The following is a 55,963-nucleotide window of genomic DNA, read 5'->3' on the forward strand; positions in this document are numbered from 1 at the left end:
ATTAGCGATCTTCACATCACAGCTATAAAGTCTAAAAGTGTCTTTCATCAGCCACGGAACGTGCACGAAAGAAACCATGACTCACCTTGATGTATCCCATTCGAATGAGGTTTGCGCTGATACACGCCATCTGCAGCATACAAGGAAGAAAAGAACGTGTATGAGCTGTGACATGAAGCCACGGAGAAAGGGATCAAGTCAGTATATTTGCCAGTTCCTGTGGCTTCTCTGAAGGTTACTGACTCTCTTACTTCATCATCGTCGAAGAGGCTGTCGCTTTGCCATTTCAGCGCCGCTGAAAAAGCAGCTATCGGTACTATGTTAGGCTTCGATGCGAGTCCACTCCGTAACCACCACTCCTTGCTGCGAACAAAAAGCCTACACGACATGGATTTGCTCCAAGTAAGTCTGCAGCGCTGTTATATTGAGACAGGATATTCTCTAGAGGATTAGCGCCGCTTACACATGCTTCATTAGCGTCCTGTACACGATGAACTTGATCCTTTCAACACAGAGAATTGTACCATGAATTATCAGAATTCGTTCGTGGATCTCCTGCGAAGAACACAGTACCAAAGCCGGGCGTGAGGCACCATGTCAATCGAATAAAGGCGCATGACAAAGTCCATATTGCCAAGCAAGTCGGATCGGTTCCCGCCAGTCGCATCATTCGCTAGTAGGGATTACATGCGTGTACCATGGCAGCACTTCTGGTCTCCGATTGACAAGTGGTGCCGGCGTAAGTCAACACTAACAGATTCCATTAAAACACCAAGTGTGGCGGTATCTGCCTGCACCCACACCCGAGTTGTGTACGCACTACTGCTGTCATACAGACTTGATTTATCGCAGTCCGCTACATCTGTACAGTGTGCTTTTGCAAATCGTGCTAGCTACGTCAACCATAATGCGTGTCCTATTGGTTCTCGTATCGACGAGCAGGGTCTGTTCAGTTAATTTTCACATCCGATTACAATTCAAGCGTACCATGGCTTTGTCAAAACTTGACACGTTTCCTGTTTTCATGGAAGAGATAATCTGCACATAGTGCTCCATCCTGACGACGGATCGCAAGCGTACACGACGATAAACAACACATTCACCCTAAGCTTCGGAGTCCCCTCTCTCGTCTGCTTTGTGTGACTGAATCTAATGGTATAGTTGACACATCCCTACCTGTACTTCCTCAGCAGTTCCAGGGGCGGGACTTTTCCCATGCGCAGACGCACAGGGATTAAACACTCCAAGATGTTCCTGCGTTGAACAACACAAAATAACTGGCACCAGAGACAGATAGCAAAACTAACAAATGGTATACGCTTTGTGGTCACGAGGGTTGCAAACGACTTACCTTCGTACATTGTGATTCGCCTCCGGGCAATGTGTGAATGCCCATACCAGCTCCGCTTCAGCCTGGACACCACCAGATCGACAGGCGCGTCAGAACACGAAGAGCGGAGATTTTTCAGATGTGAGAAATGATTCCAGTCAAGCTCAGCGTAGTAGTGGGGACGACTTCGACGTTTACGACAGACGCACCTGTTCAAACTGCTCCTGCTGCATGTACAACTTGCCAAGATAGTACCGAAAGTTGACGATTGGGCCGCGCGGAACGCGAGAAAAATTGATTTGCCTACGAAAACCACACCAACATAATTGTATTTCTTCAAAAGCTAAAGTAACCGTGGCACTTGCGCAAAGCATCTGACGACGCGGCGTGTCACCTCTTACTTCGAATCACACAGTTTCAGGAAGCCAGCGGCCATCTGCATGTTGCCGAGCTGCAGGCATCGTTTGATTGACTGTCCCAGAAGAACTATATAGGCGCCGTGCCGTTCCTCGTCACCCCTAACCTTCCCCAGTTTCGGTCGAATGGCATTGAGAACTTCCTTGGTGTATTTGTTCTGCGTTTCTTCATCTTCTGGGACATCGTCGTCGTCCATGAAATCTGCAGTTTCATCTTGAGAGTTGTCAGCTGCATACGCGGCTTTATTCATGATGCTGCACAAGGCTGCGAGCCCAGGGACGAGCCACCCGCAGGACTCCAAATTGGGATCCACATAAAGGTCGATATAAATGTCGAGCAATGCGATGCATTGCTTGACGACCTCGTTCCATCGGACTGGATGGCGCGATTGAAGTTGACGTAGACGCAGGAACTCCTGAAGTAGCTTTTTGTAAAGGGAATCGCCTCCTTTCAAAAGGCCTGCCTCCCTCAGTTTGTTATGAGGAATTGCACTCATAACTGCCTGAGTTCATCACACCACCAAAGCACCCGAGGCAGTTAAATTTTTGGCACTCCCCAGTGTAACACAGCAAATGGTTCGTCGGCGGAAGGACGTGCATGCACGTTGCAACGTAGAGATACACCGAACTAACCACACAAACAAATATGCAAGCACACATGGATACACATGTGTATCCGCTGTGCAGTCCCGCCCGCTCCTTACTTCTGGCATGTTCCTTATTTCGTTGTCTGGTATCAGCCTTTCGCGTTCACGAATCAAATCGGAGAACAGCTCTCCGTTATGCTGTAATATGGCCGTAACCATTCCATTGATCCAGTCTGCCGTTGAGCCGTTACGCTCGCCTCCTGCAACCAAGGGCGCCGCCATCAACCGGGAGCTACCTCCCTGTCCTCGCCGCCCGGCCCCGCGGCGCCCTCTCGATGGAATTCCATCAGTCAACATGAATGTTTCGCATTCAGGCAACGTTCCATCTCCGCTTGAGAAACTCCTGACGAAGCAGAGACTCGCCAGGACAGTTGAACAGAGCCTCAGCTTCGACCAAGTCTGAGGGTCTCTGAAAACCGCGCAAGTGTCAGAACGAGGTTCACCAGGAGCAAAAGTTGGCAAGTGGAAGTGGTGAAGCCGCCGAATGCACTTCCGATTGAGCGTGAGCCCCCAGTGCTAATCCGTGACTCTGGAGCGCCCTTGTTTTTGCAAAACGAGTCTTGACAACTCTGACGTTCTCGATCTGTGAATTACACACGCAACAATTTCCGGTCTTCAGCTTGCATGCTCGTCCCCTGTGTTTCCGTTTCCGGTGCAAACTTTGAGAAGGAAGTGAGACAGAGAGAATGATGAAAACGGATACAGATGCGTTTTGGGGTTTTCCTTTGCTACGCAAAAAGCGCATCTCATCAACGGGTTCCAAACAACACTGCCTTTTCACTGGCCCTTCGTCCGTTCGGCCGAGGCCTTAGCCTGAACGCCTGCATGCGTCGCGAGCATATCCTATATCGCGAATATGCAACGCGCAGCCAGTTTCTCGAGAGTAAACCACGAGAGGCTAGCATCGATCCTCAAACGAAAAATAAACGAAGCCGCGTGGGACTTTTTTTTCAATTTGAATTTTTGCGTCGCTGCTCCCTTTCGGAGGCGCTAAAATAGGAATATGTGTAACTTGCTGGTTCATATTTTTTTCAGTAGACCTCACCTCGCTTGGTCTTGACAGCAAGCTGGGGCTTCGTCGTTAAGGCAAAAGTCTCTGTCACAACCATCCCACTATATACGCTCTCCTCTGTCCATCGCGCTCAATCTACAAAGAAAGAAGGCGCTGGACTTGTGGATGTTTGGCTGTCGGCCTTATTCCTGTCCAAGCAAGAAATGGTATTTAGTGCCTGGAACCTGTGGAGGTACTACCGCTTCTCGCTGCCACGCGTTCCGGAATGTTGTAGCACGTCAGCAGCCTCTTTCGCGCATTTGTCTGTCGTAGGAAAAGGGGCGACTCCAGAGCATCTTTTTTCGCCTTTCTGCTACTCCGGTATCCGGGACTGTCGTGTCATGCCAGGCAGGCACGACCCTTTTCCACTTTGCCCTTGATATCGATCTAGTCTGAAAATTTTCTTAGTGGCGCCGGGAAAAGGGAGACGCAAGAGGAAGGCAAGGTCATGTCAGACCGCTGAAGGCAATCGCTTTCGTCCTCTCCTCGTCCCTCCGAGACTTGCTATTCACCATGGCGACCGCTGATAGTCCCGTGACTTCGATGCACTCACGGATCAAAATCGAGGACATGGGCAAGAGTAGGCTCCTCGTCAGCGAGAGCATGGCTGCGCATCCTTCCACTGGGCAAATCGACGTCCGTCGTCTACAGAGAACTATTATTCCCATCCCGTTCCGCACCCTAGCTGGCGTCGACGAAGACGGCACCGCTGTCCCAGCAGATAGGGATATCATTGAAAAGAATGTGGAACTATATTCTCTGTTGATCGAATAGTAAGTGATTCTCTCTATGCCACTCGCTACGTGGAACGCTCCCATGTGCGTTTGTCTTCTGTAGATCTCGTCAACGAGAAAACTTGAGGTATCAGGAATGAGATGGTGGAACTGTCCACGAGACGCACCTTTGTGTGCTGATGGGAATACTGAATGCTCTCGAGCACGTATGAGCATGCACTCTATCGGGTTTATTGCTACGCGTATGTACAAACGTAGCATCTCCTTTATTTAGTTTTCCGATGGCCCCGTGGGCACGTGATCGCGCGGACCCGATCGCAACCCAGACCCCCTGCCAGTTTATTGGACATGGAAGAAACGGTATCGTCTAGGGAGTAGCAGAGGAGGTAAAGGTCTCCGTGAGCATGTGAAGTTGATGAAGCATGTGTTACACAGATCGGCTCTCCAAGCGCTTTCTTCGAATGCGTTTGTGGGCACCCCGAAGCTTCCGCACTGGTGAAGAAGGGATAAAAATGTGGCAGCTTTTAGTGGACGGTTTGATTTTCTCGTGTGACTTGACTTGGCGAGCGCACAACTGACCACCAGTGGCAGAAGGCGAATCTGGGAAACAAAACGAGGGCTGATAAGTCTCAAACAGTCCAACTATTAAGCACGGTAAAATGGGGACTCCTCGAAAACACCTTTTCCCGATATTTCAAAATTCTTTGACTCGGTAGCATTTTTCATTACGGCCTGGAGCACTGGGTTTCGAGGCGTTTCTTCCAAATTCTCCGTAACCTGTCACCAGCGGACCCAGCCTTTGATCGTCGGCGGGACGTCGTCTCCGGAAACTGTCTTGTCGGTGTGGCGTGTGTTTTTCCAGTTCTCAAACGTCTCAGAACTCACCTGAGGGTGTGTACTGTATTCCATCATTTGACAATCTTCGAGGTGAGTTCTGGTGGCTACTGCCTAGTCTCTGTAAATTACCGGAGAGTCTGTGCAATGCGAATGCGTAGTTTGCGCCTCCTCATGTTAAGTATACGGCTGGGGAATACTGGTGTAGATCTTGACTGTCTTTGTTTGGCACGGACACTTCAGCGTATAGAAGCACTGTGGATCTCGCGTCTTTATATGATGCGGGACATCTGCGAAGTGTAAAGCGCATCCACCAAAGGAACTGTAGAATGTTAATTCGCCCCTCGTGAAAGGTGAAGTGTACTATCTGTAGCTCCGAGGACCATCCAATCTCGTGAAAGCGTGGGATGCTGACTGCAGGAGTCGGAGGTGCTGGCTGAAGGAGCAGTTTTTTGTCTCGGTTTGAGTCTTGAGTGACTAGATAAATGGAAGGCGAGCTGCGGGTGCCGGACAACTACCGTTTTTCGGGGGTAAGTAGGGGAAACAGTGATCTGTTTCCTTGAACACTTCCAGTGGGGCCACTTACGGAGAAGCTTTGAACCTGTCGAGAGAAAAACGGGAAAATTCATGTTTCTGTCACTTCTCTTTTCCTCAGTATGGGACGGAGTGATTCTGCTACGACATGGCGTCTATCAGGGTGGCATCTTCAAATTCAAAATCCAGGTTACCGCCGGATACCCAGCCGATCCTCCTAGCATCGTGTTTGTCTCTCGGGTCTTTCATCCGCTTGTCGATCCTGAAACCAGCACCCTCAATATCAAGGTACGCGGAAGGAAAAGCGGTTTTACGGTGCAGAGATTCCGAAGGTAATGCCGATCCGTGAGAACGTGGGTGGCCAGAAAGAAGAAACTCTTGTAATCTGGAAGGGTTTAATGCTCATCAGTTCATCGCGTTCGGCAGGTTCAATATCCACCGCTGTATTAATGAACTCGTCGCTATTGCACTTGACAGTTATCTTTCCCTGTGGACACCCTATCCGTTTCGTCAACATCCCATGGAAAACATTCTGTTTCCGACCGGTCTTTATCTGCCTAGTTTGCTTGTGGTTGTCTTGCGTCTCCTCTCGCCTTCGTATTCCCGAACCCTCAGCCTCAGTTTTCGAGCTGGCGCCCCGACAAAGACTATTTGCCCATGCTTCTTTTGTATCTGAAAAGCATCTTCTACAAGCGAGAGTTTCTCAAAGGGACGGACGCGGAGGACGCTTGGCTAAACCCGGAAGCAGCAAAAACGTAGGATTTACTCCTCTATTCCCATGCAAACATGCTCAGCCGTTCCGTTGCGGGCGACACTCTTTTTGACGTTCGGGGCCTTCGGTCTTTATTTAAGCGTAGACGCGTGTTTCACGTCGCGTCCAGAATGATACCAAAGATGTCTTTTGCTTTGCGGTTATGTGCGTACATTAGCTTCGTCATTCAACGCCGGGACGTTCAAACTCATTTAATATGCCCAGCCCGCTCAACACTATACGTGCCGCCGAAATCGTCAGTTAGTTAGGCGCGTACCTCTAATATGTGAATGGACGTGTACGATACGTGGTGTTTCTCCTCTTCTTTTGGAAGCTAGGTGTGAGAGATTCTTGTTTGCTCGCCCGGTCTGTACACAGAAGGGAGTCACGGATTTTCTTAATCAGTTTTCTATTTTGTGTCCGATCATGGCTTCCGAGCAAACCGCCGGATATCGTCCCGTTGACTGATCAGAGGCGTTACGGAAACGGAAGCTTGGCAGCCTCAGGCGGCAGTTTAGCAGGCCACAGTTACCCTCTTGGCCGTTTTGAAGTGTCAGGAGATGCATTGTCGTTTTCATTTCTCTGCGATTTTTTCGTTCGGAGTGTCCATACATAAGTGTTTCCGCTCGGATGTGTGTCTTGTGTCCGCCAGATTTCGGGAAGACAAGAAGACCTTCCTCGAGAAGATAAAGGCGTGCGTTGAAGAGTCCAAAGCCAGAGTGTTCGATAAGGAGGAGAATTTCGTGTTCAACTTTTCCGAATTCCACCGTGAGAAGAAGCCGATCATTCAGGCTCTCAACGTCCTTTCCCACGACGTCACTTGTGTTGACCCTAAAGAAGTTTTCATTGATTGGTTTCTCGGGGAATGGTCGAACTCTGAGTTTGGGTCGGGAGGCGAAACGGGCGTCAACGTTGTCAGCTCGGACTGAGCTCAGGAAGTCGCCACTGGAAGCAGGTCGCTCGGTAATATTTTATTGGTTTCAAAAAAGTAGTTGCAAAGTGGGATATATTTATGGATATGTGCATGCTTCTTTCTCTCCGCAACGCACGGAGCGCCACCGAGCCTGTCTCCATTGAGCTCCCTCGTATTGTGTGGCATCCTAGCTACTTCTGAACTTCGTATCCTCAATGCCTTGTCTTCGGTGTTTTTCCGCTCTGCTGGCGGTACGGTAACCGTATCAGAACCGATTGTTAAAAACACTCTGCAGGTTGTAGCCTTCGAAAAGTATACGAAGCTTCCGCGCTGTAGGGGCTGGCTCCCAAGGACTGCAAATCGCTTTCGGTTTTAACGCTGTGGCCCGCATAGCGTATGCTAATCTTAACAGCTGAAGGCAGGCTTGCCGCACCGTCGGCCCTTAACGCCTTCTCCGGACAAGCCGTGACTTCTTGGCGTTTCGCTGGTTCCAACGGCCGTGCACCGGCGACACATCCCAGTGCCGGCTCCACAGTAGCAGTTTTTTCTTAAGGACAGCGTTCTCGTCTAGGTGCCAGCATGAGATGGGCCTGTCGTGTGCAAAAACTCCGGAATGGGGAATGCGTTTGGAACGCGCTTGGCAGACGGTGGGCCTATGTGCCGCATGGAACTGGGAGCGTTGCGGGTTCTACTGGGGTTCTTCGTCTCCGTAGGAGACTATGGTTAGATAGTGACAGGAGTGTTCTACATTATCGTCGTTGCAGAGCGTGCACACAGGTGTCCCATCAGTTCTGCAAATAGTACCTGAACAACTGTCTATGCAATATCCAAGCACGGACCTGAGCACAGAGGACCTTAAGAAGAGCCAACTGACAGAAAGCTCCTCCACTGTATCTGCTCAGTGGTTGGCACCCGACCTTCGCAGCGCAAACAACACGCGGTACACGGGAGATCTCTGGTGTAAGTTTCCCTGATGCGCCCTGAGGTGGTACGACTTTTCCTCTCCATCTCTCTGCTTAAGTCTATTTCTAAAAAAGATGGCTGATTCGGCTTGAGCGCGAGTTTATTAATACGTGCTTGTTCCGCACCTCGAATTTGGATCCAAGAGGGATATGTAAAAAAATTTTAGCATTGGCTCTACGGGAACACGCAACAGAAAACTATTTCCTTTTTCGCTTAAGAAAAGGAGCTACTGGCGGAGCTAACCGAACAACCCTTGGTGCGCTCTTCGCTTTTTGGGACTTTCTGTGTGTCCACTGGAGACTCAGGATGACAGCGGAATCGTAGAGCATCCCTACTCCTTCAGTTCATGACGAACTGAAGAATCTGTCAACCTTCGGTGACGTACCTGGAAAGGCAACCGTGCTCCTAAGTCGATTCAAAGACATTCTCGTGTCTTCGCGCAATCGCGGTCTTTTTTATTTTTGCACAAATCTTTCCTGGACGCCCAGGAACCAGTTTTTCCACGTTGCATTCGATCGAAAGGGACCAATCCACTTCAACTTAACAAAAGTGGCGCGCATAGGCGTCCTTGTTTTCTGTAGCTCGGGCGTGCCTGCTGTAAAAAGAACTCGCCCTCCGGCTTTCGATCCGTGCATAAAATATCAGAAGGAATCAGTTGTAACAATACGAAGTCAGACACACACACACCAGGCACATGGATCGCACAAAACGCCATGTGACACAAACACGCGTTCAGTTGTTTTCAGTGGAAATGCGGTGGCTCCAATTTTCCTCGTGGAACGGATAGAGGATTTCCTCCGTTCACCGTCAGGCGATGGCCTTCTGCCTTCAGTTGCGCAAAGCATTCCTTCTTGCATTCCAGGTCAAGCCACCTGCACTCCTTGCAGCGTTCTTTGGGCTCAATGAACCACAAACGACTCATCATCGTAAAATCCTTTTTCCGGCCATCTACCCCTGGGAAGCCTTCGTACGACGGTGTCGGCCCCTTGTAGCTCAGGTGGCTCATCCCTTTCACCCCAAGATACAGCGCGAAAATTGAAATTACGAGGGCGTTCAAGCTGACGAACATTTCTTGTTTCCTCTCGAATTCGGTGACTAGTGGAGTTCCCTGTCGACCGAACGGGGGTAAGTCCAGGAGCCACTCCTTGCGGTTGTTCCACCGTGTGAGGAATCCGGTGATGTCTAGCCATCGATAGACTTTGTCTGGGACCGATTCTCTGAAAGCTATTCCTGACTGTGCGAGAGAAGGCGTGGACGCACGAGAAATGGCAGAATACGTAGCCGGAGTTGACGGAGACGGACTCCCCGGTCCACGAGCTGGGCGCGATACAGACAGCACCGCTCCCCGTGTAAACGACCTGACCGTCGGCGCTCCGGCAAAGCGGAGTAGCAGAGAAGTCCGCAACATCTTTGTTCAAACTACGAATTCACAAAACAATGGATACAATAGAAGAAAATCTCCAGACTCCTCGGCTCACACGTTACGAGGAGAACGCCGGTAGTCGCACTCGAGGAATGAGAATGCCACACCGCTGCGTGTCCGCTCGGGCGGCGACGGCGGTGTAGGCGGAAAGGATGGAACAAAAAGCCGCCGTTAGGAAATAATTTTTATACGCATAATCGCACTGGCGACACACCGTAGTTGTGTAGGTGCACGAACAAGACTACGGAGAAATGACCATTCTTCGGCCCGTTCGCAAGCTCTTGCTTTCTAGACCAACAAAGTGCATGCGATATTCGCGCACAACGGAAGAGCATCCTCTCGCGCTCTGAGAGAGTTGGCCGCTGGAGCTGCCTGAAGATTTCCGGGTGGTATTTGCATGAATGACTTGGGTGGTACGGACATGGCTGCATAAATATTTTCCTTCGTTACGTAGCTGTTCCCCCCATTGCGCTACCGATGGGATACCGTGGGTTCTCCAGATATTTCTCCCTCGCGTGACGGGTCCAAGAACACTCCTAGTAGTGCCCGTGTCCTGTATGCGGTGCGCCATGCGTGCCTTAAGTCCCGCAGAGTTCGCCGGACCGTTCATAGCTACTGTAAAGTGGAAGTAAAGGAAATAATTTTTCTCAAAGGGTAGCAACACTGTGTGCTATCTGCCGAGCCACCCAAGGAAGGAGTTACGTGCTAGACGACCAGGGAATCCGAGCTGTAGCCTGTGACGACATGCGTGACAGCGGGGAGTTGGGTGTGACTTTTGGGTGCAGGTAAAGTAAGTGTGGCTGAGGGAAAAGGGCGCTCCCGTCTACATTGATTTTCGTAGAAAGCCGTAGGCTCTTGTTGGTCCAAAGTGAAGCAGGAAGCCACGTTCATCGTGGTCCAGAGCGACCGTCGCAGCTGCTAAAAGGCGGGGAGCAGTCGTGTTACGACACCGCTCCGTTTCACGTAGGAAGCGTCTACAGCACGGAAACTTTTCCTCCGCCATGCAACAATACCAGATGTGCTTTCATTCCGACCGTATCCAGAAGGGTTCAGCTTCCTCCAGCTACAGTGGTGACTTCTCTTCACAGGGGGACAAGAGAGCAATCCAGCCTGCACTTCCCCGAGGTACCACAACCCACACAATCTTCCGCTGCATTCAGCTAAAAGATGTAGTCACAACCCACAATGCACTGTAGACGTCAAGTGTCACACTGGCACACCCTGCCACGGAGGCGGAGTGTGTGCCCGAAACTCGACCTGCTCAACATTTGTGTTCCGCCCACAGAGGCTTGCAGTGTACTCCACTACGCACCAGGAAGACAATCACAGCCGTGACAGGGGCGCCATGTCTATGCTGGTTACGTTTGTGGAGCGTAATCGATTGCCGCCATACGCTGAGGAAGGATACGAAAACGAAAAGCACTCTGCCTGTGTTGTGATGTTCTGTATCTACAACCACTGCATTCACACTTTGATCGGTAACTTTCTATGGCTACATTTCCGCACATGTCGGAGCTGATGTTTCTGGCATTTACATGATGCTTAACTTGGTTCTCACAGCCAGATGACACTGAGACGGTCCAGTGACAGTTGTATCAGAGCGTGGGAGGCTGGCAAGCCTCAGATACATTTTCCACACCCGAAAAGAACGCCGTTTGGCTTTGGCGAAATTTGTTTCTGTTGCACTTCTTGTTTTTCTTTGCCAAGAACAACCTGCTGCGGGAGCAAATGCCAGCCACGCATACTACCCACGAGATTACAACTTTTCGCCCACTTCATGTACAACTCTGTACATCTTGAAAGAAGAACCGGATGGCACAACAAAATGTTACACAGAACTCGTGGAGTAGCTAACAAAAGCCTACTACGTGGCGAGACTTTTTGGCGAGTTTTTTTGTCGCAGGAGTATCAATTCCCCGATGTAGTGAATTGAGACCGGTACAATTCGTTTCCTACCCTCGAAAAAATTTCGTTTCTTTATGCACATACTGTCTGATGCAACAGCAACCACTCTATTTGTTTCTTTATACATAACTGGCTCTCCCCGTACACCGTTCCGCCTGCAGACGCGTCGCGTGTTCATTACGGTTATGCCGTCTAAACGCAACAGCCCCGCAAAAAATGTAGACACTGTGTCACGTACCTGGAATGCAAAACGTCAAATGTAGCATGTTCAAACTTACACCGCAAACAGCCAGTGTAGACGCGCCAAAACGTCACTATCTTGTGCGAGAAAACTCTCGCGTCACCTTTTCCATAATACATACCAGAATAAGGAAATACATGTGTTCTAGGGCACCGTAATCCACGAGGATTGTCCCCGCGTGGAAGTTTCCTTCGTCCAGTCGGGCTTCATTAATCAGAATACTTCTTTACGAACACCGCGTAAAAATATTTGACCTTCGCCAAGATTTCGACAAGCACATGCTTCGGCGGTAGAATACAAATTCGGACGTGGTACGTGCCCGGTTTCTGCCCAAATCCACTACCCGGCACGGTTACGATGCCCGTTGCCTCCAAAAGCTCCAGACAAAACAGGAGATCTGCCTCCATTCCCCTTTTGTCAGCTTCCCTCAGAGCGCCTGTGCAGAATAGCGCAAGAAGGCGATGAAAACGATCGACACAACACAGTAGTCCGGCGTTTGCGTACGTGTTCGCATGTTTACCGACACTTGTACATGCGAACTGACACCGACATCTGAATGACGAAGTCAAAACTTTACACCGACAGGACCGCTGAACACAGATGAGACACCATTAGCACATTCTATAGAAGTCTTTTGAAACAGGGCAATCCAACTGCGTGAGCATGGGAAAAAATTATCTGCTTGCCCAGGCTCCAATCTTCGCTGGAACTGTTTCTGTACGAAAACCGTGGAAAAAGCCTTTGAACTTGGTCAGGGGCCTCTGCGAGCAAACGCTTCGAGAGGAATGTGCTGCACTATAGAGCAAAGCACGTTATGTGACCTACATTGGCTCGGTGTGCAGTTGCAACTCAAACTATTTCCCAACTCGTTTTGGGCACCAGGTTTGGGGGGGGTCTATTGCCATTCTTCCTCTCCACCCATAATTCAAGGTTCGAGGCGCCCGCATCCACATACCTGGCGGAATGCGGATTCGCGGGAAACAGAATACAGATCCCACGATTGGTTGACACGTGACGCCTTCAATTTTGTTCAACTGCTCATACACCAAATGAGCCTTGGATTTCATTGAGTCGTAGATGGCCTGTCTCTCCTGTTGAAAACGTTCGTAAGAGACGTCTCCGGGCTTCGGAGGCGAGCAAACGCAAGTAATAGCCAACTGACCGAGAGTATTACCACACATGAACATACTGACTAGCTTATACATCTGCAGACGGACATCCTCGTTGACTGTGTCCACGTGCATTAAGCCTCCTCGAAGTCCACACTCTCCAACTAGACCTTTGCTGCTGCTGTGGAAGCTAAAGAGTGTTACGCTCGCGCCCATCTGATGTAACACCTGATAAGAGAGAAAGCGCACGCAACCCACGGACCTCCATAGGCTCCAAGGTTCAGCCGTCGGTGCCCGAATACATGCTCTTGTCAATGGGAAACATACACCACGTCAATTCACGAATCGGACCGCCGCAGCAACTCCTGCTACAAATAACGCACGGGCAACCCAGTAAAATCTTTTCGAAGACCCCTCTCCTGCTTCAGCTGATTGAACGAATGCCGCTGCAGAGAGTTTCTCCCTTCATATATATATATATATATATGAACAAGTATATATATATATATATATATATATATATATACGTAGTCAAGTGCTGGCATACATGAAGACGATTGTACGCATACAGACATTACTTCAAGACGGCGTCTTCGGAGCTTGACCCGGGCAAAGTTTTTCCCAGGAAAAAATGATAACGAGTTCCTCCTCAATAATCTGTGTACTTGCAACAGAAGCGGCTCCTTACCTTTCTGGCAGAAACGAACGGCACACTGCCATAAACGTTATCTTGATACACCTCATCCGCCAACAGGACCAGGCGTTCTGTGTCGCAGAAACTGATAATCTGCACACAGGCACGCGACGCAGAAACCGAACACCAGAATTGGGAAAGGAGGCAGCCGTTAACTCTCGCCTACCTCCACAACCGTGACCATTCTCCCACTGCCTCAAAAACAAACACTATCGGGTTCATAAGGTACGGCCTTACCTCGCGGATCTCTTGTTGAGTCAGGACTGTGCCAGTGGGGTTGCCTGGATTGATGACGATGATACCCCTGACGCGAATTCCTTTTCTTTTTGCATCCTCCACGGCTTCTTGGACTGCAGATAGTGAGAAAGACCACCCTGTCTCCTCCTGAGAAAGAGAAGGTACCGAGGATTATGGTTTGTTCTACTGCTGAGTGTTGTATTTACGTATCGCTACAAGGAGGCTCGTGACATTGAGAGCTCCTCAAAGGCGGCCACATGCAATCGTCTAACACGTGAAAGAACAAAGCCTTCACTTCCCACCGGTGCTACAGCATAGTTCCCACAATCGAAAATATAGTCTCGCATTTCTCAAATACACAACCGAGAGCAGTGAACAAGCTATTGTGTGACCATCACGCTTCTATATCGGCTACACGCTCGCTCACTTCTAGGTAGTACGGGACAGCACAGCCACCCAGGCGAACGATGAGGCCAGCGTAGAGAGGGTATTGGGGTACTGGTATCAGAAGGCCGTCATTTTGGTCGCAAAGAAGAAGCTCCATTGCAAGGCGAATGCCAGACGAGGCTCCTGATTCATTCGCACGACCGCATAGGCGTTACAAGCTAAAATGCTAGCCTCGCTTCCAAGTACCTCTTTGAAAAGCTTTTCCAATCTGTAAAGCTTTACCAACGAGCCGGTCGTGAACTGTCAAGAACCAACTGGGACCACGAAAAAACGCAGAACAAGCGGAACGGATTTATCTATCTTAAAGCCGAGGAAGACATTCGAGCAGAACGACGACAGACTTTCAGCGAGATATCATACATCACCGCAGACCGCGGTACACCTCTTGAACCAGCATCGTATCTCCCAGGGTCTGCCGTTCTGCGTAGGAAAAAAAAACGATCAGCATCTCCCTGTTGGGAACGGATTACACAGGTCGGCTCGCATGGACGCACGGGCTCTACCAGCGGAAAATACAAAATGGTGACCGGCATGTGGTAGCTTATCGTCCCACAACCTCCGCCGCTTACCATCTGTTAAAAATATGTTATCTGGGTCGGTCGGAATACCATCCCTGCGCTCCAGCCACGCGGCAATGTCTTGGCGAAACAACGGAAGGCCTTGGGAATGCGTGTATGCGCCTGCTGACACCATGGCGTGTAAATAGCGCCGACTCCTCGCCACAACGTCAGAAGGGAAGTGTGATTTCTCCCCTGTACTACGCACGCTTTCTTCAGACGCAGCATTCTGTCCTTTTTCAGGCTCCTCATCACTGATAGCCAGGCGATTGTATCCGAGAGAAACACCCACCAGAGGCGGATATATAACGCACGCCATGACCTGGAAATGCGCACACGTACAAACGTCGTCGTATGCCTCACTAAACTTGTCTTCCCCGAGTAAATCTGCGAAGCATGTGCGTGATCCGAGCACTGCAACTCAAGCAGTACGAAAGAGAGTGTCTTATGCGTAAAATAGAAAGTGCTGAACAGGAAGCCTGTTATGGTTTCTCCCAAGTCATCGCCCTGTAGAGACATCTCGCAGTTTCGCAAGCCGCCTTCCTTTCGACAGCGACCCCTGGGAGGCGCATGCGGGGGGAACAGACAAAAACACTTCTTCCTGCAGAGAGTCCTCGGTAATCATTTTCCGGTCTGGGTTCACATGCTGTAAAAGCAGAGACCACCATTTTCTCTGGGCTCACGAAACGCAAGTGGAGGCAGACACGTCGTCGATCTGCAGCGGTTTTCGCAAGTAGACCTCAAGTGCTTGTACGGTTGTTCACAAATTGAGATTTTCCCGTGAAACTCTGCAGATTTGCCTGCTTATAACTCCCGATTGTGACCGGCTCACGCGGCAATGCACCGCGTCTACCCCATTGACAATTTGGCGCTCACCTGCCTATAGAACGAGAGGGGACGCTGTCCCAGAGCCTGCGGATCCCCTGTATTGAGGTAGATCAATTTGTTGAAGTTAAGACAATTCGGGGACTTTCTTAGTTGCTCTTGCAGCTCTAGAGCACGCCGTACAGTCAGGCCTCGCACTGCATACTGCATGTGAGGAACGAGGAGCAACAGCACACGGCAGCTGAAGCGGAGTAGGAAATATCTCTCTGCCATATCAGCTTTCAGGTGAGTATACATGGTACCCGACGAAAACTGAAGATATGTCAGTCTACAACAAAGATGATTGCCGGGCCAGAGAAAATGTGACGCACCTTGCATTCCAAAACACGTTGGGGCAGAGAGCTCATAGTCAGCGTTGGCTGACGAATCGGATGATGCCGACTTTCCCCGTCATTTCCGCCTGTCCCGTGACTGCGGCTTCGATGCAGCAGGGTCCCGTTGAAATTATCTCGAGAAAGTTTATCGAGTGCTGCATTTTGAGACAAAGGCAACGGGTTCTCCGCGTTTTTCTGACTGCTGGACGCCGGCGCTATTGCTTCTTCAAGTGACTCCTTTGCCGCCTTCAGAGGATGAGAGCCTCTAATAACGGCCTCCAGCCTGTCCGGCGGCGCGGCCGTAGCGGCGGCAATTTCCATTGAGCCAACTTTGTGTTGTGTGAAAACGGGAAACCGCGCCAAAAAAAACGGCCAATGCAAAACTGTTTCAACTCTATACAAGCAAAAGGTAAATTCGGCCTCCCACAAGGACGGTCACAACGAATGACAAGATACCCTGCCAAAGCCACAAAGAATGGCCTTGAAAGTAGCTATATGACGACCTACAAGCGAAAGGAAGATATGGAAGGGCACAAACGGGCAAAAAAAGACTCATCAAAACATGTCGATGACACACCGAGAGCGTACTAGGCGGAGGTCGGCGGTGCGTGCGGCCAACGCTTCCCCCGTTTAGGTTTATACTAATAGCAACCGCGCTTGGTGAGACGCGAGGTTCTTGGCCACCTCTCCCGTATGGGAAGTTCCCGTGGCGGGAAAAAGCTCGAGACCATATGGTGAACGGCTCATTTTTTCCACGAACCATCCCCTTTCCTCTGATTACATCAAAGGAAAAGCCCAGAAAGACATACGAACAAGTGAACGTTCCTCTCGGAGGGAACGGAGTCTCCTGTCTCGTGCTGCAACGGGAGCCGAGAGTAAGCCGTAATGCGCAGGAATGTCAGCCACTCAAACAACGGGCACAGGCGTGCTTTCCAGAGTCCCCACCAATTCGTGCAGGCTAAATTGAATCCACGAGCAACAGCGAAGAACTGCCTTTTTGGGAAATGCGTCTCTATTTACTTGCCGGTTCCCGAAGACGTGTGTTGCAGCATCAAAACTCGATCCCTGGGGGTCTACAATGCGACGATATCCATATATACGTCGGCACACTTGGTCTAGGCACCGATAGACAACTATTGTGCGTACTCGTATTCGGAAGCGAGAGAAGACGTGTGTATGTACGGGATTGTCACCTCCACGTGACATTCGCTATTAATTCCGGCATTTCTGGCGCTGGAGTCATCGAATTATACTACCGTCCTTCGTAATCCCGATGTAATGGTTCATCTACCTCTCACGTCCATTTCCTTTTCGGCGTCACTAAATGGATTGGAAAAGACTTCGTTCGCAGCGTTACGCCTTCTTTTCAGGCACAGATTTTCCATTCCCTTCCTCGACTAGTACACGCGTGGAGCCCCAAACCATCGACATACGGGGCGGGTCACAGCCATTTCAGAGCTCCGAATCCCGTTGCCAGCGTAGGCTGCACAACCACAGAGGAACAGCTGAGTGGGGATTCTGCGCATGCAAGCGTGGCCTGTGAGAGAGTTTTTCTGAATTCGTTAGGAATAACCAATTTCGTCATGCGCAACAAAATGATGGTGCTTGTGGTAGCTGACGTAGTCGTTCGACCGCATACGTGGTGAAGGAACCACAGTTCGTATCCGCGGATGGATACTCCTTTTTTCTGAATTGTGCATCTCCCGTTCCGGCAGAATCTAACGGGCACAGGGCGGGTGCTCGCGAACCAGAACCTGTATTTGATAGGGGAAGATACAGGCAGACCCTTGGAAAATTCAAAGGGTTCGTTTGAAGGGGAGAGAGTGTCTGCTGCAGTGCCGAATACAAAAACAACGAAAGAGCCGCCACGCGTGCCCAGGCCTTTGTTCGCCGCGGATTAATTCTCTATTCCTGCTTTTGAGAATCAAATCTCTGGCTTCATCGGGAATTTGGCGCGTCATATGGGAGCATGGAGTTTAGAGTATTTTGAAATCGCTTATATTTGTGTTGCGAGCACTCTTTTCGTGTCCGTACAACTGCCTAGTCGCTTTTCCACGGTTCCAGCGGTGGAACACAAGGCGACTTCCCGTTGTAAAACGACGGAAAGGAAAGGAGTGACTCTTTATTTACCGAGAACAGCAAACATTCGCTAGTTGGGGCGATAGCCTCTCTAGAGAGGTACCGGCGTTTCTTCGTCGATGCCTTCTTGTGCTGGCCTTTTTGCGGTGACAAAGGCGGAAGTTCTCCATTGCGTGCGACTCCATCGCGAACGGCGGTGTCGCCGATACCGCCAGTCTGAGGCTTTCTGCGTCCTGTCTGCTTGCTTCCTTCTGCTGGTGGCATTTTTTGGTACAATTCCTGCCATCCAGTTGCTATCGTCAAGTGGGGAATCGTTCCGATAATGGAGCAACCAAGTGCAGCGCCGACCTCGTCGGCCCCGTCGACGTCAGAAAGAACAGAAGCTCCTCCATCGGCGAGCGCGCTCGTGGTTGCCTCGAGTGTACCTACAGAGGAACCGGCGGTCTCGAGTCCGGCCTACTCTTCAGCTGCCCCGGTTTCCCTCTCTGCCCCGGCTACTGCTGGCTCGCCGCTGGTAGGGAGTTCCACAGCTCCCAGTTCCGCTGGGGATTCTCAAACTTCCCCCCCTCTCGAGTGTACATCGTCTTCAGCCTCTGTTAATCCTGGCACTTCGCCTCCTTTGTCTGCTGCGTCCTCCGCGGCTGTCCGTTTGGACGGCGCCATCCACGGCTTCGATTGTGCGCGAGGCGAGCTTTTGCTCACAGAGGCGGAGGCGCGAGCAGTCGAGGAACATTTGGTGGCCGAGTGGGCGAAGAAGGGATCAGAAACTGGCGGCGACAAGTCCGGTCGACCGCTTTGGCGTCTTCAACCGGTTATTGAGGCTGCTCGTTGCCCTGGAGGCGCGAAACGGTCTCGCAAGGGTGTAGGCGCCTCGTCGCGTCGAGGGCTGAACGCGCTTTCTGGCCTTCTTGATAGTGCAGGCGTGAAGCTCGAGCCTACAGAATTAAGCGCCTCGGGGCGTCCTCAGCGTTCTTCGCGATCCTCGTCTTCCTCTGCAGGCCCTTCAGCCGCGAGTGCACCAGCAGAAACTTTGTCTCATTCCGCCTCTCACACTTCGTCTCCTTCCCAAGAAGCATCCAGTCGGCGAGGAAACTCGAAAGATGCACAGGCGGGAAGCCAGTCCTGGGTCCCCTCGCCGTGGGTTTGCTGGATGCATGAGGTTCTCGTGGAGCTTTGTAAACAACCGGTATGTCTCCCTTTCTTCCCGCGCGTCTCTCCGCGTGACACCCACTATCCTGAGCTCGCTCGGAAGGTCTTTCCGGCCATTCCCATCACTTTGGAAAGCGTGCTGGACCGCCTGGAGCGAAACGAATACACGTGCACCGAAGAGGTTTTCAATGACGTCTACACTGTCTTCCTGTGCGCCTTTCGATACTACGAGCCGGGAAATCAGTACTGGATGATGGCACAAGAAGCTTCGATTGTTTTCCAGTCCCTGACTCAAAACAAGCGTCTTTTGTCCTGCGACTTTGATGGCTTCATTGCTGGCGCTCTCAACCACTCCAGCGCCTCTGCCTCGTCCTTGGGTGTCTCGACGCCCGGGGCGGCAGGCGGCCCAGGCCTCCCGCCTGCTTCAGTGGGTCATCAGTCCAGTGTCGGAAGCAAGCAACAGATCGCGGGCCGAGTGGAGAGGAAGGGAAGAGGTCGAGACGCAGGCAAAGCGGGAAAAGGAAAAGCGAAAGGTCGAGGAGCGACAGGTCTGCAGAACTCCGGCACCAGTGGAGGTACGGATCCCGAGAAAGCGTTCTGCCGAAACATCCACGTTGAACAGACTGAAGGAAAACGTATAGGGCGGTGAGAGAGAGGGAGAAACCGAGAATCCCAGACCGTTCTCTCTGTGCGAGTTTTGTTAGCCCACGAAATGCCAGAGAGGTTACGTTTTCGCCTCTCTTTCCTGGCCCCCTTTTGTTGCTGGGTACAGACAGCAGAGGGAGGTCGTGGCACGAAGCGGCGGTGTCCCGCTCTCGTTCATGACAGTTTTGACTGACAGGGTACTTGGAGAGAAGAGTGGCATCGCAACCTATCCGAGGCAAAGGCGTTCTTACCTACGCGTCTGTCGAGAGCCGATGTGTACATGTTCACCAACTCGGTGTCGCCGACAACGCTCGCGCGGAAGGTGATTTTCGATGCTTGCATTTGATGCACAGTTATGTGTGCTTCGGACATAAATCGGACTGGGGACTCCCTCGGTGGAAGGTGGCCTTCTAAAGCACAGCCCTCCGTTTTTGCTCTCGGAGGTCTCTCTTTTCCACACAACCCACGTTTGCTCCCGCTGTGGATTCCGTGCATCCGTTGTAACAGAGCTGGGCAACGTCTACCACGCAGGCGCTTCTGGTGCACACCTCTTCCCGTCGGGCCCTAGTGTCCCTGCAGCTTCGGGCGTGGTCAAGGCGGAAGAGCGTGAGGCCTTCCAGCAGATCCTTGGCCAGCTGGACATGGAAGTTCACCTGGAGGTAAGGACACTGCTGGAGCAGGCGGCCTTCCGCCTTTTCCCTTCCCTGCGTGCGTTTTCTGCAGATGAAGGATCCAGGATGGCATCCCCAACACGAGGCCTCAGGGGAGTGAGGGAGGAGCGTTCGAGGGCACTTTTGCGAGAGGAGTTGTGCAGGCGTTCTCCGTCTCACTGCGTTTTCCGCGGCCTCCCACAATGACTGGACTGCGGCAGGATACGCGCTGCTGATAGCCGGTGCCGGGGGACGACGCTTAGGGTCTCGCGAAGACGCGGACAAGGGTCACCGAAAATCAGAACAAGCGTGATAGGCCATGCACCACATGCACACAGTGCTGGATTCCTCGACTTGGCAAGCGACTCCGATCTTCCGTAGTGTGTGCGCTTGTGGACCAGAGAGGAAGTGGAGACTTTTAAAAGAATGACAGTTCTCGGTGTGTGCTTTCTGGTGCATTCAGCTGTACAGCGTCTTCAAGGATCGCGCCATGTGGCTGTCCTTTGGCACTGGAGAAGTGGAGCTGGACGACGCCAGTACTGCGCCGGAAGTTTTTCGGTGGGTTCTACGATTTCACGTGTCCAGTGTATCTCGCACTTTTGTCGTCTTCCTTTTGGGGAGTCCTGCTTTCCTCGGCGTCTCCGTGTAGCCGTTGCAGTCATCTCGCGCTGTGTCCAGTTGACGCAGAGGACACACAGGGAGATCTTTTTTTTCCTGTCCCTACACTATTTCCCTCTTCTATCCTTTTCTCTTTCTGGCGATTCCTCTCTCCTCTGTCAGGGAAATGGTTGCCTGGTGTCGAGGGAAATTGGCCGAAAAGCACCAGCGGCAAGCTTCTCACGGCCTTCCCCACGCGCAAAATCTCCTGTCTCCCGCGGGCCGTTCGGCGCCGCCTACGTACTCGATGCAGGCTCCAGGCGCGGCCTACGGTGGAGCGCCTCTGCTTGGTGGCGATGCTTCCCATGGAGTCACGCACGCGGCCACGAAACGACCGGCCGCGGTAAACACGCACATTCACTGCCCACACAGCTAAATGCAGCCATGCATATATTTATATATACAAATATATATATATATATATATATGTATACGTCTATATAGGTACACATTAAGTGTGTGGAGATGTGAAGGCATCCTTGCACTTCTACACAGCCATCGAGTATTCAAGCAGTCCAGCGACAGTTTGCACACATCTTGAACTGTTTGCATGCCTGCTTGGATGGGTGCATGAGTACATACACCCCCCCATCGATACCCTTATATATATATATTTCTATGGCAAGGAAGGCTGTGAGAATTTGAGGCGAATTTTCTGCATTCGAGCACGTTTATCTCAGAAGACAGTCTGAGCCGTTCAACTTGTTTTCTGTCTCGGAGACAACTTCACTGACTGCTCAGTTTGCGTGGTGGAGTGCGGTTTAAGCGGGGATACACTCGCGTGTCTGTTATTTGGCCTTTGGCGTGCTGGACTTCGTTTCCCACGGTTCACTCGTGCACATTTAACGTTTCGTTTTCTCGTCTGTGGTTTCAGAGTAGCGAAGCAGGAAATCTTCCCTCGCCGCCGGAGAAGAAACAGCGCACCTCTGTGGCCGACAGCGGCAGCTCCAGCTCTTCGGATGGTGAGGGCTTTTCGAGGTCGTAGAAAGCGTCGGACTTGTCAGATATGTGCCTGGACGCAGGGTCTGGGTGTTTCGGCATGTTCTTTACGAGTGTGTCGCAGTTTTGTAAAGTGCTTGCGCGTCGCCGGTGGTCCTCCGTTTTCTGCGTCTTTACTCCCGTTGCTGTGTGTTTTTCGTGTCAAGCGTGCGCAGGGTTTTTACTAGGTTCACATCTATGTACATGTGTGAGCGGCGGATACCTCTGCGTCTTGGTTGTTGGCTTCAACTCAATGCTGCCTGTGTTTGTGCGTTTTTACAAAACACAGTGGTCCGCGTTCTGTGCACGCGTCTCCTTTTTCTCAGACGGCAGCGACGACGATTACTGAACTTTGTGCGCGGCTGGGCCGACAGGTCTGTTTCTTGTTCGCGCGCTCTCAGAAGACAAAGAGAGGAAAGGCACGCCTGCCAGTGAGCAAAAGGACATCGACCGACGAGTAAACCAATCGTTTTTTCTCGAATCGACTGCCTCCGTTCCCCCGGTTGTTCTCGGTCTGTGCGTCCCGCTGCGTGCTTCGCGGTGTGCTCTCGTCCGCCTACTGGCCGTCGCGCGATCTGTCTTCTCTTTCGGAGCCCATCCAGGCAGGCGGTTGCGATGCTGCTCGAGGCCTGGCCTTTTTCGTGACTCGAGAGACATTTAAAGATTGCTTTTGGGAAACAGCCGGAAACCGGTCGGGGGCGGAGGATCTGCTTTCCGTGCAGTCGCTCGCTTCCTTTCGCCTCGTCTCTTGGGTTGCGGGAGGGGAAAGCGGCGAAACAGTGAGACAGCGCCGCGCGACTTGCCTTTCTTTCCCTTCGTGTGAAAACTCGCTTCTGTAAACCGGGTGTCGCACTCGCGTTTCTTTTGAAAGCCCCCGCGAGAGAATCGTGTCAGTGGCGCGGTCGTAGTCACGTGCGTGGGGAACGATCTGCATTCAAAAAGAGCTCTCGAGATGCCGTATTCGTTGAGAGTGTTCTTGGCGTTTGACGTTTTTTACTCGCTCGCTGCCGGCTTCCGTGGCGGTGCTCCTTTCGCAATCCTCCGGCGACCCTGCCTCTTCTTCAGGCGAACGCGCTGGGACACGTCTCCTTCCAGAGAGAATTCGGCACAAGGATTCTTTTTCTCTGCTCTCTCCAGGCTCCCTGTCTTTGCTCCTTCTTTGCCGTTTTCTCTCTAGCGTCTTCGACATCGGTTTAGTCTCAGAAATGCGTTCAGAAAATTTCCGTGCAGAGATACGGTCGAAAAAGGGGCCCTCTCACCGTCGATACAACTCCAAATAATTACAGGTATCACTCTAGCATTTAGATATACTTCAGAAGCATCTTGTGCATTTGCTAGCGTTCAACCCGTCGATAGACAAGCGAAGTCGAGCGCCGACAAAGTCTAGAAAGATGTTTTTTCATGCAGCTTTGCGGCCAGTCGAAAAGCAGTTTCCTGGGCCGAAAGAAGCGAGCAGTTTGCGCCGAGTTCGCGAGGCGCACACAAAGTGGGGACAGTGTGCTGTGCCCCAACACAACGCAGAAAACCAAAAGGATCCGTTTTCCGCGTGGACACACATTGGCCGTTTCACCGAATAAAGAGAGAAACACACGGACGGAAAAAGCAGACATTCTCCCTGGCAGTCTTTTGCACGTTTCGCGGAACTCACTGCTCCGGAATGAACAAAAACGAAGGCGAAACGCGCTCCAGCAAACAAGAAACCAATGCGCCTGTTTCGCCTCCTCTTTGTGACAGCGCTGAGGCACAAGGCAAACGCGCCGTCTCGCCGCACGCCCACGTACGCGTTTCTTCTTTTCCTCAGCACAGCGGCGACTCGAATTAACAGCGCGGGAAAGCGGCTACTCAGATGCTAATATGGTCGGGACCATCGTACTGGGAGTGGGAATCTCTGTGACAGGAGTCTGGATAAAGCCGTTTTCGTTCTCCCTTCGTCTCCGAATGCATCTGCTTTTGCATTTCCTTTCTCTGCAAATCCGCCTGCCGACTTGCTGTCACGGTGCTGGCACTACAGACTACAGTCTCGTGCGAGAAAAAAACCGCGACAGGAGCGCCTCTGTGTATGTTCTTCGTCTTTGAACACCTGCCGAAAGATGCTCCAGTCCCTGTCCCATTTCCGTGTTTTTCAGGCGCTTCCAAGTCACCGCTTGCCTCATTTTGCCTGCGATGTGTGTTTTCTTCTCAACCGCACACACACACACACACCAGAGGGAACAGATACTCTGGCTCTCCGTGTCGAGGCGTTTGCGTCGTATCGTCTCCACTTTCACGTTTTTCTGTGTCAGCTCTTCGCCTCAGCCACGTGTGTACGGCGGGAGCGTGGTTAAAACGTTTCAGCCTAGAACACGGGCGAGAGGGGACGGTTGAAACCTCCCTTTCTGTTCATGTACTGCCTGAACTTGCGCTTGGTTTTCTTGTTCACCCCGGACATGCTCGACGCGGTGTGGTCTCGCCCTTTGGATGAGGCGAAGCCTTCAATCCCCATCAATTTCTGCATCAGTTGCTCCTCGGTCAGATCCTCCTCTTCGCTCGCGTCGCTCGCGTCCATGCTGCTGTCCCGGCTTCTTCGGCTTCTCTCCCTCTCTTCTTCCCGGCCTCTCCCTCTTCGGTCCTTCGCGCCGTTCGCGTGGCCCGAAGAGGAGGAATGCGGCGCAGACGAAAATGCGTTTCTCCCCTCTCGCTCCCTCGAGCGACTCCGAGAGGAGCCCCGCCCGTGCACGTAGGAAGACGAACCCGAATGACCGTAGCCGCTCGAGCCGCCTGCGTGTCCGCGAAATGGCGCGCTTCCGTGGTACGAACTGTCTGTGCGGCTGCCTCTGTCTCGTTCTCGATCGCGGAGGCTCTCGTGGTAGTCGTCTCTTCCGAAGCGGCCGCGGTCTCTGTGCAGGAAACACAGCCGCCGCATACCCGCACAATCTCGCGTTCGGAGACGCTCTCACGCGAGATCCCCTCAAACGCGCTTGCTGGCTCGGCCTCTGTGTGTGGGGCGTGAGCTGCGTTAGGAAAGTGAAACTGCGTGGCCTTTTTCCTCATGGCGCGGGTTCCAGTCTTCCAAATCAGACACACACACGTGGACGGCGTCACGACACCGCACAGACAGGGAAAGGAAGAGCTTCCAGGCCACGTGGACCTTCGAAAACCGACAGCCATGGCGACTGGGAAACAGGACACTCGGGGACGGAGAAACACGGAACGGGGAACTCGGCACCATCTTGAAACGTTCTACAGAGAAACCTCTGCGGCTTATCTTTGCCTTCCGCCTCTCTTTGTTCGCCGTCTGCGCCGCCTCTTTGGTTTCTCCCGACTTTTCTGTCTCGCAAAAAGGTCTCCCGGCCTTTCCGTTGCTCGCCCTCTCTTTCCGCTGATCCTCACCTGTCCCTGTCAGAAGAGCGATAGTAGCTGTCTCGGTCTCTCGCGTCTCGAGAACTTCTCCCTCGGGTGTCGTCTCTCCTGTCTCCTCTGTCTCTCGCGTCCCTCTCGCGCTGTCTCCGCCCGTCTTCGCTGTGGTACGAGGGCTCATACCCCGACCTTCTTCCATCCCTGCCGCCTCTCTCGTCTCCGTAGTCCCTTCGCGAATCCATGCTGCCGACAGGGACACACAAAGAGAAGCGCAGGGAGAACAGAAAACGCGGGAAGGAACAGGCTGGCAGCGGCCTCCAGCCGGCGCGGTACAGGAACACAAACGGCGAGAATGACTCTGAGTGGACGGAAACGCCACGCAAAAGAGGGAAAACAGAAAGGGAGAAACGCGGGCGGATGAAGCCAGGGGATGGGAGAGAAACCGTCAGAGAGTCGTCAGCGGAGCACAAAGCGAGATGGGGAAAATGGGAGAAGACGGGCAGGTGTCTTCAGTAGACCTCGCAATTCCAACAAGTAGGGGAAAAGAAGCCGTCAAGTGACAAGTGAAAGGGCGTGGGAACAGAGATGACGCCCGAAACAGAGGAGATTTCACCGAAACGCTTCTCAGGAAATGCGATTTCTTCATCGAAAAGGCGGACGGCACCAGTGGAGAGCCCGAAAAGATCTGCCCCGCCGAACGGAAGAAACGCGCCTACGTTCTGCTCATGAGATGGAACGAAGGCGAGTGAAGAATCGACGAAAGTGAATGAAACAAAAGGGGAACGAGCGCCACCATGCAGCCGACGATTTTGACCGCTTTTCCAGGATTCTCCTGTCGGCACGTGTGGTGCTGTCCAGCGACATGCTTGAGGAAACTGCTCTCAAGACTGGAGAGCAGCGTTTCTTCGTCAGATCTCGCCAAAAATGACAAACGAAGCCAACGTCTCGAAAGAGATCGAACCCTAAAAACGCCGGAAACGAGCCTCGGCGTTTCTCGTCGTCCGAACAGGGAGACAAGCATGCAGTCGCCGTGCCGGCTGTCCACCGCCGTGCGTTTCACGCAACGGCGAAGAAGGACTAGTCACAGTGTGTTTCCTAGACACACTCAAACGTTGCACGCCTTTCTTCTCCTACTTTTTCTGGAAGAACTCGTATCTCTCTTCTTTTTCTCGGGCCAGTGTGATGCGATCGGCCGTTTCTCTCGATGCTGCGACCGCCCGACAGTCAACCCGCCAGCAACAACGCGCCTCACAAAAGGTCAAGAATCCTCAGAACGAGTTGAAGGAGGCAAAAATCTCCTTTCACCGTCTCTCAGTCTTTTTTGACACATCTTGCCAGGCAGTTGTCAGTTCTGCGACAACAGAGCAAAGGAGTGAAGCGGGTTTATAAGGCCTTCATTAGCAGCAACCGCACGCGAACATGAGCGTCACCTGCTTCCTTCTATCACGAAAACGGGAACTCGCTGGGGATGATTTCTTTGAACCATCACCCCCACCTTGCTTTTTTGGAAGTTTTACCTTTCTGCTCGGGTGTTTTTTAGCTGGAAAAAAGTTACACGGCCTCGGACACTTCGACGTAGGACGACTCAGGAGAGTCCGCGGTGCCGGCAGCCGCGGGAAGATAGCACGAGGAGCGTGTGTGCCTGTTTCGGTCTTGCCGTTTCGTTTTCGTTGCCGTTATGTGGCAAGCAGGAAAGATCAAAGCGCGAGCGGTTGTGCAGTGGTAAAGGAGCTAGCGCGTTGCTCTTGGGCAACCCTGGGCGACGGGGGAAGTGGATTTCCTAAACACTTTCGGTGCGGGGATGGCCGTGGGTCTGGTAGATGAGCGTTAAAATCAAGAACTACCCTGGTCCTCTCCTGCTATGTGACGCACTGGGGAAACACCAGACTCCGACAGGAGAAAGGCTGGTCGCGCCGTGCCTGTCCCACTGTGTTGAAACACGAAGCAAAGCATGCAACCGACACGGGCAGTGCTTTGAAACTTTAACGAGAATCTGAGATTCACACTGCCACATAGCGAAGGCACGAACACGTCTTGGCAGATCGCGCATTTCTGTGGCCGCTGAACCGGTGTGGTGTGGCAGCTGCCTGCTCGGTCCGACCCTTGAGTTTGTTTCTCGGCGTTCAAACCGCGTTCTTCTCCGTCTGCGAACAGAAACCACCTCTTTGGTCGCGAGACGGAGAGACTGTCAGTGTATACACTTCCTTTAGTTAAAGCTGCAGCTGGAGACTTCTGCCACTGGGCTCCCACTATCACTGAGCCTCGCAGGTGTTCATCCGTCGAACCACACTGTCCGTCTCTTGCGGAACGCCTTCCAGATTTCACGCGGGCAATGAGGTCACGTCGTGATCCCTGTCCTGGTTTACCTGCCTACTACGGGACGTTTCCCTGAGTGCCGACGCGTTCCTGCCGGGAAACGCGCAAAGAAGCGAAACGAATCGTGTATGCCCGCCCGTGGCCTTAACAGTAAGTAGAACGCGTCTTCGTTACCAAAGGTGAACTCAAACGCCACCGGTCCTGCGTCTCAACTTTGGAGAAAGCGGATATGGCTGTGACGCCGTGCAGTTTTCCATCGTTTTCGGAAACATTCCGTCACAGGCACCACCCCATTTTCGTCGCCTTTCTCAAGTAAACGTGATTTCCAGCTTTTTCAATAAGCGAGAAACGCATGTCCCTCTTTCCTTACACTCCACCGTCTCCGGAGCCGTCTAAATAAACTGTGTGAAGCGCCTTCGGAGAGGTTCCCCTGGCGGCAACACACCGGTAATGCCTTAAGCACGTTTCTCTCGCTTCGTGTTCCTCCTTTTTTCCTCCCCTCTTTCCTTTTCAACTTCCGTCCTGCCGCACGCCCAGCAGCGGGATGCGTAATGCCGATCAAGACTGCAGTGACGAAAAACGTTTTTTCGCGTGGTCAGGCAGAGTGTGTGTCACGCCGTCGCGTTCCAGGTTGGCGCTCTGCAAGGCGCCCAGAGGGCCCACGGAACTTTGCTTTCTCCCTGCATCTGTGTGTCCCGGTTTCTGGAAAAAATCCGCCGGCATGCGCGCCGACGGCCGCAGCCCTCATAAATTCGCCACGAATGCAGACACGATCTTGGTGATTTGTCCGCTGAAACTGAACCAGCCTTGTGTAGACCGCCGGGCCAGCACGGCATCGACAATCCGTCTCCAGAGCTTCGCCATTTTGCGAACGTTACTGGTCGTGCTCGGCACGATCAACTGCGAAGACAGAAGACACATTTCGATCGAATGCTTCGCGGCAAAAGACCGGCAGAACGCGCTACAGGAGAAAGGACGCACACAGCGGAACCCGCGCGAACAAACAGCGGAGCACCTGAAGAGGAGATAGGACGCAAGAGGCGAGGTTGGTCAGGCTGCTCTATTTACACTTACTGGCATACATTTCAGTCACGTCATTGTTTTTTGTGCAACACTGCTAAACTCGTACTTGACGGAGGGCGACATTGAGCGTCGACCGGCGGAGGAACGCGGCTGCGGCCGAGACAACACGGCACCTCCGCTCGGAAAACAAAACGCGAAACCGTTTCCGGAATGCCTTCCGCTTACCAACTGAGTGAAGTTGAGGAAAGGTGCTCGGAGGACCGACTTGATGGGGCGTTTGAAGCCGTAACAGTTGCCGTACTGGAGAAACAGAGACACACAAAAAACAGCGGAAATCCGCAAGGAGCCAGAAGGACCGGAACGCGGCTGCCTGGACGAATGAGAGAGAGAAACAGGCGAGGCAGACGAAGCGTGGCAACGAGAGAGGAAGGAGACTCAGACGAGAAGTCGGGCAGCGGCGCGCACGGGGATGATATCGGAGAGACAGGGCGAAGGACACAAATGGAGAGGAAAGCAAATAGGCGACGCGAGAGGAAAAACACAAGCGAGAGAGAGGTGGAAAGCCGAAGTACGTGGCCGACCCGACCCCTCCACGGCCCGACCTCTGCAAAAACACGGCAGCCTCGAAGAGAGACGAAACGTACGTTTTCACAAGACGACGAAAACGCGCGTCGCGCGATTGAAACGGCTCGCCGCTCCAACACAGAAAAGAGACTTGAGCACTTTCGGCCACAGACGCACAAAAGGCCTCCGTTCTGCTCTTTACTCAAACATGATTTTGCGGAAAAACACAGACGCGAGAAGCGGCGAAGATACCTGTTGAAGAGTTATGTGACGAACTAAGGAAACCCGCGAGTCTTTCGGGAACTCGCGCCGGAAACGGAAGTTCCCTGATTTTTCTGCTTGTAAACAGAGAATGCTCTGTCGACCTTTCGCCCCCCCCCCCCCCCCCCGTTCAAACGCAAATCCCCCGGATCCCGTTTTTAGGTTCACTACTCTGGGCCTTTCCGACACACACGACCCAAAAAGCCACAAAGCTTCGAAAGCTCGGTTTTTCCGCCTTGGCCTACAACTCCAATGCCGGACTGAAGATCCAAGAGAGAACCGCCAGGGTGCCCTCCCCAGATGAGGCTCGGGAAGGCGATCGCCAGCATCGTCAACGTGTTGACGTGGACGGAGCCGTAGCGGAGATCCACGATCGCATCTTCTACGGCCTGCAGAGAGGACAGACAAAATTTGAAGAGAGCTGTGTCACCGCCAGGCTGGGATGCAGTGTCGAAACTTTAGTCGACGGCCATCTGCCACGGCCCCGAGGAAGCGCGAGGGACCGGTCGAGGTTTTTGACAGCTGATAAACCGCGAGAGAGGCGAGAGTCTTTGTCTACCTCGGATTCAAGTTCTATTGCTCGTGAAAAAATCGTGGCGAGCGCATTAAGCACAGAGACGTCAGGGTAGATTTGAACAGGCCTCTCTACAAACTCTCCCCGCAACGAAAGTTTCTTTCCGAAAGGTGGCGAGCGCACAACAGAAGACGCGACGAGACCAAGAAACTGAGTCGCCTTTTTTCCTCTGGAGCTTTGCCGGTCGAAAAGCTGCAAGATTCGCGCGCAAAATCTGCATGCGATTCGAGCACAGAAACGGTTCGACGGTCGATCTCTCGCAGCGCTGAGGCCTCATGCGAAAAACAATTTCCATGCAGCGCCGCCATCCAACGGCCGCTCAAACTGAACAAGGACGTACGGTGGAACGTCTCTTTCCGTTCCCAACCGAAGAGCGTCGAGAGCTCTCACTTCAGCGAGCGGGGCTAGACGCGAGTTAGAGGGAACCAAACTCGCAGAACGCGAAAACGGAGAGAATGCCCGGAGTATGCTGCCGCCTTCTCCCCTCTCTCGGCCTCTCACCTGTTCATCTTTCGGTCCATTTGGCTTCACGGAGACGCTCACAGACAACGTTCCACGCACCTTCTCGTTCACGTACTGTACCGCCTTGGGCAAAAATTCTGCAACTGTGGCAGGCGTGTCGAGAGCCACTTCTGCACAGACAGGCGCAAACATCTCCTGCCGAGGAAGGAAAAGGAAAAGGCACAAAACCAGAAAATTAGCTCAACATCCCGACGCGGTCCACGGGAATCTTTTTGCCAAAACGCGGAGACAGAACGCCGCTGAACGGTTACAGACACACTTGACGAGATCCCGGATTGCGCGCGGGTTACAGCAGTTCTTCGAAGTCTGTTTCCTACTGTCTATTCCGGTCTATACGAGTCGCTACACAAAGAGACATATACACAGATTTTTATAGATCTTTTCTGATCCAGCCTTGCAAGTCAGGGATTTGAAGCCGGCTGAGCTTTCAGGATGTGGCGATCGTGAGTGTTGACAACCTGGTTTTCCACAAATCCAACGAGGCTGCAGATACCTCGCAGTTTGTGTGTGGACAGAACACAGATACGCGCCCGTTGCTGCTCCGACACTCTTCTCGTCTGGCGTCTGAGAGAGACGAAACTGAAGCGTTTCTCACAGGCAGAACCCACCAGGAGACGCACAGTGTGTCGGGCCAAGACGTCGAACACACAAAGCGAGAACTGAAAGCCTCACTCTTTGCGCAGGGCGTCTCCTGTTTTCGCTTCGAGTGGAACACAAACTTTGCATCCGGCTCACCTCCACAGCAACGAAGTTGTCTTCCGGCATATCCGTCACAAAAATGACGGACTTCATTTCCGCATGGGCGAAACGCCCCGAGAGAGGAACGGAGACCGGAATCTCAAAGTCCTCGGGTTTCCGCCCCATTTCAATGAGTCTCGTCCTCGCAGTTCTGGAAAAAACAAACGCGCTCGGCTAGAAAGCCACGCATGCAGGTTTCGCAAAAACTCGGTAGAGACGCTAGGGCACACGCCGAGACAGCCCCGTATACCTACGCACGGTTCTGGAGTCGCAGCGCAGTTTTCACGAAGAAAAATGGTCTCCTCCAAAGGGCGAAACTCGACACTTTGACATGCAGCGAGACGGCGCCCTACAAAGAAGAATACGCGTATGAGTCTTGAAGCATCGCTGAAAAAGGCTTACCGGATGCGATCGGCGTAGTCGGGATAGTAGCAGCCCACGTACAGCGTCTCTCGCTGGTAGTGCCGCACGAGGTCGAGGAAAGTTTCCCTGAAACAGGAGCGCGAAAGAGAAGGGAGCAGGCGAGAGGAGGGCGAAACGGCGAGGGAATAGGACAGAAAGTGGGGCAACCCGCGACGAAAAAGCGGCTTTGTGTCATGGAGAGACGAGAAAAAAAGGAACAGTCAAAAGAAGAGAGTGCGCGGGAGGACCCAGCCACCACAACGGAGAGCCGAATTCAAGAGTTGCGACAACACAGGATGCAGAAACAAGGCAAGGGGGACGGTACGACACGCACAGAGAGGATCGAAATGACGAGACGCACCCCCAAAAAACTTGGGCTTTTCTCGTCTTCGGTGCCTCTCTCTCTCCCTTCGCTCTGTTGCTTTCGGTCGAGCTGTCACCCAGCGCCCGAGTCTTTGCCCGTTGGTGTGTGCTTCCTTTTCCTTCGCCTCTGTCTTTTCGACAACAGTCTTTCGTCTGTCCGCCTCTTCGCGGATCTCCTGCAAGGCTCACCTTTGCGGCCAGTTCTTGCAGGTGACGACGATCTGGGGATGAACGCAAATGTGAGCGCCGTTGTAGAGGAGCCCCGCCGCGAGGTTCTGCAGAGGCGCAGTGGAAAGAGGCTCAGCTGCGAAAGAAAGAATCACAGCCGACTTTTTAGCGAGCAAAGGGACGCAAAACAGCCGAGGGGGACGGCCGACACGTGCAAGAAGACGCATGCACAGCGCCGAAGGCGACAGAGAACAAGACCCTGCTCGAGCACGTGCCGCCGTGGAAGGCCAGATCCGTTTGCTGGACCGTGCCAAGAGAGAAGATGGCAACACGGCCGTCATCCGCAATGCATGAAGAAGCAGGCAGATATCAGGTTCTCGACGAGAGATGAGCCGTGCACTCTCTCTGCGTCCGTCCCGATGCAGAACTCGGTTCCTCGTTCCCTACTCGTGCGTGCCACTGTAGCGCTCTCGTAGACCTGTCAGAAGAAAAGACGAGACACAAAAAGACGCGCGAGACACTTACGGCCACGCACAGGAGCTGAGCATCGCGCAGGACACGTGAGGCGCGCCCTGGCGCCCCAGCCACGGGGCGCTGAGGCCACTCTAAAGATCTGCACGCAATCTGCGAGAGACGAAACGTGTCGCACCCGGCACCCGTGCGCACGCATGCGCATGCATGTGCACGCATGCAAGGGGCGACCTGAGGCTCGCGAGATCCTTACCAGTTTCCGGGACAGATAATCCACGGCGTGCAAGACCCGAGCTCGGCTGTGAACGGTTTGTCGAGGAGAGGCTTCGGCGCAGGCTCAGTCTGGGGCGGCGGCGTCGGCTTGCCCCAGAGAATCCGATTGGCTGTGGCGATAGACCCTGAGCGCAGGGACGCGGAGGCGCGAGAAAAAAAGCTGCAGCCCACTCTGTCCAGAGCGACGGAAAGAGACCGAGAACAAGACAGGACTCAAAACGACGCCCGTCCGATGCGGCCGGAAAGACAAGCTACACAACGACAAGCTTCTCCACAACAGCTAGCCTCACTCCTTTCTGACACATTCGTGTCGACATCGGTGCTTCGTGTATATCTGAGAGTTGCCGGATCACCTATGGACCTTTTGCGAGTTGTGTATGCCTCTGACGACTGCGCTGAAACACGCGCACGCGCCGACTCTGCACTTGCCGACTCTGCACTTTGGCGTGAGCGCGCCGTCCGCGCTTGAGACGTGTCTAAAAGAAAACTCAGCACCAACTTCGATGCGAGATCTCCCCCTGTCCGCGCACCTGTCATGTACCACTTCGTCACGCACTCGTGGTGGAGGAGCGCCTCGCCCTGTTTCACGTCGCCCTCGACGAAAAGAAGAAAGTGACGGTCGAACAGAGGCTTGAAAATCTGCTCCACCACTGGCGCCACACGTGGATTGAACGGACTGCTCTGCGAGACAAACCGAGCACTGGGGGAAACGAAACGACCTCTAGGAGAAAAAACACACAAGGCACAAGATGGAAAGATCCCCGTCCACACCCATCCGTGTCACACAGCTGTACCTGTATTTATATATATATATATATATTTATGTATATATGCATATATATTATATATATTTGTATGTATATGTATATAAAGAGATAGAAGGATATTTGTGTGTTTAGGTCTGGAAAGGAATTCACGTTTTGGCTCTGTGTAAATGGGAGGAAATACTTGACAGGATGTGTGCATTTGTCTTGGTGGAGGGAACATCAGGCGGCACGTCCCTTCAGCGGCGTTGACCGTACGGGGAAGGCGCGTCTTGTTTCGGGTTCGCAAAGCCGGGGCTGACAAGTCTGCGCCCGAAACCGACCCTGAAGCAGCAGCCTTACCTTGTACACACAAACGCTGTTCTCCACAAACAGCGAGGTCAGCACGTCGATTGGCGCATCAACTGAAGACACAGAGGCGAAGCGAGCGAGAAAAGAGTAAGCAAGGGGAGTCGCGAGAGAAAAGCCGAACAATTCGAGACGCGCCGTGCCCCAACAGGTTGGCGAAGCAAACGCACCACCAGCATTCGCATGGCTATTTTGGTGGCATAACCTCGAGCGAGAGAGAAACGCAGGCACGCAGCGAGTCGACGACCGAAAGCAAATCCCGCCCTGCCTCGAGCGTCTGTCTGCTGAGGCCAGCGCGCGTCTGTAGCAGGCGCGACTGTGCGGCTATGAACGTTTCTCACAGTTGCCGGCCCCAAGAATGGCAACGACGTTTCCAGGGCGCTCGTGAAGAAGCTCTTGCTCGACGGCGCCTTCGACGAGAAGTTCCATGGACCCAAAGGTCAGCAATGTGGTGAAGAGTAAACCCTTGGGGCCAACCTGAGAGAAGCGGCAAGCGGAAAAACGCAGAAGCGGCGGAGCTGTGTGTGTATCGCCGACCCCACGGACGGACGCTTTTGAGCTCCGTCTTCTTTTTTTGCGCTTTTCCTTGATGCCCGCCTCTCTAGAAGCGGCGACGCGACCGCGGGCAGAGACAGCGTAGAGACAGGAGAGGAGAAACACACACGGAAAGGAGGCAGGAAACCCCCGTAGGGCTTTCGGTGCTTCTGTGGCTACTCGTAGTGCCGTGTTCTTTTCTTTGAAATGAATCAGCGCACCCTCGGTGTAAAAAGAGCTGGAGAAGAAGGAAGGACACACGTGACGGGAGACATTCGACGCCAGCACATAAGGCGCTGTGCATGGCCCCAGCGGAAATATTGGAGCAGTCGAGAGGACGTGCGCGACGCGGGGTGAAAATCAGAACAGAGCCACGCCTGGCGATGAGTGCACGCATACCTTTACAAAATGTCGAGTCGGCCTCTGGTTTGAGGCCTCGCCCTCGCCGTTCGCTGTTCCGCCCTCCGCGGGCTTTGCAGCGAGAGGCGGCGGCGGTTTCCCTGTGGCGACGACCGCTTCAAAGTACTCTCGGATGACGCTCAACCAAATGCCTACGAGCTGTGCCACAAACGGGGAGCACAGGCAATGGAGAGAGTCGCCGAACCGCAGAAAGTAGGAGAGACGCGCGGAAGACGGAGAGAAGCAGTGAGGACGAAACACCGACGAAGCACTCGAGAAGGGAGAACAGGACGGGGAACACCACAGACGCCAATTGGACAGAGAGGAAGAGCCGAGGAAAGGGAGAGCGGAACTCGACGTGAGGCAAACACTCGGTTTTTCGCGCAAGATGTGTGCAGCATTTGTGCAGAGAAGGAATGGTCTGGAAGGAGGAGGTACCATACGCAGAAAGGCAGGAGAGTGACGTGCCAAGTGAAGAAGAATGGCGAAGGTGGAAGGAAACGGGAAACGCACAGGGAAAAGAACAAGGCAGGGAAAAACGCATCGACACTCGAGCGCGCGAGAGAGGCAGGAAGGAGAAATGCGAAGCAGCGAAACGCAGCGAGAGGTGGGAGCCCGACCGGTGACCCCACGGGAGGAGACACAAGACAGGAAGGGATGGAGAGGAAGCAGACAACGAAGCGCACAACAGAAAGAAGGTGAGACACGAGCGAGCTTTTGAGAAGCGGAAGAAAACCGCAAACAGGATGGACGTTCAGCGTGAGACGAAGCAACGGCGAAGAAGTGGAAGAAAGCACAGATGGAGAGGTCAGAGAGCTGCCTCGAAGCAAAGGCAAGAGCAGATCAGAAACGCGCGAGACATCGAGGGAAGGAGTTTGGTTGTCGAGGTCCGTTGCTTTACAATGCTCCCGAACACATTTACGCACGGTGAACCTCCGTCTCTCGGTGTACGCCCGCTCGTCGAAAACGGTCTCTTCGCCGCACACGAATGCCCCCGGAAACGACGCTCAGGTTTTGTCTCTTTGTCTGGTAGCTTTGTGCGGCGCTCTCCACGGCGGTGTGCCATGTGGCTGCTGCTTTCCCTGCCATGACACACAGCCCGCCGTCCCTCCTGTTTCGCTCCCGTTGGATTCTGGGGCTGTGGAGTGTACGAAACAGCGCAGTCGACACGGCCTCTTTGTCGTTAGGTGCCTAATGGTTCTTTAGCCTCTTCTCTCAGCCTCTTTTCGTCTGATCCGCTTTCCTCTCAGCCTCTTGATCGTTTCCGTACCATAGAGGAGTGCATCCAGTGGGAGACGCCTGAGGCAGTTCCGATTAGCCCTCTGGTTCGTGCATCAACGCACGCAAATCCTCCTTCGAGTTCTCCAGTTGCCCGTGAGGCTTCGCCTCCCCCTGCTGTTTGCGATGGACTGTCGTCCCTCGGCACACGCTCCGGTTCATCTCGTTTTTCGATCGAAGCCTCATGGAGGTCCGTGGAAAAAGCTTGCAGCCGATCCATCAGTTCGTCAATGATTGCGAGTTTCTCCTGAGGACTGAGGGAAGCCCAAGCGTCCTTTTGCGCCGCGACGAGGCGCACGCCTCGGTCGAGGTCTTTCATGGCGTCGATTCCTGGAAAAATGCACGTGTTAAGCGGGTAAACCTTCCCCTCCTGCGCGATGTGTGCTAGCCCGAAAGTTCCCCGCGAGCTCGTTTTCTGAGAAGAACACAGCCGGCTCCTCGAATTTTGGCGAAGCCCGTGCACGACGCCGCGGAAAACCGGCCAGCTTCTGTTTTTGGTGCGGAAACAAGAAAAGGAACCAGTTCGCAAGTGAAGTCTGCCGTCGAGAAAGATAGAACAGCCAATGGAGTGGAGGAAAGTCAACAGCAGAAGGTCCCCTTGTCAGGTGAGAGCCCCCCCGGAAGGCCGCTTTTGGACTGGCCGACGGCGAGTCGCACACACCGCACTGGAAAAACTTACCGTCGAAAAGACCGCTCGTACTCCCGACAACTTCCACACAGACAACAGCGAGGAAAGAGAATCCGTGCTCCTTTTCGGGCGCCGACCGGTCGACGGCAAGCAAGTCGTTTTCCGAGGTAAGAAACGAGACAGCTTCGCGGTTCAGTTCGACGCGGGGAAGCGGTCACAGCTGCCGACAACGAGAAAAAACGTTGAACTAACCATATACGAAGAGACCTACAGAGAGATGCTTGCGTCAGACAGGGAGGCGTGAAGACTGTCCAGCACCGCAAACGAAGGAAATACGAGTAAGAGCCATATTTCCTCGAAAAATCTGGAGTATGCAGGGAGTCAGGCGGGGACCATCACACAAGACACGCGTCGCGCCGCACATCTGCTACGCGGCACACCAGCAAGTTACGTGCACTGGTTTTCAATCCAGGTAAGGGTTAAATGGCTTTCAGGCTCTTCCGGAATTCGAGGTTCCTGTGAGGAAAGTGCTTAGCGGCGGCCACAGTCAGAAAATCTACGTTTCTAGCGTCCGACTATGCGCTTGCGAACGAAGGCGGTGCGGCCGTACTCTGCGGAGCGCAGCGCCAAACAGAAAGTGGTAAGCGCCGATTTCTGAACCATTCGGGCGTTCCAGATGCCAGCGAACAAGAATAATTGTGAAGAAGCGGATGGCAAAGCGGGGCTGTAGTTTCCGACACTCACAACAACACTTGCGTTCCCATTCGGCAACCTTGAGCGGTCAAAAAGATCAGCAAGGAGCTTCAGAAGGGGACTGAGTCGGAACCTGTGTTCACTGCTTTTCGCGGGGAAACCGGTTTTGTCCTGTCCCGATTTCACCGACGTGCTCCACATAGAGAGGACACTCTCTCACGCGCGTGGCTCGCTGTGCTTCCGTGTTCTGCTCCTCCGGGCTAGACAGTTGAGAAAGAATTTTTTTGCCGGGCGGAGGAACTCAAGCACACGGTGTGCTTCCGGGACTCTCCCTTCACGCGGGGTCGAAATCTAATCTGTAGCCCCTGATTCCGATTTTCTTCGGATCTCGTGTTCCACTGGAAAGCAGCAGGAGATACCAAACGGAGGCTTTATTCTCGGGTGGATGTTCAGCCCTATCAACCGCGGTTCAGCCAACCCCTTTTCCCTTGCACATGACTGTCACGTCTGTGCATGAGGAAACAATTTTCGAAATTCCGCGTTCACTTCTGCTCCGCGACTGACTGGAAAAACGGACAGTATCCAGGTTTTCTCGGGGGCGGGTGGTTCAAACGATCTACGGGCCCTCGTTACGTATTTACGTTGAGACCGACACTAACGGCGAACGACTGAGGTTCCGGGCGCGGTTTTAACAAGCGTGCGTTCCTTTTGGTCGCGCACTCAAATCCTCAAATCTGACTGTGCATGATGCACGTGGAGAGCAACTGACATTCGACAGCAGTGCAGGCCGACCACGAGATCTTTTTTTGAGCGGAAAACGGGCTGACACGGCTCCGGGAAATGAATTCGAAATCCGTTGAACGGCCCACAAAAAGAGTTGTTGGGCGCGTAAAAGGGACGTTGTTTACGGTTTACTCACACGAGGACGCGCTTGCCTTCTCGGACCAGCGTTTCCACGGTTCTTCGGGAGAAACCTCCGTCAGATCAGCGCGTACAGAAAAGTCCTTGGAGAAAGACGACTCGTGTAGCCAGCAATGTCCACAGCCAGATTCGCAGACGAATCGGTCTATAAATGGTACTTTGTCAGAATGCTTGGCACTCTCCCGTACTGCAACTGCTTGTATCGCTGGTCCTCTTCAGCTTGCTTCAGGTCCATAGTGAAGTTCTCTGTATTCAACAACAACAGAGCGGAAAAGAATGCCACCAAAACCGCCTACACACGTGTTTGTCTCGCACTAAGCAATCCACTGAAAATTATCTGTGCGAATGGCACGCAAACCCAAGTCCAAACAGCCCTGCACACAGGGAGTCCACGTCTTGCAGAACAGCGGTCTCCGGCCTCCTGGAACTGCGGTTCGCCCGTCTCTGCACAGCCAGGATCCCCCACGCAAAGCAGTGCGCTGTGCTTTACTCCAGAACGGACGGTCCCTCGTCCTTCGATCACCCCTTCTACGCATTCTGCTTGCTCGGCTAATACATTCCACTATCCCCCTCGCCAGATACGGTGGAATATTCAAGGGAAGCAATTAGTATGTTTTGCCCTCGCGAGCAGCCGAACATGCCAGCGCTTCCTATGTGAGCACTCGGAACACAGAGAAAACTCGATGAGGCGCAACGCACGAAGCGTCAGTACGTTATATGCAACGGGAGAGGGTCCCCTTTTTAACGGAGACTCACGGCTGACGCCCTCTTTGCTCTCCTTTCCAATGACGGTGGATTTGAGGTACGCGCGGCGGTAAGTGTGGGAAAGCGTCTGCTTGCGCCCCTTGCCCCACGGAGAGAATTGGCGGATCAGTAAAGACTCGACCCCCCCCCCCCTCCCTCGCTTTGCCCTCGGGTGGTTCATGCGTTGCACCAGTGACGGCGAGGGTACCCGCATTTTCACTTCTAGCGTTCTTCCGTTTCTTCGAGCGGAGCATATTTTAGCACCCGAAGCTGGACTTACGCGCTTGGCGAAGTGCCGGGTCGCGTTCGATGACCTCAAACACAGAGATGCGTCGGAAGCACTTGGCCATGCTGTTGTACGCCTCCCGAACCTGCTCGGCGCCGGCGAGTCCGCGATGATACATACTGCTGATGTCTCTGTAGCGATCTTTTTGCTCTTCACACTGGGAGAGCGACGGCGCAGGCAGAGCCGCCGGTGGGTTGCTGGGCGACGGCGCACTCTGGTCAAACTGGACGAAAGGCACCGGCTCAGGCAAGAAAATCTCTTGCACAGGAGACGCAGGATATCTCGGTGTGCGCACCATCTTGATAATGGACTTGCACAGTTTTACACTTTCCCAAGTGAAGAAGGAGCAGGAAATATCTGCAGGCCAAACACGAACAATGGCGGAGAGCACGGTGCGTTTCAACGCACAAAAAGTGGTTTTCCGCTAAGAGACCTCCCGTGTCGCGCGCGCCCTCGAAAGTACATTCAAACCAGACGGCCTACGTACTGCAACGCGACTGCAGCGGAAGACGCCCTTTTCTCTCCAGAGAGAAAAAACTCGGTTGAAAATCCAGAGGGAAAGCAGTTGCACAACGTCCGACTGCTCCACGAGTTTGTGGATCACAGCGGCAACACGAGACGACTGACGGGCACTTGGTACCCCGAAACCGAAGTCTGAACGGGAGCACCGTGAGAACGCCTGGGGAATCCTTTTGTGTTGAAAAGTTCAGTCCGCGTATCCGCAGTCGAAGGGAACCGTCAAGGACCTTTCTGATTCCCCAAACACCGAAAGACACGTGTGGAGAGGCCTGCATGTGCAGGGTTGCATGCAAAATGGCCGCTGTCGCCGAGGTCGGGGCGCCCGTTCCCGCCTACACTTGACAAATCGGGTTCTATTGCGTCACAGTGTACCTGCTGCTACTAAGCGTAGTCAATTTATATTTTGCGTTCTCGTTTCTGCACAACCCTTCAGCATATAAAACGGACAGCGGGAAAGGGGGTTCTCCAACCAGGGCGTTACAGTTAGAGTTGACAAACTGCAGTCCTCGTCCGTGGAGAGGTGAGTTGCGGCTTTGCAAAATAGTGCTGTAAACAGTGATGTAAGTCCTTGACACGCTCTACGAGATCTGGTCTTGTTTAAGAAAACCACAGGAATATGAACCGCCCTTCTCGGTTGGAGCGGCGCGTGTCGGTACTCCACACGAGCTCTCACCCGGACGACAGCTTAGATCACACTTCGTGTGTGTCTACCGTTTTTGAAGCACTGGGGGCCTCTACCACAACTCAAAGCTGTGCTTTAAGCCCTATCAACCCGACTGTAGTGATTGGCGTCGAGGATGGCGCAGTTTACCGGATCCCCGTTCGTTTCGCGCAACGAGCGAAGAGCTGCCCCACTTAAGAGTAGGCAATCAAGTGACAGCCGGTCGAGTTCCTCCTGAGCTCATGCATTCCTTGGAGTCGAGTACGGGGTTTAGAAGTATAGGGAAAGATGCTTCTATCCTTTGGGATCACTTGAGGGCCAGCTGATATATGTCTTTCCGTTCCCGCAAAACGCTGAAGTAGTACAGTCTGGGCACTACGCGGCCGGAGAGATATAGCCACGAGCGTGATTTCAGTCTTACGAAAAGAATCGGCACAGTCCCCACCGATGACGGAAGAAGGCTATCCGTTCTTCCGTAGGCGTAGTCCCGACGTAACACATTAGGAAGAGGGCAATGAATAACCTCGCTGTTCCTGTCCAAAACACAAGCACATGAACCGCCCTGATTTTCGTTGGAATGCGCAAACACGGTTTTGACAGAATGACCCCCTTGACGCAAGTCACAACAGGAGGCATTCCCGTGCGAGAAGCGGCGTATCACTCTTGGCAACTTCCTTTCTGAATGCACTCACGTCTTTTGCATTCTACAGGCCGTCAACAACTACCCTGAGGAGAAACCTCACAGGTACAAAGACAGAAGAGGCAAAACCTGGGAGGGTGGATGCCCTCCTTTTCTAAGTCGTGATTTGAGTTGAGTGCCTCTCGTGGTCTTTCAAGACTACACGAACACAGACGGTACGGGGGGTATGCGTTCCGGCGCTTTTTTCGCACAATCTGCTCTCACCATCCTGACACGTGTCTCATCGCTCCAGCATGCAGGCGCAGACATTCGTTTTTCGGCGCCTCCGTTCATCGCGTTTTTCTTTGCCCTCTCGTTTTTCTCTCCAAATCGCCCAACGGCGGGGGCCGCATTTCCCAATCGCGTTTCCACGCCCTCCTGCACAACTCGAATTTCCCTGCAATGAAACCTGACAGCTTGTTCCTTCGCGGTACTGTCATCGACGCGCCGGTGCTCCCCCCTTCAAACTTCTGAAGAAAGACTGGTCTAAATCAACAGACACATACGTGGATATCTACCGAAGCTCCGATTGTCGGTTGTCTCGCTTTCCCGGGGAGGTTCGGATGGCTGCATCTGCTGTATCGGCGCGATCGTCTCCTAACATCGGTGTACAGCTGCCAGCGCGTGTTTCTCTTCTCCTCGGTTATTTCCCTACTTCCTGATTCTCTCCCAGCTTTTTGGCAATTTTTGGCAGTCGGTTCGGGATGATAGAGTATTTTCAGCCCGGACGAAAACGAGCGAGCGACGCAGCCACGTGCCCCTTTCGCCTTTTCTTTTCCCCCGTCCAGCGACACCAGCCAGATACGCACCGCTCCCGCCCCGTTGGCGGTTCGGCGATCGGCTTACCTTTTTTCCCGCTTCCGTTCGCTTTTCCATTTCCCTTTCTTGTCTTTACGTCTCGCTCTTCATTAAACCGACACACACGCTGCGAGGGCATGGATTGCTAATGTGCGCCGCGCCGGACGAGAGCGGTTGCACACCGCGTTTCAGCTGACACTCTGGACAGCGCAAGCGAGAACAGACTCTCGAGCCCCAGTCAAAACCAAGAACAGGGTTGTGTCTGGCACGGGTTTTATGAAGGATTGCCTGGACGTGAATTGAAGATTCCTTGCTCGTCCGTGCACGTGTGCGCCTCCCTGATTCTCTCTTCTTGCGTTATACACCTCTGGCGCCTGAAACCCATGTCCCGCGCCGCGCTGCTCCGCGGGAACTTCTCGCGTCACTTGCGTCTTTTTCTCGCCCGCCCATCTTCTCCCAACTGCATTCTCCCTCTTTCATCGCCTCCTTTTCTACTCCTTTATGATCGGTATGCATATCCAGACATGCATACGGCTCTGTGATCCGACCCTCTCAACACACGACTTCCCTGGGCGCCTCGTAGTCAACGTACATAAACATCTACACACGCTTGTTTTTCAAATTCTACGTCGTTCCCCGGAGTCCCAGTGATACAACTCGGTGCGACGCGCCACGGAATAAGACCCTCCTGTCCAACTATCTTTTTTTTGCATATATGCGGTTGTCGAGGGTTGGACGGTGTACACGGAGGTGTACGGGGGGCGCTTCTCTCTGGGATGTCTGCATTGCCTTTGGACTGGAAGAACACCTCCACCTCTTGCACATGTCTCGCGCTTGTCTTCCTCGATTCTCCCCATCGACTTTGTCCCAATTTTTCTGTCATGGGAGGGCACAACTGTTGCCAGCGCTTAGGCGGCCGCTCTCGGGTTTTGCCTACGCGCTCTGAACAGCGAGAACGGAGAAACTTCATTTTTGAAAACACAGCCAAGGGCGTCTGTGGACAATCGTTTCTTGACGGGAAAGTCGCCTCGTACGAGGCACCCGTCAACGTCGCTGCATCCGACTCCTCTTCATCCTCGTCACATCCAGGGGGATAGTACCGGAGATCTTCGTCTTTCCTAGTGCCTAGTCTCTCATCTTCTTCAGACCCCTTCGTGCACCCCTTCCCCACTTCCGCAGCGGATCTTTACACGCTGAAGCCCACGGCTTTTCTAATCAGTGTGTTCTGTTCTTTCCACTTGGCCTCGAGGCTCTCTTCGGAATCAAGACTGGAAAACCTCCCTCTTTCTTCCTCGTCTGCCTCCCGCCTTCTGTCTTCTCCTCTGTGTTCGCCGCCCTCCGTTTCTCGTCTCCACGGTTCAAGTGCACCTGTAGCTTCCCTTGTTGATCCAAACCTATCGATATCTAACTGTGCAACTCTCGACTCACTATATATATATATATATATATATACGTGTATATTTGGGGCTGTATGCTTTTAGAAATCGTGGATGCATGCATAGAGAATCCCCTTTTTCGCGTGCTGAGCTCACGCTCAAAGCGTTAAACCTCTGCACGTTTAAAGAAACCGTCCTTTGACTGTTGTCTGACACACTGCGGGAAGCATGCATTTGTTTTCGTGTGCGCATTTCGTATAACGTTGGCCGCCTAAGATGGATCGAGGAAGAAAACGGCACAATGGGAGAAACAAAGGCGCCCGAGCCGCCTTCGGCTTTGGTCTGGCGAGACAGAGAGAAGGCAGAGAAGGAAGAGAAGAAGGAGAATGAACCCCAGAGTGTCTCTGCGTCTCCGGTGGAAAACGATGGGGCACCGGAGAGGCAGAAAAACGCTTGGGAAAGAAGAGCGATGCTTGCAACGGAGAAGAACCGGAAGAATGCTGAGGTCGAGGGGCGGGAACTGGACACCCACGAGAGGAGAGAAAGCGAGAAGGGCGGGCATCTGGACGATGAGCAACGATTAAAAGGAAACGGGCTTTTCTTAGGAAACGGGTTTCCAGGTGCCGCCGCCTCGGAAGATGCTCCTTGCAACAAAGGGGGAAGCGGCTTTTTCGGCAGGCGTCCCCGACTGCTTTCCACTGCGTCTTCTGGGCTCAGCGCTACGCGGGGTTTCGCTCTCGGTTTTCGTTGCCTTCTTCCGTTTCTGCCCCGTTTGCTCTCTCTCATGATAGGCGCTGCCGTTCTCGGCGCTTTAACTTGTGCACCGGTCGTCCTTTGTCGGGTTCTGAGACTGTTTCAAACTCCCCCTTCCTCTTGTTCTTCCGTTCGTGCTTACCCATGCGTTCCGTCTCCCTCTGCGAGAGCGTCTCGAGCGTCTCGATCGCCGTTTCTCCATCGGTCTCCGTTCTCGAAAGCCTTTGCGTGCCTTCTCTGGGTTTTCTTTTCACCCTTGCACGCTGCCCATCTGCCGCGCATGCACCCGTTCCCGCGGGCCTCTCGAGAGGCTTCGCCGCCGAGGTGTCTCCCTTCTGCGTCTTTCCTCTTTCCTTCGCCTCGTCGCTTCCTGCCACGCCCTGCGTCTCCATGGTCTCCGCACACCAGGCTCACAGGTTCAGCGGCCTCCCCGCCTGCGTGGCGACGCTGCGAGACATTTGCTTCGCCGGATGCAACCAGCTTCGCACGCGCTCGGCCCTCTCTTTCTCGGCCTTCCAACGTCTTCGCCTCTCTTCCAAAATCCAACACTTTCTGTTTTTCTCGTTCGTGCGATCTACGCGCTCCTGGTGCCCCACCCATTTCCTCGAGAACTGCGCGTCTTCGTCGGGGCCTTCTCGCCCACCGGTCTTTTCAGCCTACAGCTTCTCCCGCAATTTCTCTTCCCGGCTTTTCGCCCTCAAAGTCTTCCGCGCTTTTCTGTGCTTCGCCAGTTTCTTCTTCGCCGTCTTCCCACCTCTCGCCGCCTCGCTGTCCCTCCTCGCCGTCTCCGTCCCCTGAGGAGACTCGAAGCCTGCAGGCGTCTCTCGATGCTGCACGCCGTGGCGATTGGCAGCGAACTTTCTTCCACTTCTCTCGAGCACTTCAGTCCCTCTGGGGTTCTCTGAACAGCGAAGAAGAACGTTTGACCTTGCTTTCTTCCTCAGTCTCAAAAAAGGGTGGAGCCCCGCTCTTGGGCAGATTGAGCTGTGGAGAAGCGCGCGCTGAGAACCTGTCTTCGCGTCTTCGGCGCTTCGTCCGGTTCGTTAATATTCTCTTTGTTCTCCTCACTTCACCGTCTCCGAACCCTGGACCGTCCCCTCCTTCCTTCTCGCTGTCGGAGTTGTCTGTCTCTCTCCTTCGCTCGTTCCCCTCGTCTTCCTTTCCTCGGGAAGTGCCTTCGCCGCCCGCACCCGGGCCCTGGCCCAACCCACGCCCTTCGCCGTCTTGTGGAAATGTGGCGTCTGCATGCAGCGAGGCTACTGGAGACGCTCCGCCTCCGCCTCCAGCCGTCTCCGCTCCGTTCCGCTCTCGGCGGACAGCCTCTGCTGGGGATCCCGACGATGCCGGCGGAGACAGCGCGAGCGCAGAGGGCCAAGACGGCGAAACTGCGGAGAGAGAAGAAACGGAGGCAGAGGAGGCTGTCAGGATGGTTCTGACGGAAGCCGCGAGAGACGGCCTTCGTCTCCCCCCGCCGCTTCTCGTGGCCTTGCGGCTCTACGTGGATCTGCGGCACCTGCAGAGAAGGCTTCATCGTTTCTGGCGAAGCAGAGAGACGTGCCGATCTCTGCTTGGACAGGCAGAAGGGGAGACGGCGCGGGCCGAAGAATGCGGCGCGGAAAGAGGAAAAGAAGGCCTCGCGGCGGTCGAAGACGGGAGAGAAGAAAGACCCGAACAGGAGGGAGAAACAGGACCGCAAGAGCCGCGCTCATCCACCGACTACAAAGACAGTGGCAAACTCCTGAGCCCAGAGGAAGCAGAGACTCTCGGAGGTTCTCGCGACGAGGCCTCTCTTTCGCCGTGTTCGTCCGGTGCCTCGAGGGAAGGCTCACCGAACTTTGGAGGCAATCCCATGGGTGGCTGTTGCGTCACTGACACGGGCGGTGACGCGGGCGTTTCTTCGCATGCGCAGCCGATTCGACCGTTGGTGCGTCTGCCGCGCATTTTCCCCGCTTCCGCGTTCCCCGTGACGGCCTGTGTGACCACCGGGTTGTTCTCAGCCCTTGCGCGCGAGAGCGAAAAGTGTCTGGAAAACAAAAACAAAAGACTCGCAGCGCGGCCTGCTGGCGAGGACCGCATGTGGCTGCTGCCGCTCGTCGGCGCCCTGTGGCGAAACGCGAAAAGAGCGCATGCGACGTTGCTCGACTTTCTCGCGCAGGAAGAACGGAGAGCACACGCGAAATCTCGAGAAAAAGCAGCAGAGGAAGACAGAGGAGACCAAGAAGGAACACAGAGACGACCAGGAGACCGACCCACGGGAGCAAACCTAGGCCGAGAGACACCGCAGAGCGAGATGCGGCCGGGAGGGCTCCCGACCCAAGAGGCGGACCCCAAGACCGTGAAGAGAGGCGCAGTGGATGAAACTACAGAGAAAAGACTCGAAAAACAAACGCCCCCCAAGACGGTCCTCGATGTCCCTGCCTGCAATGCCCTAATGAACGTCCTAGCCAAATGCCGAGGTAGAGGCGAACGCGGATTGGCGGCCTCAACCGTTTCACCTCTTGACATTCTGCGAGAAGTACGTCACCAACATCTCACATTCAGACACGCATTTATAGCTTTTCACATTGACGTCTGTTGCGTCTACCTGCATGCATGCATATATATATATATATATATATATATATATATATACGTAGATCTATGTGTATGGCGGTATTCATGGTAGAACGCTGATGTATGAAATGTTTCTCTGCGTGTGGCGATGTGGAAGCGTGTATACGTATATATATATATATATATATGCAAATATATATATATATATATATATATATGTATATCTATATATTGAAATGCATGTGTAAGGTGTTAGGCGTATGTAAGAATAAATATTTATAGGCATGTGTAGGAATCGGTGTTAGGCGTATGTAAGAATAAATATTTATAGGCATGTGTAGGAATCGGTATAGAGATGCTTGTAAATGTTATCGCTGTGTGCATGTTTTTCAGCGAATGCCGTAACTTGTGCGCCTCTGTTTTTTGTTCTCGGAAATTGCAGATGGAGGAAGACTTGGGGCTGCGCCCGGATCTGCAGAGTTTCCACACGGCGATGGACGCCTTCGCGAAAGACGGCGACATTCGAAAGTAAGCATGCCAAGGCGTAGAGATCTCACTTTTGAGAAATCTAGGAAAACGCGACGAGCACAGGGCGTCGCTCGCCGAGCCTGTAAGACCGGCGATCCCTGCGACATCTCGTTGTGTCTCTTCGATTCGCAGACGTCGCCGCCTTGCTACGCGGAAGGCCCCCGCTGTGTGGTCCGCTGTGACCCAGGGGAGAGCAGAAGAACTCAGAGAGGAAGAAACGCATTCTTCGTCAGTGGGAGTTGAGTTTGGCGGGTGGTCTATCTCTCTCCTTCATGCGGCGCGGGTCTCTGGGGCATGTGCGTTTCTTCTTCAGCGTCTCGAGGCTGTTTGACCGTCTCCTCGCGAACGGCCTACAACCCCAAACGCGCACCTTCTCCATTCGCCTCCACGCGGCGGCCCAGCATGGAGACATCGCCGGAGCTCGGGACATTTACGCCGACATGGTAAGTCTGCACTTTCTTGCCCTGTTGGGGCTTCAGCCTCAAATCCCTTGCGCGTCTCGCCTCGCTCCTGTTTTTCCTGGCTTCTCAAAGAGATGCGACTGACTGGGGGAGGACACACGCTGTCAGGGGAAGTGCCGAGACGGGACGGCTTCTCACTGCATGACCCTCAGCGACTCTTGGGGATATATATAAATATATATATTTATGTATATCTATATACATATGCATATACCTATGCATATACGTATGCATATATATATATATATATATATATATATCTGTGCTGTTGTGGCTGTTTTTCAGCAAGCGTGGAAGGTGGAGCCGAACGCATTCGTTCTCACAACGCTCATCCATCTGTGCACGAAAGCGGGGCACTTCAAGAGTGCGGTTCGCCTTTTTGAGAAAATGACAAATGACAAAGTGAAACCCACCGTGGCCGCGTGGACTGCGCTCCTTGACGCGTGCTGCCAAGCTGCGGGGGCTCGAGCCCAGGAATCCCACCTCCTACGGAGCGTTTCTTCTCGTCCTTTGCCTCCGTCTTTGTCTCCATCGTTTTCTGCTCCGTCTCCCTCTTCTTCACCTCTTTCTTCTGCTCTTTCGTCGCCCTCTTCGCTTCCACCTCCCGCTTCCTCGCCTCGGGCTGCCGGAGAAGAAGTCGCTGCGGAGGCGCGCGGATCGCGAGACGCGGGCTCTGAACAGGCCGCGATTTGTCGCGGGAACGAGGAGCGAGGCAGTTTCATCCATGCAGACGGAGCAGGGAATGTCGAGGCGAAGGATCTCCAAGAAGGGGAAGATTCACCGTTTCGAACTGTCCCGTGGTTGCCCCAGGCCATGCAAGCTATGGCTGCCTCGGGACTTCTTCCGAACGAGTAAGAAGCGAGACACCAGGAAAACGTGGCACGGCCGAGGGGCCCGGAGACGCCGCTGCGGGGAGAAAGAAAAGACGAGAAGGATCGGGCGACGCGGAGAGCATTCGCCCGAGGCAAAGGAGCAAAGACGCAGAGGGAGAAGAGCGGGAAGACCCAGAGCTCGTGAAACGACTGAGATTCCTGACAGGCGATATCCGCGGTTTGTTAGTCGCACCGTCGTGAGACGGTGACTCATCGTCGTCTCGGCTTCCGCATTTCCTTCAGGGGTTCCTACACGTTTACAAAAGAAAAGCGCGTGGAAGTCGTACAGATAGCTCGCACTGCCCAGATTTACGTCGACGGCGATCCACGTGTGGGAAACGCGTGGATCACCGTCGGCGTGGTTCCAACTCCTGATGCCCGTGGCAGTCCTTGCGCCTGTGCCGCCTTTAGCAGTCGATCCTTGTTTTTTTGTGGAGAAGACCACGGAACAGAACCCCCTCTCCGATTCGGCGCGGCCTCGAAGCTGTCTCCGTTTTCTGTTTCCTGTCTCGTTCTGCACAGACGTGCCTGCAACATCTTCTTGTACGGCCTTCTTCGCCATCCGCGGCCTGCCGTTCACTTCGACGCTGCCATGGGAGTCTGCCGCTTCATGAGAGAGCTCGGCGTGTCTGTGAACCAGTTAACGTTCACGTCGCTGATCTCTGGGCTGCACAAGCGTTTTAACTCCCTCCGTTATTCACTGAGGCGCGAGGGCGTAGAGGCGCACAGAAAGCAGGGAACCGGAGACGGCTGCCATGTGGAGAGAGACAGCAAGCAGAAGCTGAGGCCTGCCTTTGCGCTTCACCCCGCCCCGACGCCTACGCACACCGCCACCTCGATCTCTGCATTTCTTCGGACCGCTTCTCAGTGCGAGTTCGATCCTGCCGTCAGGAGTCTCCTGCAGCGTTTCTTCGGCGCGTGCAGTCATCTGGAAACCTTGTTCGACCGCATGCGCGCATTGCCTTCCCCTCCAACCGGTGGGTTTGCTTCCTCGCCCTCGGGTTCGCCGACGTCTCCCTCTTCGTTTTCGGAGGAGCGCGACTGCACGCATGCAACGCCGAGAAGCGACGGCGCCGAAGGCGAGACGGAAGAGGCGCGGGACGAAGAGGGGGGACAACGGACACAGGAAGACTCGCACAGAGTCGGGGCAGAACGAGAAGAGCGGGAGCGAACTGAAGCAGAGGGAGAGGGAGGGAAGGGCGCCGAGAGTGGCGGGGAGGGTTCTTCGCTCCAAAGACGTGAAGAAAGACTGCCTGCGTTCGAGGAAAGAAGTCCCGACGGAGATTCCGGAAGAAACGAGCGTGAGACGTCGACGCGTCAGAACGGGGCCCGCACGACAAAGATCGTGCCTTGCCTGGCGGCAGCCGAAAAAGCCCTCAGGTACTCTCTACTCCTGGCAGGTGAAAACCCGGTTTTTCTTACCTTTTTTCTCGCCTTTCGCGATGCCGTCAGATTGCCTCTAAATCACAGACGGGCGGGGATGGGAACGAAAAACCTGTTTGCTTCTTCATTTCGTTTGATGCCTTTCCGCTCGTTTGGTACGCGGCTCGAGAGATTCATCTCGCCCTGTGGTCTCGTGCCGAATGTTGATTCCAGAAAGGGTTTCCACCTCAAGCTCCAAAGGCGCAACACCGCGCGCATTCCTCTTCGCGCTGTCTCTCTGCCTCGGAGCGTGGCACGCGAAGCGACTCCCCAGCCCTGCGTTTTTCTCTGCTTCCTTCCGTGCTTCCTGTCACTTCTTTGTCGCCCAGGACGATTCGCGCCGCATCTTTCAAACTCCTCGGCCGCGCGTCAACCGCGAAGCACCAGGCTGTCTCGCAGAACTTGCAGAACCCGTGGGCCGGCTCGTCAGAGTCTCCCGCCTTCTCGCCTCTCGCCCCTTCGCCTCTGTCCTCTCCAGCCGCCATGCCGTGTTTTTCAAAGGCTCTGAGTCCCCTGACTGCCCTCGCTGTCGAGACAGCAACGGAACGCGCGCGCGCAATCTCGCGTGTGGTTTCGCTGCTGCGTGCAGCCTCTCGCCAGACTGCTCGCCCTTCGCTCTCTTGCGATTCGGCATCTTCCGCGGGTTCGCCGGCTGCAGGCGCCTCTTTGGCGCGTCTCCAGGCAGCCGTCGAAGCGGTGGATGCGTTTGCATGCGCGCACGTGAAGCGAGCGCTGGAGCTGTGTGGAGAATGCGTAGGAGCCTCGTCTGGCGCGTCTCGGCTCACAAACGCTCCTCTTGGTCGAACGCCCGTCCGTCCCGAGATGGACTGGAGCCGAACTGCGTCGCGAATAGAGAAGAAACTGGCATCCGACGGCAACTGTGAGCAGCGCATGCTTTTCCCAAACGTCCCGGGAGGGCTAGAGGCCGATGGAGCGAGAGAGCGACGCGAAGCAATGCACGGCGTTTTGTCTGCGCCTGCCGGCGCAGACGCCAGGCAGAGCGGCGCGGAAAAAGAAAGACCAAACACGTGCATGCAGCGGCACCGGAGTGATCAGAGTGACGCTCGGGAGACGGAGATGGCACGAGGAGAGCATGCAGACTGTGGAATCGAAAAAGACGAGCAGAGAGGAGACGAGATGGGGGAAAGCCTGTTCGACTGGCCCGAAGGCGAGAGACCTGGTGGCCGAGTCGAACGGGAAGAACAGAAAACGCAAAGGACCGAATTGTGTCGGGATATGCGGCAGTCGCGACACACTGATAAACGCTCGCGTGGGTGCACAGAAGGTCTAGATCTAGATCGAACAGACCATCAAGCTCGGCACGACCGAGGCCGAGCGCTGCCTGCCTGGCTGTCTTTGTCGACGGCGGGCGAGAGCGAAGAAAGAAGAGAAATGAACTCTCGGTTCAAGTCACGTCTCGGGACTTCCTCTGGGGCACATGCACCAACACCCGATCAAGCGAGAGAGGCCTTAGCGAACCTGTTCAAGACTGCAGAGGAGTCTCTCCGCCCTCACCCTGCCGACACGTCGACACACACTCTCACTCTGTCGGCGTCCAGTCCTCTCTCTGCGCCTTCCTCTTCTTCGTCTTCGTCGTCTTCGTCCTCTTCTTTGCCTTCTTTCTTGTGTGGAGATGAAGGCTCGTGTGAGAGCGGGAAAGAGGAGAGAGACGGGAGTGAGCGGGCGGGGTCTGCCGAGCGCGCGTTTGGACTGTCGCCTCAGGAGGTTTCGCGCCGCGGCAAGCTTCGAGAAGCCTTCGCTCTTTTCAAGGCTCTCGTGGCAGAGACAGCTGGACACCTGCCGCGCGACAGTGGCGCGGAGGGGGAGACCCCAGGAGAGAAGACACAGGGAAAGGCCGTAAGGTTCACGTGGACAGGGGGAGTGCGACGCGTCGCCCCGGTGAGCGCTGCAGACAGAAAGGCGCTGGAGAGCGCTGAGGGCTGTGCGGGGGGAAACCAGGCAGAGGCGAGAGATCCAGACACCAAGCGAGGCCGAGTTGTCGTCCCCGACGTTGCTGCCTTCAACGCCCTTCTCAATGCGTGCGCCCAAGTCGGGCACATCGCCCTTGCTCTCGCCGTCTTCACCACGTAAGCAGGGGAATGCATCTGACACGAATTCTTTCGAAGGAGCGACGTAGCGGTTCCAGTCAATCCTACAAACAGGAATAGGCTGGTATCGCGTCCTATGTACAACACCGCCCAGTCTCAGGAACAGAGAGAGAGAGAGATTAGACAGACTAGATAAAATATAGACAGATGGAAAAAGACAGGTAACTGAACAGATGTGTGTGGAATGAGATACGTGGATATACAGAGACACAAAGGGATACGTTTGGGGAGGGAGACATTGCAGTCTTTTCCTTGCTGTGGTGAGTGGGAGGCCTGTTCGTCGCCTGGATTTGGAGAGAACTTAGCACCGGAAAGACACTCGCATCCACGCCGTTCTCTCTTTCTGCGTCTCTCCCCGCCTCAGGATTCGCCATTGCTAAACTACAAGTTCTTGTATATACGGATAGATAAACGTTTTCAAGTTGGATTTGCAGGCCTGCGTCCACTGTGTCACGTGTCTCTGAGGTTTTGTGTCCGTCGAGCCCTTTCGGATTTTCAGCATGCAGCGGTGTCGCCTGTCGCCTGATGTGTTGACGTACACAATTCTGATAAAGGCCTGTGGAATAGCTGGAGAGGTGGACACTGCAGAGCTCGTGTTTGAGGCTCTGAAACAGCGCACCTTTCCCAGTCAACCGAGTGCGCCAAACGGATTCTTCACACCCTTTTCTTCGCCGCCGCTCTTCTCCCTCCCTTCTTCCCTCCATCCTCCATCTTCTTCTTCTCCTTCTCCATCTTCTGCCTCTCCTTCTCCATCTTCTTCCTCCCCTTCTCCATCTTCTTCCTGTCTTTCCGGCTCTTCGTGCGGGTCCGCGGTTGACGCAAAGCCTATGAGGGATTCGTTCTCGGCGTCTCCGCTCCCTGACAGCTCGCCTCTCAGACTGTCCGAGGTCACATACTACCAGATTATGCGGGCGAACTACCGCGCAGGTGAGGAGTGGAAAAGGTTCAGGCATCTCGTACTTTGTTCAACTTCGAACGCGTCTGTCTCGCTTCGGATCGGGTTGACCGGTGGGGAAACGCAGGCAGCCGTGTTCTCGCGACTGCGGAGCGCGCGTAGGAACCAGACAGTGATTCGTGCCTGCTGTTTCTCTGCTGCTGGTGCGCCTGGCTGGCTAAGGAGATAGTCGTGAAAAGCAAAAACCCATGTAGACGTACACCTGGACAAAATCAACGAAACGCCCCTCTGCACTGCCCCTCGGAAGCATGCGGGGCTCTCCGGACAGCCCGGTGACCTTGTGGCCGATTTAAGCGTCGGCAGTCGGCGTGCATGCGCCTGCCTGTAGCCTCTCCGCCGTCCAGACGCTGTCATGGTCCTGGTCGGAGGATCTGTTTGTCGAGCTAAACACATCTCGGTCACGGCACTAAAATACGCATGCGTATCTGGATACGCGGGGTGGTGTATGTACACTAGGTGTTTGAGGTTAGATGCGAAGGTACACTTACGGAATGTGTGCGTTCGCGTCGACTCCCGTTTCCTGCTCTTCACGTCCTCAATGACTTTCTTTGGCGTCCCTTCTCGGCGACTGGTCCTTTCGGTGGCAGCGCGACGCACGACAGCGTCACGCGTCGCTGCTGCATTTTCTCGAATTTCCCGATTTTGCGCCTGCGAGCTTTTCAGGGCGCTTGAAGCGGGTGTGGGGCCTTTGGAGAGAACTGCGAGAAGCCGCTGTCCTCGCGCTCCGATCGGAGTCGCGGGAGACAAGCCAGCGCGCGTTCCTCCCCTCGTCAGCATGTGAGAACCCAGTCAACGGAAAAAAATCGACACAAAACAAAAACGGCCTCGGCCGTCAGCGAGTCGCACTCCCATCAATACACCCAGTGCTCTTCCAGAACTGCTCTCTGTCTCCTGAATACCGGATCGTATGTATGTATGTATGTATGTATGTATGTATGTATGTATGTATGTATGTATGTATGTATGTATATATATATATATATATATATATATATATATGGATATACAAGTGAGAGATACATGAAGGGACAGCTGCAGAAAGTAGGGCCTACAGACGTGGATGTGTAGACATCTGAAGAACGACTTGCGTGCATTGCGTTTGGCATGCGCGTGGATATGTATTCATGAGAACATGCCTAGAATACAAGGCCCTGTGAAGCTGGGCATTTTCCGCCGTGTTCGGTTCCCTGTTAGGTACATTTTTCGATTCGTTTCTTCGCTGTTTCCGTCTCTTCTTCTGTTTTTCTGTCTTCGCTTCGTCTGTCGTCTTGGTGACGCACCCCCTCTTTTCCGCTCTCTTTGTTTCCACGGCCGAGTTCCTTTTTCACTCCTTTTGCTTGGCTGTCCTGTCAGACTGTTTGGGTCCGCGCGTGACGAAACTGACGCTGGGGTGGATGCTCCGGATTTGCATCGAGAATCGTCTCTCGCAAGAGGCGCTGGAACTCTGCGAACACGCCAAGGTAGATTCACAAGCAGCTGCGTCCAAACGCCGATCCATTCGCCTAGACGCATGCCCCGGGACTCGGTGCGCCGTCTCCTTCTCGGCTGAAACAAGCAAGAGCCCAGACTTTGAGAAATGTCGTCTCGACCTGTGGAAACGCGAGTCTCCCGAAGATAAAGTACTCCACATATAAAACGCTCTACTCGAGAGTTCGTTAAAGGCTTTTACACATCGGCATTCGTTTTCCTTTCAGCGTTTTCAGCCGGACACGGCTCCTTATCTGTCAACGGAGGACCGGGTTCGCCCCCCGTTTTCGCAGCCCCGCGGCACGATTCGTTTTCCTTCTCTTCTTTCTCTTCCACTTCTTGCAGGTTTTCGGCGTTCGTCTACCGAGCCGTCTGCATCAGGCCTTCCGCCATCTCGTCGCTCCGTCGTCGTCTTCTATGCCCCGAGGCGCAAAACATGTCCGGCCCTCTGCGGCTCTCTCGCACTCCGCTCCTGAGTAACTCTCGAGGGCATGCAAAAGGGTGGCGTGCGCATCGCGCTTTATAGATGTGTTCTTGGTGAGGTCTGGAGAGACCACGCCCGTCCAGGCGATGAGTGCACGTCAAGTTGCCTCTCTTTGCGCGTGAGGTGATTTTGTGGAATTCGTGTATCGGTCTCCGACGAGGTGTATATGCCAGTGCGTGGACGTTTTTATGTTCTCTTTCACAGCGACAGGAAAAAGGTGTCGCAAGCTTCAAGGGAAAAGCCCGCTTCTCTTTTTTTGGATGACCGTTTCCAAGTTACATGTCTTCTCGGACCGGGGAAACCCCCCGCACTTGGACGCTTGCGTGTGTTTATCGGAATTCTTAAAAACCAGCCGGCTCCAACGGGCTCTGCGCGTTGATCTGCTGAAAATGTCAAATTTCGAATGTGGTCTACGAGGCAAACGGGACTGCTGACAAAAGGAGCGGATACCATTCCTCGCCTGCGAGTGCCCGTATTCCCATATCTCTACCCATGTATACATATATATATATATATATATATATATATATATATATATATGATGCATGTGCATGTGGACGGCAAGACAGATATGGGTT

General features: G+C 53.8%; 9 protein-coding genes across 9 annotated transcripts in view; 3 read left to right on the forward strand and 6 right to left on the reverse strand.

Annotated features, from left to right (window-relative positions):
- The window catches only part of NCLIV_024010 (hypothetical protein), a gene marked incomplete at both ends in the record, with an annotated part of 3,252 nt that extends 572 nt beyond the window's left edge, over positions 1-2,680 (reverse strand). The window contains 9 exons of the mRNA XM_003882595.1: positions 86-130; positions 252-363; positions 464-555; positions 988-1,057; positions 1,177-1,254; positions 1,352-1,413; positions 1,540-1,633; positions 1,732-2,249; positions 2,630-2,680. Coding sequence (XP_003882644.1) covers positions 86-130; positions 252-363; positions 464-555; positions 988-1,057; positions 1,177-1,254; positions 1,352-1,413; positions 1,540-1,633; positions 1,732-2,249; positions 2,630-2,680 — 1,122 coding nt within the window. The remainder of the gene's footprint in view (positions 1-85; positions 131-251; positions 364-463; positions 556-987; positions 1,058-1,176; positions 1,255-1,351; positions 1,414-1,539; positions 1,634-1,731; positions 2,250-2,629) is intronic.
- Positions 2,681-3,957: 1,277 nt separating this feature from the next.
- On the forward strand, positions 3,958-7,226 carry NCLIV_0240 (ubiquitin-conjugating enzyme domain-containing protein; the record flags this gene model as incomplete). The annotated part of the gene is made up of 5 exons (XM_003882596.1): positions 3,958-4,217; positions 5,041-5,105; positions 5,668-5,834; positions 6,162-6,301; positions 6,950-7,226. 5 exons carry the CDS (start codon positions 3,958-3,960, stop codon positions 7,224-7,226), a joined length of 909 nt encoding a protein of 302 aa, XP_003882645.1.
- Positions 7,227-8,915: 1,689 nt separating this feature from the next.
- On the reverse strand, positions 8,916-9,581 carry NCLIV_024030 (conserved hypothetical protein; the record flags this gene model as incomplete). Its single annotated transcript, XM_003882597.1, has 1 exon — positions 8,916-9,581. The coding sequence occupies one exon, from the start codon at positions 9,579-9,581 to the stop codon at positions 8,916-8,918; it is 666 nt and encodes a 221-aa protein (XP_003882646.1).
- A 2,370-nt stretch (positions 9,582-11,951) lies between these two features.
- NCLIV_024040 (Aminotransferase, related) lies at positions 11,952-16,306 on the reverse strand (the record flags this gene model as incomplete). Its single annotated transcript, XM_003882598.1, has 8 exons — positions 11,952-12,178; positions 12,698-13,079; positions 13,540-13,638; positions 13,783-13,929; positions 14,210-14,352; positions 14,799-15,108; positions 15,663-15,815; positions 15,983-16,306. The coding sequence occupies 8 exons, from the start codon at positions 16,304-16,306 to the stop codon at positions 11,952-11,954; spliced, it is 1,785 nt and encodes a 594-aa protein (XP_003882647.1).
- A 2,080-nt stretch (positions 16,307-18,386) lies between these two features.
- On the forward strand, positions 18,387-22,492 carry NCLIV_024050 (conserved hypothetical protein; the record flags this gene model as incomplete). The annotated part of the gene is made up of 6 exons (XM_003882599.1): positions 18,387-19,788; positions 20,366-20,517; positions 20,972-21,066; positions 21,289-21,508; positions 22,040-22,127; positions 22,470-22,492. The coding sequence occupies 6 exons, from the start codon at positions 18,387-18,389 to the stop codon at positions 22,490-22,492; spliced, it is 1,980 nt and encodes a 659-aa protein (XP_003882648.1).
- A 1,986-nt stretch (positions 22,493-24,478) lies between these two features.
- On the reverse strand, positions 24,479-25,721 carry NCLIV_024055 (hypothetical protein; the record flags this gene model as incomplete). The annotated part of the gene is made up of 2 exons (XM_003882600.1): positions 24,479-25,019; positions 25,513-25,721. 2 exons carry the CDS (start codon positions 25,719-25,721, stop codon positions 24,479-24,481), a joined length of 750 nt encoding a protein of 249 aa, XP_003882649.1.
- Positions 25,722-28,669: 2,948 nt separating this feature from the next.
- On the reverse strand, positions 28,670-36,796 carry NCLIV_024060 (hypothetical protein; the record flags this gene model as incomplete). The annotated part of the gene is made up of 15 exons (XM_003882601.1): positions 28,670-28,681; positions 29,044-29,118; positions 29,889-30,032; positions 30,719-30,874; positions 31,475-31,628; positions 31,880-31,966; positions 32,432-32,546; positions 32,858-32,888; positions 32,936-33,023; positions 33,159-33,279; positions 33,685-33,835; positions 34,261-34,322; positions 34,608-34,743; positions 35,200-35,358; positions 36,539-36,796. The coding sequence occupies 15 exons, from the start codon at positions 36,794-36,796 to the stop codon at positions 28,670-28,672; spliced, it is 1,749 nt and encodes a 582-aa protein (XP_003882650.1).
- A 2,068-nt stretch (positions 36,797-38,864) lies between these two features.
- On the reverse strand, positions 38,865-40,047 carry NCLIV_024070 (conserved hypothetical protein; the record flags this gene model as incomplete). The annotated part of the gene is made up of 2 exons (XM_003882602.1): positions 38,865-38,965; positions 39,744-40,047. 2 exons carry the CDS (start codon positions 40,045-40,047, stop codon positions 38,865-38,867), a joined length of 405 nt encoding a protein of 134 aa, XP_003882651.1.
- Positions 40,048-44,083: 4,036 nt separating this feature from the next.
- NCLIV_024080 (putative PPR repeat-containing protein) lies at positions 44,084-55,381 on the forward strand (the record flags this gene model as incomplete). The annotated part of the gene is made up of 11 exons (XM_003882603.1): positions 44,084-44,287; positions 45,191-47,050; positions 47,531-47,616; positions 47,930-48,059; positions 48,363-48,928; positions 49,472-50,329; positions 50,701-52,458; positions 52,979-53,406; positions 54,098-54,211; positions 54,788-54,894; positions 55,247-55,381. 11 exons carry the CDS (start codon positions 44,084-44,086, stop codon positions 55,379-55,381), a joined length of 6,246 nt encoding a protein of 2,081 aa, XP_003882652.1.
- Between the last annotated feature and the right edge of the window lie 582 nt (positions 55,382-55,963).

This window comes from Neospora caninum, chromosome VIIb (assembly GCF_000208865.1).
Source record: "Neospora caninum Liverpool complete genome, chromosome VIIb".
NCBI lineage: Eukaryota > Apicomplexa > Conoidasida > Eucoccidiorida > Sarcocystidae > Neospora > Neospora caninum.